At 33.8% G+C, this 72,089-nt stretch overlaps 3 protein-coding genes across 3 annotated transcripts; 1 reads left to right on the top strand and 2 right to left on the bottom strand.

The window, feature by feature from the left end:
- The first annotated feature begins 47,768 nt into the window (after positions 1 to 47,768).
- On the top strand, positions 47,769 to 50,532 carry LOC124934136 (scarecrow-like protein 30). The gene is made up of 2 exons (XM_047474615.1): positions 47,769 to 48,092; positions 48,201 to 50,532. Exon 2 carries the CDS (start codon positions 48,223 to 48,225, stop codon positions 50,311 to 50,313), a length of 2,091 nt encoding a protein of 696 aa, XP_047330571.1. The 5' UTR covers positions 47,769 to 48,092; positions 48,201 to 48,222; the 3' UTR covers positions 50,314 to 50,532.
- A 13,381-nt stretch (positions 50,533 to 63,913) lies between these two features.
- On the bottom strand, positions 63,914 to 65,620 carry LOC124935025 (scarecrow-like protein 11). The gene has a single exon (XM_047475491.1). It carries the CDS (start codon positions 65,618 to 65,620, stop codon positions 63,914 to 63,916), a length of 1,707 nt encoding a protein of 568 aa, XP_047331447.1.
- A 2,171-nt stretch (positions 65,621 to 67,791) lies between these two features.
- Positions 67,792 to 69,245, bottom strand: LOC124936682 (uncharacterized protein C24B11.05-like). Its single transcript, XM_047477200.1, has 7 exons — positions 69,132 to 69,245; positions 68,991 to 69,056; positions 68,742 to 68,877; positions 68,561 to 68,648; positions 68,293 to 68,487; positions 68,140 to 68,205; positions 67,792 to 68,056 (listed from the first exon to the last, which is right to left on the bottom strand). Exons 1-7 carry the CDS (start codon positions 69,172 to 69,174, stop codon positions 67,901 to 67,903), a joined length of 750 nt encoding a protein of 249 aa, XP_047333156.1. The 5' UTR covers positions 69,175 to 69,245; the 3' UTR covers positions 67,792 to 67,900.
- Positions 69,246 to 72,089: the final 2,844 nt, after the last annotated feature.

The raw sequence follows: 72,089 nt of genomic DNA, 5'->3' as shown, positions 1-72,089 counted from the left end.
GGGAAAAACTATTTTACCACTTTTGATACTAAAGTAGATACCGAAATTATGTTAGGATACTCTTCAGTTAGTAAAGCTCTTAGAGTATATAATAATCGAACACAAACTGTTGAGGAATCCAATCATGTTGTTTGTGATGAATCTGTTGAAAATAATTCTGACGAATTCATTGATATTGCTAACAAATTAGAAGCGACAAGTCTTGAATCTAATAGTGATGATGAAGCTTTGGTCAATAAGACCCATTCGTCTGATCAGATGGCTGATCCGGTTGAGAATCTACCAGACATCCAAACTTCAAGTCAGTTGACAGTTCGGACGTCGTTGGGCCTTCTAACCAGACATCTGATCCTCTTGGACCAAACTTCAAATGGAACAAATACCATTCACCTGAATTGATAATTGGCAATCCTAATACCCCTCTTAGGATCAGACACCAATTATTGGATGAAATGGAAAACTCTGCCTTTATTTCTCAAATTGAGTCAAAGAAGATTAATGAAGCATTGCTTGATCCAGATTGGATTAATACAAGAGGAGTTGAATCAATTTGAAAGAAATAAAATGTGACATCTAACTCCAAGGTCGACTAATCAATCGGTCATTGGAACAAGATGGATTTTTCGAAACAAGTTTAGGGAAGATGGCTTATTTGTGAGAAACAAAGCTTGATTGGTAACTCAAGGATATAGATAGGAGGAAGTAATTGACTTTGAGGAGTCATTCGCACATGTGGCTAGACTTGAAGCAATTAGAATCTTCCTAGCTTATGCATCTTTTAAAAACTTTAAAGTGTATCAAATGGATGTAAAAAGTGCATTTTTTAATGGAACTTTGAATGAGGATATGTATGTTGAACAACCTCCTAGATTTCAAGATAACTCTTTGCCAAATAATGTTTTTAAACTTGACAAAACTTTATATGGTCTGAAACAAGCTCGTAGAGCTTGATATGACACCTTAACAAATTTTTGTTCGATCATGATTTTGTTATTGGCACATTAGATACAACTCTATTTAGATTTATTAAAGACTATCATATTTTTCTTGTTCAAGTCTATGTTGATGATATCATATTTGGGTCAACTAACCCAAACTATGTGAGAAATTTGCCAAGTTGATGCAGGAAAAATTCGAGATGAGTATGATGGGAGAATTAACTTTCTTCCTCGGTCTTCAAGTTCGTCAACTTGAAGAAGTTACATTCATCAACTAGGCCAAATACACTAGGGAGCTGTTAAAGAAGTTTGGAATGGAAAGTTGTTCGGATGTAGCTACTCCAATGAGCTCCTTCAGCAAGCTCGACAAGGATGAAAATGGCCAGAGTGTCGATATCACTGCCTATAGAGGAATCATTGGTTCTCTACTTTATCTTACTACCAGCCGGCCATATATCATGTTTGCTGTCGGTGTCTGCGAAAGATTTCAGGCTAATCCTAAACAATCTCATTATGTTGCTGCTAAGCGAATTTTGAAATACTTAAAGGGAACTCAAAATGTGGGACTATGGTATTCGAAGGATTCCAGTTTCAATTTAACTAGTTATTCAGATACATATTATACAGGATGCAAGATTGATCGGAAAAGCACCAGTGGAACTTGCCAGTTACTTGGTGATCGTCTAATATCTTGGTTTAGTAAAAAGCAGACGTTTGTCGCCACGTCTACAACTGAAGCCGAGTACCTTAAACTAGACTAAAGAAAATCACGTACTTAGACTAATATTTTCTTAAGCAACTTGCAAATTAAGCTTGCTAGACGTCTATATGTGAGACAAACGTCTAAAGCATCCATAGACGGGCGTAGTTAGACGCCGTCTGAACAGACGCATGTCAGACGTCTGTAGACGCGCGTAGTTAGACGCCGTCTAAACTAGACGTCTACCCAACTTAGACGCAAGGAATGCGGATGACATGTTTGACGTCTAACTATGTATGCCTTTAGAAGTCTCATCTTCAGACAAGTGGGACATCTGTCCATTGTCTCATAGGCTATCCATGTACGCTTCCCACCCAGAAATTGAACAGTCATATTTCTAATAACTTGAAGACACGTGTCTCTCAATGTTAAAAATATGACTAAAAATGTGACGATCTTCTACTTCACGCTTTTGCATTTATGATGAATTTCTATGATTACCTTTAAATGACGTTCTTCCTTTTTAAATGATGATTTTCTTGGAAATACGTTTTTAAATTATGACGGTTAATTTTCTAAATGACTTTTATAGCCATGTGTTTGTCTCGTTCTATAAGAGTAACTCACATATTCGAAAAGACTCATTGTCCTCCTTGTGATTCTATATACTCATTCTCTCACTAAGAAAAACTCTTGTGATTCTTAGGTGTCTAAATCCTTTAGCACTCCTAATAGTTGTTCTTAAGTAAAGAAATGGGCTCTCTTGCACCAAATACACTTCAAGTGAACTTCGAGTCTGTTTCCTCTTTGGTGATTCCAGAAATGATCACGATGTTTGAAACTCTTAAAGCTTCAGGCTTAAAAGAGTTTCTTGGGGCTCTAGTCATCATTCATGAACTAGAGGTTCGTGAATTCTTTAAGACTGTAAGGATAATTGACAATAAGCTTCTCCTGACAAAAATTAATGGAGAAAATATTTGCTTCAGTGGGGAAACTTTTTCTCTATTCTTCAGACTCTCATCAGAGGGGTTATCTGAGTTCCCCACCTCTTCTGATGAGGTATTATCTGAGATGAAGCTTTTCTTCTCAGATACATCGTTTGAGGGGCATCCCCTCCCTATCGATACTCACGGAAAGAAGTCTTCTCTAAAAGTTGAGTTCTCCATTCTCAACGATATCATCTCTAAGTCTCTCCTGGCTAAGGGTTCCTCTCATACCTACTCCAAAAAGGTATTTGAGATAATGGTGGCCATAATCAGGGGAACAACAATCATCTGATAAAAAATCCTCTTCAAAAATTTGGTGAAGATGATCTCTTCTCCAAGGAAGCCATCTAGGTATGCTGCCCCGCTCAACATGTTGCTCGCTTTTCTCCTTGCAAATGTTGGACATGAGGTCCTCATTAAGTCTCCCAGAGTTTTGGACTATCAAAGAGTCATGGACTATTTTCTTAGAGTAGGAAGACTAAAGGTTAAGATAAGAAATTGGGCGCTTCGAAGAGCTCAAAGAGCAGTTTAGGATTCCGTCCCTCCCGATGATGTCAAAAAGGGGGAAAGAAGTGGCCTGATGTCCAGGGGAAGATCAGGAAAAAGAACAATAATCAAGGGTAAAGGTGGATAGGAAAGACCTGGTCTAGGAAAGACCCAACTTTTGTTGTTAATGGATAATCTTTGCTAAAATATAAATTCGAATCTTTTCCTGATTTTTGCTAATATATAAACTTTTGTTGTTTATGGATACGTTCTTTTTCCTGATCTTTCAACTAAGTATTAACATCATCAAAATAGGGAAATTATTAAATCAAATTGACTAAAATAAACTAAGGAAATAAGTTTATTCAATGCTGACATTATTTTGATGATTTATGTTAAACTTTGTTATAATCAAGAAAAGCTAAAGAGCTTTATGTCTTATTTAAAACAAATGTGATTAAGTTGTCTATTTGTTTTGTGCAGGCACAAATCTAAAACACTTTGCTACTTCAGATATCGTCTACCTTCTTTATACGCGGTCCAAAGGGTAACGTAGTTAGACGAGAAAGTCTAACTCCTTTAGACGTAGTCTAATGGGAAACGTAGTTAGACGAAATTCTAACGCATAACGTAGTTAGATGAGGAAGTCTAACTCTTTTAGACGCGGTCTAAAGGGTAATGTAGTTAGACGAGGTTGTCTAACTCCTTTAGACGAGGTCTAAAGGGTAACGTAGTTAGACGAGGTCATCTAACTCCTTCAGACGCGGTCTAAAGGGAAACGTAGTTAGACAAGGTCATCTAACTCCTTTAGACGCGGTCTCAAGGGAAACGTAGTTAGACGAGGTCATCTAAATCATTTAGACGCGGTCTAAAGGGAAACGTAGTTAGACGTAAACGTCTAAATCCTTTAAACGCGGTCTAAAGAAGAATAATTGATGCCTTGTTTTAGTAGCCGTCTAAAGGAAGCATCCGTCTAACTACGTTTACTTTGTTGTCTACTTCTTCTGCCTTTAGCAGTCTGACAAGCCAACTGATTCTATCAAATGAATGAATACCACGTACGCGGATATTTCTCAAATTTCATTCCTAATACAAGACAAGATTAGAGGATATTCGGCGCACTACTTGCTCGATATGGCCACGATCCAAATACTTAGAGTCTATTGTACTCTCGTACTATAGGCGGCCGTCCAACATACACATGCCACGTGTACACAAAAAATATTCGATCGTTGCCGCACTTCAACCATAAATAGAAGCCCAAGGACAACGGTAGAATAACCTTACCTACCGTTTAACTTTGCTTCACACATTCGCTTCAAGAAAGTCTCTCAAGAAAAAGAAAAACATCTCTTATTGTCTAGCCGTGATCATACTATAATTGCATACTGTCTTTTCTATGAGAAACCTTAGTGTTATAAGTTGAACAAAGGGTGTTCTGTTCAACAGAGAGTTAGCTAGTTCAGTGAGTTGTATCTGAATTAAAGTCTTAGTGGATATTCTTCTGGTTGTGAAAGAAGGGGTGACGTAGGAGTTTTATCTCCGAACATCCATAAAATTCCATGTGTTATTTACTTTATTCCGTTTTCATTCATTTGTCTGAAGCTTCAAATCCAACAAATAGTTCCGCACTTGAATCCGTTTCAAGAGTTTGTGAAAATTTGCGAAGAATAGAAACATATATTAATCCCTCATAGGATTATTTTGAATCATTTATCGTAAGCTGTTCACAATAGTCAGACCCTAGTCTTTATTGTTAACACCGATCCTAACACTGAGCTTGATCAAATATCGGAAATGCTTCATAAGACCTAACTTGAGCAAAAACCGGAAGCACTTTTAAAATACCAAAGATAATGAAAAGCCGAAAGCGCTTCATAAAACCGAAGAGGTCAAATACCGGAAGCGCTTCATATAAAACTGAACTAGTTAAATACCGGAAGCAGTTCATAAAACCGAAGAGGTTAAATATCGGAAGTGCTTCATATAAAACTGAACTAGTTAAATACCAGAAACACTTCATAAAACCAAACTGGTTAAATACCAAAGCGCTTCTAAATTATCGAAGATAATGAAAAGCTGGAAGCGCTTCATAAAACCGAAGAGGTTAAATAACAGAAGCACTTCATATAAAACCGAAAGCGATTCAAGAGCCGAGCCGATCAGAATACTGGAAGCGATTCTCCAAAACCGAACTTCTGGAAAAACCTGAAGCGCTTAGCAAAAGCCGAGCCCATCAAAATACCGAAGCACTTCTGCAAAACCCGAAGTTGATCAAATACCGAATTTGATCAACTACTGGACTTGATTCCTATTTCATTTTTCTTCACTTTGACCCTACACATAATCAATTTACCCTAACTCAGTCTTATTGTTACACTTAAAATTAATAAAAGATTTTCACTTAACAATTTTTCCCTTTTTGATTATTTAAGTTGTTGGGTCAAATTATTTTGACTAAGTGTTGAAATAATTTAACCACTGAGATTTTGAAGATGAAATAAATTATGAGTTTTGATGCAGGTGTATTGAAACAATATTTCATAAGACTTGGCTCTAATGAGGGTCATTAGACCGATTTTGGCATTCAATGCATAGAATTAGACGTACAGTCTAACTCATCGGAGTTAGACGTGTAATCTAATGAATGCATAGAATTAGACGTAAGTCTATTATATTTGGAATTAGACGTACAGTCTAACTATCGGAGTTAGACGTGTAGTCTAATGAATGTAAAGAATTAGACGTAAGTCTAATGAATACACGGAATTAGACATAAGTCTAATGTGTTTAGAATTAGACGTACAGTATAACTCATCAGAGTTAGACGTGTAATCTAATGAATGTAAAGAATTAGACGTAAGTCTAATGAATACACGGAATTAGACGTAAGTCTAATATATTCGGAATTAGACGTACAGTCTAACTCATCGGAGTTAGACGTGTAGTCTAATAGATTTACAATTAGACAGATAGTCTAATTTGTTCGGAATTAGACGTGTGGTCTAATTAGTGAAAGTTAGACGTGCGTCAAACTCCTTCAAACAAGTCTGAGGTAGAACCGGAATTAGACGTGTAGTCTAACTCAGTGGAGTTAGACGTACCGTCTAATAGTTATTGGATAATTAGACGTGTGGTCTAATTAGTGAAAGTTAGACGTGCGTCTAACTCCTTCAGACAAGTCTGAGGTAGAACCGGAATTAAACGTGTAGTCTAACTAAGAAAAATGACCACACGTCTAATTATCCAATAACCATTTGACGTCTAACAAGTCTAATTAGACGTCTAACAAGTCTGAGGTAGGACAATGACCACACGTCTAATTATCCAATAACCATTAGACGGTACGTCTAACTCCACTGAGTTAGACTAACTAAGAAAAATGACCACACGTCTAATTATCCAATAATAATCAGACGTCTAATTAGTGAAAGTTAGACGTGCGTCAAACTCCTTCAAACAAGTCTGAGGTAGAACCGGAATTAGACGTGTAGTCTAACTCAGTGGAGTTAGACGTACCGTCTAATGGTTATTGGATAATTAGACGTGTGGTCATTGTCCTCCTTGTGATTCTATATACTCATTCTCTCACTAAGAAAAACTCTTGTGATTCTTAGGTGTCTAAATCCTTTAGCACTCCTAATAGTTGTTCTTAAGTAAAGAAATGGGCTCTCTTGCACCAAATACACTTCAAGTGAACTTCGAGTCTGTTTCCTCTTTGGTGATTCCAGAAATGATCACGATGTTTGAAACTCTTAAAGCTTCAGGCTTAAAAGAGTTTCTTGGGGCTCTAGTCATCATTCATGAACTAGAGGTTCGTGAATTCTTTAAGACTGTAAGGATAATTGACAATAAGCTTCTCCTGACAAAAATTAATGGAGAAAATATTTGCTTCAGTGGGGAAACTTTTTCTCTATTCTTCAGACTCTCATCAGAGGGGTTATCTGAGTTCCCCACCTCTTCTGATGAGGTATTATCTGAGATGAAGCTTTTCTTCTCAGATACATCGTTTGAGGGGCATCCCCTCCCTATCGATACTCACGGAAAGAAGTCTTCTCTAAAAGTTGAGTTCTCCATTCTCAACGATATCATCTCTAAGTCTCTCCTGGCTAAGGGTTCCTCTCATACCTACTCCAAAAAGGTATTTGAGATAATGGTGGCCATAATCAGGGGAACAACAATCATCTGATAAAAAATCCTCTTCAAAAATTTGGTGAAGATGATCTCTTCTCCAAGGAAGCCATCTAGGTATGCTGCCCCGCTCAACATGTTGCTCGCTTTTCTCCTTGCAAATGTTGGACATGAGGTCCTCATTAAGTCTCCCAGAGTTTTGGACTATCAAAGAGTCATGGACTATTTTCTTAGAGTAGGAAGACTAAAGGTTAAGATAAGAAATTGGGCGCTTCGAAGAGCTCAAAGAGCAGTTTAGGATTCCGTCCCTCCCGATGATGTCAAAAAGGAGGAAAGAAGTGGCCTGATGTCCAGGGGAAGATCAGGAAAAAGAACAATAATCAAGGGTAAAGGTGGATAGGAAAGACCTGGTCTAGGAAAGACCCAACTTTTGTTGTTAATGGATAATCTTTGCTAAAATATAAATTCGAATCTTTTCCTGATTTTTGCTAATATATAAACTTTTGTTGTTTATGGATACGTTCTTTTTCCTGATCTTTCAACTAAGTATTAACATCATCAAAATAGGGAAATTATTAAATCAAATTGACTAAAATAAACTAAGGAAATAAGTTTATTCAATGTTGACATTATTTTGATGATTTATGTTAAACTTTGTTATAATCAAGAAAAGCTAAAGAGCTTTATGTCTTATTTAAAACAAATGTGATTAAGTTGTCTATTTGTTTTGTGCAGGCACAAATCTAAAACACTTTGCTACTTCAGATATCGTCTACCTTCTTTATACGCGGTCCAAAGGGTAACGTAGTTAGACGAGAAAGTCTAACTCCTTTAGACGTAGTCTAATGGGAAACGTAGTTAGACAAAATTCTAACGCATAACGTAGTTAGATGAGGAAGTCTAACTCTTTTAGACGCGGTCTAAAGGGTAATGTAGTTAGACGAGGTTGTCTAACTCCTTTAGACGAGGTCTAAAGGGTAACGTAGTTAGACGAGGTCATCTAACTCCTTCAGACGCGGTCTAAAGGGAAACGTAGTTAGACAAGGTCATCTAACTCCTTTAGACGCGGTCTCAAGGGAAACGTAGTTAGACGAGGTCATCTAAATCATTTAGACGCGGTCTAAAGGGAAACGTAGTTAGACGTAAACGTCTAAATCCTTTAAACGCGGTCTAAAGAAGAATAATTGATGCCTTGTTTTAGTAGCCGTCTAAAGGAAGCATCCGTCTAACTACGTTTACTTTGTTGTCTACTTCTTCTGCCTTTAGCAGTCTGACAAGCCAACTGATTCTATCAAATGAATGAATACCACGTACGCGGATATTTCTCAAATTTCATTCCTAATACAAGACAAGATTAGAGGATATTCGGCGCACTACTTGTTCGATATGGCCACGATCCAAATACTTAGAGTTTATTGTACTCTCGTACTATAGGCGGCCGTCCAACATACACATGCCACGTGTACACAAAAAATATTCGATCGTTGCCGCACTTCAACCATAAATAGAAGCCCAAGGACAACGGTAGAATAACCTTACCTACCGTTTAACTTTGCTTCACACATTCGCTTCAAGAAAGTCTCTCAAGAAAAAGAAAAACATCTCTTATTGTCTAGCCGTGATCATACTATAATTGCATACTGTCTTTTCTATGAGAAACCTTAGTGTTATAAGTTGACCAAAGGGTGTTCTGTTCAACAGAGAGTTAGCTAGTTCAGTGAGTTGTATCTGAATTAAAGTCTTAGTGGATATTCTTCTGGTTGTGAAAGAAGGGGTGACGTAGGAGTTTTATCTCCGAACATCCATAAAATTCCATGTGTTATTTACTTTATTCCGTTTTCATTCATTTGTCTGAAGATTCAAATCCAACAAATAGTTCCGCACTTGAATCCGTTTCAAGAGTTTGTGAAAATTTGCGAAGAATAGAAACATATATTAATCCCTCATAGGATTATTTTGAATCATTTATCGTAAGCTGTTCACAATAGTCAGACCCTAGTCTTTATTGTTAACACCGATCCTAACACTGAGCTTGATCAAATATCGGAAATGCTTCATAAGACCTAACTTGAGCAAAAACCGGAAGCACTTTTAAAATACCAAAGATAATGAAAAGCCGAAAGCGCTTCATAAAACCGAAGAGGTGAAATACCGGAAGCGCTTCATATAAAACTGAACTAGTTAAATACCGGAAGCAGTTCATAAAACCGAAGAGGTTAAATATCGGAAGTGCTTCATATAAAACTGAACTAGTTAAATACCAGAAACACTTCATAAAACCAAACTGGTTAAATACCAAAAGCGCTTCTAAATTATCGAAGATAATGAAAAGCTGGAAGCGCTTCATAAAACCGAAGAAGTTAAATAACAGAAGCACTTCATATAAAACCGAAAGCGATTCAAGAGCCGAGCCGATCAGAATACTGGAAGCGATTCTCCAAAACCGAACTTCTGGAAAAACCTGAAGCGCTTAGCAAAAGCCGAGCCCATCAAAATACCGAAGCACTTCTGCAAAACCCGAAGTTGATCAAATACCGAATTTGATCAACTACTGGACTTGATTCCTATTTCATTTTTCTTCACTTTGACCCTACACATAATCAATTTACCCTAACTCAGTCTAATTGTTACACTTAAAATTAATAAAAGATTTTCACTTAACAATTTCTCCCTTTTTGATTATTTAAGTTGTTGGGTCAAATTATTTTGACTAAGTGTTGAAATAATTTAACCACTGAGATTTTGAAGATGAAATAAATTATGAGTTTTGATGCAGGTGTATTGAAATAATATTTCATAAGACTTGGCTCTAATGAGGGTCATTAGACCGATTTTGGCATTCAATGCATAGAATTAGACGTACAGTCTAACTCATCGGAGTTAGACGTGTAATCTAATGAATGCATAGAATTAGACGTAAGTCTAATATATTTGGAATTAGACGTACAGTCTAACTATCGGAGTTAGACGTGTAGTCTAATGAATGTAAAGAATTAGACGTAAGTCTAATGAATACACGGAATTAGACATAAGTCTAATGTGTTTAGAATTAGACGTACAGTCTAACTCATCAGAGTTAGACGTGTAATCTAATGAATGTAAAGAATTAGACGTAAGTCTAATGAATACACGGAATTAGACGTAAGTCTAATATATTCGGAATTAGACGTACAGTCTAACTCATCGGAGTTAGACGTGTAGTCTAATAGATTTACAATTAGACAGATAGTCTAATTTGTTCGGAATTAGACGTGTGGTCTAATTAGTGAAAGTTAGACGTGCGTCAAACTCCTTCAAACAAGTCTGAGGTAGAACCGGAATTAGACGTGTAGTCTAACTCAGTGGAGTTAGACGTACCGTCTAATGGTTATTGGATAATTAGACGTGTGGTCATTGTCCTCCTTGTGATTCTATATACTCATTCTCCCACTAAGAAAAACTCTTGTGATTCTTAGGTGTCTAAATCCTTTAGCACTCCTAATAGTTGTTGGATAATTAGACGTGTGGTCTAATTAGTGAAAGTTAGACGTGCGTCTAACTCCTTCAGACAAGTCTGAGGTAGAACCGGAATTAAACGTGTAGTCTAACTTAGTGGAGTTAGACGCACCATCTAATGGTTATTGGATAATTAGACGTGTGGTCTAATTAGTGAAAGTTAGACGTGCGTCTAACTCCTTCAGACAAGTCTAAGGTAGATCCGGAATTAGACGTGTAGTCTAACTCAGTGGAGTTAGACGTACCGTCTAATGGTTATTGTAATTAGACGTAAGTCTAATTCTATTAGACAAGGCGGTCTAATAGACGTTATTATTTAAAGGAGATGTGTGATTTCATTAGACTGATTTTACAATCCGTCTAACTGAATGCTTAATTTAAGCAGTACGCTTGAATCTAGCATTTTACCTACCCACGTGCTATAGTTGTACCCTACTCCTGCTCTACTTTCTAGTGAAGATTAGTACAACAGTTATATGCAACCAACCAAGGAATGCCACGTAAGAGAATTTTCCTCACATTACTTGTTTTGCAGGTACATCCCTGATGGAATATTCGGTGCACTACCAGTGATGTATGGCCACGATCCTTGTGCTCAGAACCTGCTGTGTACAATGGAGGCTTTCCAATGGAAGAGTGCCACATATCATTCTAAAAGATTCGGACTATCTACCTTACGAATTAGCCTAACGCAACGAACAAGCAATCTGATTTTGCAAAAGAGAAACTACTCAATCATCTTGCTTACTGAACTCATACTGTGAAGCTGCTTTCTAATTGTACTGTGTGTGAATCAAGAGAGAGCTAGAATCAAAAAAACCTTTAGTTGAGTGATATTCTTCATCTTGTAATTGAATAGAAAGTGTTCAGTTCAATAGTGAGCTAAGTGTGTGTGTAAACTATATTTGATTTGAATCATATTATAATGAATCTTTTCGGTGGTTGGAAGAAGGGGTGACGTAGGAGAGTTTCTCCGAACATCCATAAACAAACTGATGTGTTCTTCATTTATGTCATCTTTTAATATTTCATCTTGAGCTTCAAACCCAAGTAAACAATTCCGCCTTGAATCTGTTTCAAGTGTTTACAAGTGTTTGCGTAGAATAGATGGCGAATTAAATCCCTAACAGGATTTCTTTCAAATCGTTTTTCATAAGCCTTCATCCTTAGCCAGACCCCCGTCTCTATCGATAAAGTCGATCCTATCAATTGGTATCAGAGTCTTGTTTCTATTCTCAAGCCTTCTCTGAAATATGTCTACCATATCCAAAGATGCCAGTGCTACAGCCATTCCAACTTTTTCTCGAGAAAACTACATTGTTTGGAAGAAAAGAGTTCGTGCTCATCTCTCTTCTCTTCATGATGACATGTGGAGCGTTGTCACAGAAGGTCCTATCAAGATTGATAAGGAGAAGGCCGACTGAACCGCTGATGAAAAGAGGTAGAACAACCTCAACAACATGGCTCTTGATGTTCTGTACAGATCTCTCGATGACAGTATGTTCAACTACATTATCAAATGCGATACTGCCAAAGAGGTCTGGGACAGACTCACTCAACTATGTGAGGGCAACGAGCAAACCAAGGAAAACAAGATCATGGTTGCCACTCAACAGTTTGACAGCTTCAAGATGCGTCCTGGTGAAACAATGAACGATTTCGACACCAGATTCAGCAAGATCGTCTCCTCTTTGTCTATCCTAGGCAAGACCTATATCAACCGGGAGCTTGCTATTAAGGTCATGCGTGCTCTTCCAAGAGAATGAGACATAAAGACTATGGCAATGAGAGAATCCAAAGATCTTAACAAGATCTCTCTCTTTGATCTCTTTGCTGACCTCAAGGCCTATGAGTTCGAGCTGAACTGTAGGATGGAAGAAGATCAACCCACGTCCGTTATCATTGTCAAGGCGCTGGTGACTGCTGAAGAGCCACCAACTGCTCCGGACGTGAAGATGACAGCTCAGTAGCTGAGCAGCGATGCCATGTCTCTCTTTGTGAAGAAGTTTGACGAATTCATGAAGAAGAGCAACTCTAACTCAAACTCTTCAAATTCTAATGATAATAGAAAATCTAAAGCTAATGTTACTTGTTTTAACTGTGGTATTAAAGGTCATTATGCATCGGAATGCCGGAAGCCAAAGCGTGAAGATTCCAAGGATGATGGAAAAGAGCTGAAGGCTCTTATGGCAAGTGATGGGAAGAATAGAGGAAGCAGTCGTGGCTCTTACTTTTCATCTAGTGAAAGTGATGAAGAAGAGGTGGCTTGCTTCATGGAAAGAGAAGATGAAGAAATAACTCATGAGACTGAGGTATTTGACTTCTCTTCCGAAAGGTTTTCAAGGGAACAACTGGTAGCTGCACTAGATGACATGGTCATCGAGTATAGAAAGCTAGTAGAATCCCTAAATGAAACTAAATCTTCATCAGATGTAAATAATTGAAAAGTCAAATGTTTTTGAAAAGAAGATTGAAGAGATCACATATGAGATGCTCAAAGAACAGATTCAAACCCTTTCATCTGAAAACTAAAGGTTAAACTATGTTGTCTGTGCATGGACAAGATCCGGAGATGCTGTCAAATATCAGATCATCATGTTGAAACCTGCTGGATCTAGATCCGGATTGGGATATGACAGCAATGACCCTAACCTGTCATGCAAAAAGTCAAAATCATATGACAAACTTAAGCCAATAAGTTTTGTCAAAGGAAGTATGACTGACATTGAATATGATCCTATTCATGAAGAAGTTGCTTTCAAAAAAGAAATAGTTTATGTTCCGCCAACTGTTAGCTGGCTTAAGAATAAGCTAGAAAAGGCTAATAAGTCTGGTAATTTAAAACCTGACTCTAAGTCAAGGAGTTTTAAAAGAAAACCTTTTCAAAAGTTAAAGGATTAGTGACTAGCAGGAAGTCTGCTAAGTCAAAATCTTATGCATTAATCATAACACAAAATGGGAAGTCCATCAGAATAACTCAGATATGGATTCCTAAGGGACTAATTGATCGAGGACCCAATTAAGTATGGGTACCAAAATGTGTAAATAGTTTCTTTTGTAGGTGATGCAAGAGGATTGCAGGAAGGAAGCTAGAAGAGTACTCCTCTGAGTAAACAGCCTGGAAGATCAACAATGGCATCTGCCATTCTAGTAGAAGAAATGTTTCTTTTTATTTGTTAAAAATATTTTTGTTCTTTGGATCACAAAAATTACTTACTACATTTTTATGTCCATATACATACTGAGAGGGAAAATTACTTTGGAAGTAAAGATACTCTCCAAACGAATATCCTTAATCGGTCTAATTAGACAAGGGTGTCTAAAAGAAACAGTGTGTACTTAGACGTATTTTTGCTCAAAATCCATTCATCTAAGTCTATATGTTAAGGTGTTATACCTACGCAATTAGACGGACACGTCTAATAGATGTTAAACGTTTTTACGTCACGAGCAAGAGGATGCTCACGTCTGATCAACACACGTCTAACACGTGGTGATTATGCGGAATTAGACGTATACGTCTAATAGACATTAGACGGATTTTTATAACACAGAATTAGACGTATGCGTCTAATAGACTCATCCGTCTAATAGATGTTCTGTTATATGGATTTGTGGAGTAAGAAAAACGTCTAACTACGTGCCGATTAGACTGATCAAGGACAGCTGTCCCACGATTAATAGTTATTTATTTTTGCCGCTCAAAATATCAAACAGTCATCTCTTATTAACATGAAGACACGTGTCTTTCAAGTTTAGAGAAAATGACTGATATATCCTCATTTTTAATGATGACTTCTTGAAAAAAGACGTCTAACATTTATTAATGGCCATACCCATAGAATAGACGGTTATTCTGTATTTCCCTCTTTCATCTATATAAGGACATTACTGCATGAATTCGAAAGCTTTCAATCCTTCAAATTCTTAAGAACCCTAGCTCTCCTTGCATTTCTCTTACTAAATCTCTCTGAAATATTGTGTCGGTTCATACTCCTTCGAAAATAGTGAAGAAAATCACTCTGGGTCACTGTACTTTGCAGGTGAACTTTCCATCTGTATACACGTTCGATCAACCGGAGGTGGTGAAGATGTTCCAAACCCTAGAATATTCTAGGTTAAGGAAGTATCTAGGCAGACCGTTCATATTCTACGAAAACGAAGTTCGCGAGTTCTTCAAAATGGCAACTATGGTGGGTGAATCCATCGTAGCAACCGTCAACGGAATAGAGTTCTCTTTCGATGAAGCATGTTATGCGGGGTTCTTTGAACTTCCTACGGAGGGACACTTATTCGACTTGATTCTCTCTTCACAAATCATGGAGGAGATGAAGACAACTTTTTCTGCCGACGGCTCGATGATCCATATAAATGGACCCAAGAAGGTATTCAAACCGCACTTTATTCTGTTGAACGATGTGGTGGCAAAGGCACTACAAAGGAAATCTGGCTATTTTCATCTCTATAGTCAAGACCGTTTTGACTATATGTGTGTTATCTCAAACGGAATCCAGGTAAACTGGGCTCATACCCTTTTCCAGAACTTGTGCTTTTCTATCTGACAGACGAACAAGGAAAGTATAACATATGCGGCTCAACTGAGTCATCTGTTGAAGCATTTAGGGGTTCCTGTTGGTGAACCGGTGCAGATCAACTCTCCAAGAGTATTTACTGCCCTTACGGTGGCTAACACTCTTATGAGATTGAAGAGCAACCTTGAATCTGCTTCTGGTGCTTCGAGTTACCAAACCGGTGGAAAACCTTCTACTCGATCCAAGCCCTCTAATTTTGTTTTATCAATAGGGGCAAAGAGAACGAAAACGGTGAATGAATCGGAGGCCAGTTCCTCCAGTCTGAAGAGTCCAAACAAGAAGGACTATGAATCTGTCGATTCAAGGTTGAAGCAAGGTCCAGGCGTACTTGCTGCAACTCCAATGTCCTCATTATCCACTCCCTCAACCTTTTTGAGGAAACTTTCGAGGTCTTGTGCCTCAAAGGAGAAGAAGACAAGGGCGCCCCGCGCGTCTAAATCTGTAAAGGTAAAGTCTTCTAAATATTTGGCCACTGTGCCTAAATTTGATGTTCCCGTAGTGGAACAAGCTGAATCTATATTTTTTCCTTTGAGAGAATCTGTTGAAGGGCCTGTTTATGAGTCAGCCGGTCCAAATGATGAAACTGTTGATAGGATTGAGTCTCTTGTCGTTCAAACTGATCTCGTAGCCGCCGGTGCTATAGAGTCATCTCAACCAGAACAAGGTGTTGTTCTTACCCTTGTGGTTGGTGAACCCATCATTCCAGTTCCTAAAGATTCATTGGTAGCTGGGAAAGTTGTTCGTATGGAGCTTCTTGCTAAGCTCTGTAAGAAACCACAACCTGCCTTTGAACTGATGCGTTCCATAAGACAAATTGATGGAATCGTGATCGGTGAACCAAGACCTGCTCCAAAACCCGTAGAGGTTGTTGGAAAAGGTAAATACATTGCAATTCAAGCTCCTGAAAAGGTATCAGAGACAACAGGGATTGTTGACCTCATTTTAGAGCAAGTTAAAGTTCTTACTGCTGAGAAACTGGAAATTTATAAATCTTGGTCCATAGAGAGACTGTCTTCCAAGTATAACGATTCTTTGTCAAACTCTTCTATAACTAAAGAATGGAAGAAGAGGGTGGAAAACGAAAAGAAAGTTCTGAAATGGGCAAGAACTACAGAGGTTGTTGAGGCTCTGAAGAGAAGAGAACTGGTAGAAGCTTGCATATTTGGAAAAGCTCTTTTTCCAATTTTTGAAGCCAGGAAAGCTAATTTCAATCCTGCTGAGAAAGGATCTGAAGTGGAAATAAAGGTGTTGAAAATGCTGAACGACATCCTGGACAGTTATGTCTCTGTAGCTTCTCGATACATTCATGGCGTCGATTGCTCTGACGCAGAACCTCTCAATGATCATGAAGCTATGGATATTCTAGATGCTGAGAATGATGTTGATGAGCCAGATGCTGCTCTCTTGATCGAATTCGGAAATCTTTCTACTGAAGAGAGACGCATTGTAGATCAACCTATTCAGGAGATCCCTAATGAAGAAGAAGATTGTCCCAGAGCCTAAACAAGCTCTTGAGATAAATGAGGAAGAAGTTATTTTGGAAGAAGTGATTGAGGAGGCTATTCAAGCTCCTATTGAAGAAAATGAGATGTTGACCCCTGTTGCGAGAACAAATGTTGTTCAAGAGAAAGTGGCTGAGGTTACTCAGCCAGAAACTGCCAGAACTGAGGAGGAACCCTCTAAAGAGAAGGTCGATGAAGAAGAAAGTTCATCATCTGAGAAGGAACAGGATCAACAAGCAATTTTTGTTAAGCCTCGTCTATTTCCCGACACCATTGTGGGAAATGTTCACGAAAACATCAATAATCCCATTCACTACTCTGGAAATCTGCTTGAGAGATTTCAGAGAGCTGAAGAAGAAATTGAAGAAGAAGAGCGAGATGAAGCTGTTAGAAAAGCCGAAATGAATCAACCGGAGCAATCCTTGCAGATTCATACAAACTTTGAGCCAAATCAGAGCATGGCAGCAGAGTCTGAAGAAATCTCATCTCATGAAGAGTCATCTGTCGGAGGAAACAAGGTGTTAAAATCTATGAGGTCCATGCTCTCATCGATTCAGAAAACCATGTCCCAGGCCCTGAACTCAAAGGAAGAAGAAAGAGAGAGCTTTAGCAAGATTTTCAAGGTTCTCACTAAGCTGGATAACACTTTGAAGAAGAACACATATGAGACTCACATCGCAAATGTAAACTTTTCAAAGTTGAAAAGCAACTTGTCAATCGTCAAACCGAATTATTGGATATTGAAAGGCAATTCAATGATGAACGCCACAAGGAAACCATGGAAGAATTCAGTCTGGTGAAGAATCGGATGGTGGAAATTCAGGGCTGTTTGAGCAGGAATGATAATGAACGTCAGGAGTTTGCTGACTCAATTGCTAGAAAGTTTCAAGCAAAATGAGAATGGAATGGCCAATGCTGAAGGTGCTCAATCTCGACCCGCTCAAGGCGAGTTAAGTAGAAGAAACGATGGTGTGTCAACCGGCACTAGATCCAGGCGAGCCCCAAGCACAGATGTAAATCCTAGGCCAACCAAGAGAGGTGGAGGTCAAAGTGGTAGTGGCCGGAGTAGGCTATCCAATGCTGATCAAGGTGGACGTGCCAGTGGTGGTGAACGCGGTGGAAGATCAAGTGCAGGAGGTCGTGGTGGTCGCGGATATCCTCCTTATCTCAACATGCTTCCCGGTCAAGAAATGAGTCCAACCGATCCTCGAGTTAAAAGGGAAGAACAATGATCTCTTTTCTTATACTTTTATCGAATAATGTTTCTTGGATGGTTTTTCGAATATTGGTTTTGGATGTATGATGTAAATGAACAAGGGTTTTGTTTATTTATATGATGAATGCATATTTTGGTATATGTATGCAAGTTTCCAATTTCTTCATCAAAAATGAGGAAATTGTTGGGTCAAATTATTTTGACTAAGTGTTGAAATAATTTAACCACTGAGATTTTGATAATGAAATGACTTATGAGTTTTGATGCAGGTGTATTGAAAACATATTTCATAAGACTTGGCTCTAATGAAGGTCATTAACCGATTTTGGCATTCAATGCATAGAATTAGACGTACAGTCTAACTCATCGGAGTTAGACGTGTAGTCTAATGAATGCATAGAATTAGACGTACAGTCTAACTCATCGGAGTTAGACGTGTAGTCTAATGAATGTAAAGAATTAAACGTAAGTCTAATGAATACACGGAATTAGACGTAAGTCTAATGTGTTTGGAATTAGACGAACAGTCTAACTCATCGGAGTTAGACGTGTAGTCTAATGAATGTAAAGATTTAGACGTAAGTCTAATGAATACACGGAATTAGACGTAAGTCTAATGTGTTTGGAATTAGACGTACAGTTTAACTCATCGGAGTTAGACGTGTAGTCTAATGAATGTAAAGTATTAGACGTAAGTCTAATGAATACACGGAATTAGACGTAAGTCTAATATATTCGGAATTAGACGTACAGTCTAACTCATCGGAGTTAGACGCGTGTCTAATAGATTTACAATTAGACGGGTAGTCTAATTTGTTCGGAATTAGACGTGTGGTCTAATAAGTGAAAGTTAGACGTGCGTCTAACTCCTTCAGACAAGTCTGAGGTAGAACCGGAATTAGATGTGTAGTCTAATTCAGTGGAGTTAGACGTACCGTCTAATGGTTATTGGATAATCAGACATGTGGTCTAATTAGTGAAAGTTAGACGTGCGTCTAACTCCTTCAGACAAGTCTGAGGTAGAACCGGAATTAGACGTGTAGTCTAACTCAGTGGAGTTAGACATACCGTCTAATGGTTATTGGATAATTAGACGTGTGGTCTAATTAGTGAAAGTTAGACGTGCGTCTAACTCCTTCAGACAAGTCTGGGGTAGAACCGGAATTAGACGTGTAGTCTAACTCAGTGGAGTTAGACGTACCATCTAATGGTTATTGGATAATTAGACGTGTGGTCTAATTAGTGAAAGTTAGACGTGCGTCTAACTCTTTCAGACAAGTCTAAGGTAGAACCGGAATTAGACGTGTAGTCTAACTCAGTAGAGTTAGACATACCGTCTAATGGTTATTGGATAATTAGACATGTGGTCTAATTAGTGAAAGTTAGACGTGCGTCTAACTCCTTCAGACAAGTCCGAGGTAGAACCGGAATTAGACGTGTAGTCTAACTTAGTGGAGTTAGACGTACCGTTTAATGGTTATTGTAATTAGACGTAAGTCTAATTCTATTAGACTAGGCGGTCTAATAGACGTTATTATTTAAAGGAGATGTGTGATTTCATTAGACTGATTTTACAATCCGTCTAACTGAAATACGTCTAATGCTTAATTTAAATAGTACGCTTTAATCTAGCATTTCACCTACCCACGTGCTATAGTTGTACCCTACTCCTGCTCTACTTTCTAGTGAAGATTAGTACAACAGCTATATGCAACCAACCAATGAATGCCACGTAAGAGAATTTTCCTCACATTACTTGTTTTGCAGGTACATCCCTGATGGAATATTCGGTGCACTACCAGTGATGTACGGCCACGATCCTTGTGCTCAGAACCTGTTGTGTACAATGGAGGCTTTCCAATGGAAGAGTGCCACGTATCATTCTAAAAGATTCGACCGTTAGTTCCTGCTCAGTATTTAACAAATCTCAAGGACAACGAACAAACAATCTGATTTTGCAGAGAGAGAAACTACTCAATCATCTTGCTTACTGAACTCATACTGTGAAGCTGCTTTCTAATTGTACTGTGTGTGAATCAAGAGAGAGCTAGAATAAAAAACACCTTTAGTTGAGTGATATTTTTCATCTTGTAATTGAACAGAAAGTGTTCTGTTCAACAGTGAGCTAAGTGTGTGTGTAAACTGTATTTGATTCGAATCATATTATAGTGAATCCTTCCGGTGGTTGGAAGAAGGGGTGACGTAGGAGAGTTTCTCCGAACATCCATAAACAAACTACTGTGTTCTTCATTTCTGTCATCTTTTCATATTTCATCTTGAGCTTCAAACCCAAGTAAACAATTCCGCCTTGAATCTGTTTCAAGTGTTTACAAGTGTTTGCGTAGAATAAAAAGCGAATTAAATCCCTAACAGGATTTCTTTCAAACATTTTTTCATAAGTCTTCATCTTTAGCTAGACCCCCGTTTCTATCGATAAATTCGATCCTATCATAAGTTAAATTATCAAAACCCGATAGAATCATTATAGTAAATGTCCTAGATTTATTTAATTTAACACATGATCTGTATGTTGCTATCAACTCATATGGATGTAGGGATTATAACCCATAACCCTAAACCCGATCAATCAACATCTGTGGGCTTTGGAGCGTAATCAGGAGTCAATATGGATCAAATGGGTGCATACGAGGTTTATGAAATACAAAACCAGCATCTAGACCTGCAAAATTCATGAAGGTATGAGATGGTCTCTAAAAAATATTCTTAAACTAAGAAACGATATTGCAGATCTTTATGACATCCGTCTAGGGGACGGGAAAGACACTCTATTCTGGAACGACCCCTGGTTCGAAAGCCATCATATTATCCACAAAGAGGAGTTTCAAAATATCCGTATCAGAAGGGACTGCGCAAAAGCGAAAATCAAAGACATCAAAGACGAGAATTGGAACTCGCTCCTGAGAAGAATTCTAGAAGGAAAGAGGATACTTGATCATATAAGTAACATACAACTACACGACAGACCGGATATTCATGAATGGAAAGCTAAGGACAATGGGAAGCTGGTATCGAAGAAAATATTGGAGGTAACCCAAGAAAAAGCGTAGAAAGTAGAATGGGCTCCTCTTGTATGGTCAACAAAGATTATCCCTCGACACTAGTTCATCCTATGACTCGCCTTCTAGGAAAGACTCAGCACTCGTGATCGTATCAGCAAGTATATGAGTATCTCGGACGCGAGTTGTCTTCTATGCATAGGAAATGAAAAAACCATAGATCACCTATTCGGGAGCTACTGTATTGCTTCGGAGCTTTGGGACATATTCTATAAAAGCCTGGAGCTGATCAGTTTTCCGAGCGAATGGAATGAAATCAAAGAAGTAGCACTACTCAAAGCCAAGGGAAATAGATTTGCAACAAGCGTGTTCAAGTGCGACTTTGGAGTAGTGGTGTATAACATTTGGCAAGATTGAAATGCAAGGGTATATGGCAAAACCCGCAGGAGCATTAAAGAGTTGTGGAAAGATATTGTATCGGATTGTAGCGCCCTCACGGGAACGTGGAGAAGAATCCCAAACACGGAGCAGAACTGGAATATCTGCAGGAACTGGAATTTACTGGTTTTTAAACTCACTAGAATTGAAAGCATTGTAATTAGATAATTCATTTACGTTTTTAGCTTATTAACTTTTATTCAGAATGTTACGACTTCAAAATCATTTTAGGCCTGTCTAGAATGATCTCTTAAACTCGTGGTTTTTTTCCTGTTTTTAGGATTTTTTTTAATGAAATGACGCAAAGTCGTTTTTCCCAAAAAAAAAACGATCAATCAAACTCTATAACGATTAATTTTTTAAAATGGTTTTTAGGGCATAATTTGGGAACTTTTGATTTAAGCCATCTTATGGCTTAATTCTTGTTCCAACAGCTTTGAAATAATGTTTACAATCGAATAAGACCAAAACAAGAACATCAATCAAGCTCTTTAACAACTTTAAAAATTAAAATTCAAACTCCTTTTTTTAAAATTTTAGTTGGATCAAACATGATCGGGATGTTTGTTTTTATGATTTGGAAATCATCCTAACATGTTTACAAACATGTTAGGCAGCTAATTGAATCAATATTTAAGCTTCGATTTGGCTGTAATATTTGGATTCTGTGGACTTGGGCACGTATGTGATTGGCTCAAACCGGTATGTGTGGATTCGATGGATATAAAATCCAGCTACAATGAAGTCTTTTATTTTCGGCCACACTAGATCAATATTTTTAATTTTAATTTAAGGGTTATTTGAAATCAAATTTTTAACATTTCTTGTGTTTTTCGTAACCGAATTAATACACAAAAATATTTTTGAAAACGTAATAAAAATTATGTTCATTTATATCATTTTTAGGTATGTCGGGGAATTTATTTAATTGTTTTAAGTCATAAATGATACAGAATTTGTGTTTAAAATCATAATTAAATTATTTCAATCCCTTTTGAAGTTTATTTTGGATAAAATAAATACAATATTTTAACCTCAAATTAATTTTGGTTTTAATTAATTTTTTAAGTAAGATTTTATTATCACAATAATTAGCCCTAATTTGATTTTCAATCTCTTTTTTGAGTTATTTTGAATTAAAAAAAATCAAAATATTATTTTCATATTATAAATATTATTATAAATTGGGTATGTCGAATTTTCATGCTTAGACTATGACTTAGGTTGAAGGTAATATGAATTTATGAGATATTTTTTATATAAGACATAAATACGGTTGAATATTTGGTATGAACTCTGAAATATCCGACTAATTCAATCGAATTCAAATTTTACTTTTAGAATTGAAATTTATAACCAATTTGAATTTAAATGAGATTTTTTATTTAATTTTTAAGTTTGAGTTTCAACTCAAAATCTAAACTAAAAACCGAATTCATTTTTTATTATTTATTTTAATTACATATTTTATCATATATTATATGATTTATATAATTTATTACATATAATTATATATAATTTATTATATATATATTAAAAAAAATCAAATTCGATTAGAATTCGAACCCAAAATCGAAGTTCGATTTTATTAGAATTTATTTGAATTTGATTTAGTTTTCGAATTGACAAAAAAAAAAAACCCAAAACTTAACTGATGAACACTCTTAATTGAAACAATCTTCCATCATAGACTCAAAAGTAGTAAGTAATTAATTTATTAACGTCAAAATTACAATATCCACAATATATACTAAAACAACTATTTGATATTATAAACAAAATAAAATAAAATTTTAATTATTTATAATTATTTTTTGAATTTAAGACGTTATAGTTATAAATAATTTATTTATAATTAAATTAAAAAATTACTTAAAATTAATTTTTATTTTTAAATTTTTAAAATCAATTTACTTCAAATTATAAAATATTCTTTTACAAAAATATTAGTTATATATATAATTAATCTATAAAAAAATGACACTAAAAAATAATTATATTAATTAATTTATTTAAATATGTGATTACTTACTTTTGAATTTATATTGAATTTATAAATATAAATTACTTTTATTTAAATAAAATAATATTAAATTGTAAAATTTTATGAAAAGTTTAAAATTATAAAATTTTAACTAATTTAACCATCTATAACTAATTAATCTTTTTTAGGATAGTAATTTTAAGAGTTAATTTTATATTTAAATTACTATTATGTTATTTATATATATTAAATAAGTTTTATTTATATAAAATAATATAAAATTGTAAAATTTTTATGAAAAGTTTAAAATTATAAAATTTTAACTAATTTAACCGAAGAATTAAATTTTATGATCATAATTATTATTATTCAAGAAATGTTTTTTTTTAATTTTGGTGAAGAAAAACGTAAAAAAGGGAATTAAAATCGAATTTTAATATCTTTTTTCAAAAAAATAAAATAAAAGTGATGATACTATGTAACATAAATTATTTTTAATCATTCCAGTAGGATCCTGGGCCATCAGATGAGCACCAAGGCTTCATCCAACAGCCCATACGCTCCCACTCAGCCCGCTACAACGAATCAAGCGCGCGTCTGCCACACTTGATCAACTAACGGGATGGACTAATCACGTTAGTCAAGTCCTCTAACGGAACGCCGTTAGCCGAAATGATGATGTTTAAACCTTCTTCATTGGGATGCAGGGCTCGTCGGACTTGCAATCATCGTCGACGCGTTTCTTCTAGAAGTGACAGCTCATACAACGGGCGTCCTTGTTCCTTCAGAATTTGCCCACGTCTTCACCTTATCTCCGCTAATAATACCCATATATAGAACCCTTATCCTGCCCTAGATAAGGCTTCCCTGTCTAAGGATAAATTTAGGGATAAGTTCGGAAGAGGGTTATTTTGTCTTGAATTACCCCTCCTTAACCAACCTTGAGTAGTATAAATACTCCATTATGCTTTAAAAAGAAAATCATCAAACAATCATCGAACAAAAATCACACAATCACCACTTGAATCAATGGTTTGAAGATTCCAGAGAATTGTTTTTTTTTTAAATCTGCTACGACAATCCAAGTCTCGATCCAGGCCTTGGGATAGCTGTCAACACACCCCATGAGTGTTCTCCCGCTGCTGGTATGCTTCCATATCATTTGTATCATGATTTATGATTGTAAAATTTGAAATTTTAAATTCTCTTGTTTGATCGAATTTGATATGTTCTTAAACTTGATTATGGAATTTCTTTGTTTAGAATCATTTTATATAGCATGTCTATTGAAAAATATAAGATCAAATCACTCTAAATCAAAATTTTCAAAAATTTGAGTTTAAAAACTGGATTTTTTAAAATCTTGTTTCTTGAGTTTAATCCATTTTTTTTATTGAATTAGTTTTTATACATGTTTGTTGATGTGTTAGGATGAATTACAAGCAACTGTAACATCGTTTTGATCATGTTTGATCAAACTGCGTTTTTGAAAAATTAAGCTTAAGACTAGTTATTTTTTAAATTATGTGTTCTTGGTTTTTATTTATATTATTGTATCTAATTTGTTGCTATACATGTTTGTTAATATATTATGATGTATCCCAATCAACTATTTCATCATTTTGAATAGGTTAAATCAAATTGTATTTTTGAAAAAATTTCGATTTTGATTTATTCTTCAAAAACTGTTAGTATTTGAATAATGTTCATATTTTGGTTTTGTTCAACTATATTCATCATTTCAAAACTAATGGAACAAAAATCATACTTTTAAATGGTTTAATTTAAAAATTCCCAAAATTTGACCTAAAAATGGTGTTTTAAATTGATTTTTATAAAAATCTTAAAATCGTGATTTATGTTAGGACTTTTGTTCTTCATGATCATATGAACTAATCGTGATCTGAATCAAAAGTTATGGATTTCTAAAAAAATTAACCAAAATAAGAACACTAGATTTTAAGGCTTTAGCCTAGGACCAGTAATCCTCGGTCTTGTTCTTCATCTAGGACTGAGAAAATGAATCCAGGGTCAAAATCTCTGACCGTGAAAATTGACATGGGATATAGAATCCCAAGACCGAATTTTCTGACCTAGGAACGGTGTTCTACAACAAGGACCGAGCCCTAGGACCGATGATTAGGACCAAGAGCCTCTAGCCTAAGACCGATGATTAGGATCGAGCCTCCAAGACCTAGGACCGATGGACTCTAACCTTAACCTCAATGACCCTAATCCTAGGACCGAGAACCTAGACCGGTAGACTTGACATGGGACCGAGCCTCATAGGTCTAACACCGAGCAGCCTGAGTTTGGGATTAAGCCTCTCAAATCCAAGACCGAGCTCTCCGGTCCCTTGACCCAAACAACCCGAGCCCTAGTCCGGACCACCCCGGTCTTGACCGATCCCAACCGAGCCTTGATCGGCCAAACCAAACCCAACCCCTATGACTTTAGTTTAAAGGCCTTTTTGGTTCCAATTTTCCACATCCAAAATTATTTTTGTAATTTTGGAACCCGAATCCATGTTAAAATAATATTGAGAGGTTTCAAAATGATATTTTTATATTTTCGAGATATTTTCTAAACCAATATTTTGGACAAGACTCCGTTTGGAATTTATTTTTAAATTCTAACACTTTCCCTCTGATATTTTCAGGTTTTGTTAAATCTAATACCAACGCAACATGTACACACCCCTTTTAAATAATTTTGTACAATTATTTACGCGATCTAAACCTTTCATTGTTTAGGACCCTAGATTACTAATTAAAGAAAATAAATGTTATAAATCAATTTAGTATAGCCAAACTTTGTTTATTTTAAAATAATTTTTAAAAACATTTCTTAGGCGGGTGCGGAGGACATAACGCGAAAGAGCGTAAATAGACCACAAACCCCTTTTTAGAAACTGTATTATAAATACGTTTATACACGCATCATTTTATTGATTTTCATAAAAGTACTTGGCGATTCTGGTTTTCAAATAAATAATTTTCAAAATTAGTTATGTTTAATTTATTTAAATCGGGTTATGGTTAAATTGTTATTCAGACTTCAGATTATTAAAAATTTGAACAAATGATTAATTATTTGTACATAATTAATTTTTTACTGCTCCAAGTATTTTGAAAATATTTTAAGAACTAAATGTTTCACTTTGAAAGATGTGCATGCAAACCAAGATTGAAACACATCGAACCTCAAGACTCCTTGCGATAGTCCCCCCATATTGCCACGTGTCTGCCTCCGCAACGCGTGATAAGCTATGGGACATAATAAAGATCACGAGGGTCCTTATAGCTCTCTTGGCGACTCTATTGAGAAAACCTTATTATTTTTAAAATTAATAAAATAAACAAAAATCTGACTATTTATAAATTTTTATTTATAACTTTCCACCCTCACAATAGTCCATCTCTTGGGGTTTTTTACCCTAATAGGTACATAGGTGTTATCCTGTACCTAAGCTTTACCCTAATACTTGTTAGAAACCAAACGGGTATCACTCGAGATTATGTGAAGGAGTACCATATCAGAGTGTACTTCTACAAACTACGTTTAGACCGATGATACCGATCTGTAACTGAGAGATGTTGCGCGAGGACAAACTAAGAACCTGGAGTGAATCCCCCCAGTCAGCTTTGATACATCCTTCAGGATGCGACCTTAGTAATGGTGGGAGAGATTCCAACCCAAACTCGACAGAAACCTTCGCACACAAAACATGGTTACTTTACCCAACCGTTGTTTGGACGTGCCCAAATAACAAGATCGCGACAAGTTTACCCAATACGTGCTTATTTATTATACATGAATTCATCTATAATAGATATACTAAACATCTCTAATCATATTTGCTTTGATCAAAAATCAAACGAAATGTTTATTAGAATTCATTATACATCGTAGAATGACCTTGTTAGAAAACAAGGATTTGTTCATGTGGGTCCACCATTTCCACGATTCAGAGTGGTACTATTACGCCTATGGGCTCAACTTTTCTCTTAACTACACTCATTTACAGCTCCATCATGATGGAGATATATCACAAATGGGATCCGGTGCACCGTGCCTTCATGTTGGGGAATCGTCAGATTTGCCCAACCATCGAGGAATTAAGAGCCAAAATGATGATTAACAAAAAAACATCATAAGGCTCAAGCCCTTCACATAATCTATGTCTCTTAGGAAACTCATCCAAGAAGAGCTCGGCTACACGAGAACCGCGACAGAAAAGATTATTGCCCAAACTCACTTGGATCTTCCTCGTTAGGTCAAAATGGAAACCAAACTAGGGAAATTCCACTAAATTTCAGCACTTCTTTGCTCAATATGAAAATCATGTTAGCTCATTTCCTTCTCACTCCATTGAGCAATCGCACTCCATCTTCGAAAATCTTGGAAGTGACCTATTATCTTAGAGTTGGGAATAAGGATCCCACTGGAATCATCTTGGGTGAGACATTGTTGGGTCTTAATGAATCTTGTTATTCCTACTCTCCCAATAAAAGAGGAGCTTCTACCATCTTCTATGTATGGCTTCGAGAGAAAATGGAGCGCATGCCTCCTCCACTTCCAGGCAAAGAAATGAATGTCGTCCTCCATAATCGACGCCTCAAGAATGTTAAGCCAGAGCTTCCCATCTACGACAACGTTTCTATTAGAGAACTTCTACTTTGGTACGGTATTAAAAAAATGATCTAACTGATGAATGACCAACCCATAATTGTACTTATAAGCCTTGAATAAATCACTTCGTATTACACTAGTGAACTGTTCAAACAATTCGGGCGAGGTGACATGCCTCTTTGTCATGACTGTGTAGTGGCCATAGACAGACCAATTGAACACAACAACTTCGCCGACTATCTGGAGCTTTGGAACGATTATGTCAAGATGTGTATCCCCAAAGATAGAAAGGACTACATCGACTAGATCATGGATGAGTTCCATAGACAACAAGCAGAATAAGAAATTGAAGGCTCTATCACCTCCACTTGATGTAGCCAAACTCGCTCCCCTGAAGAGGATCTCTAAGTTTTACCTTTTTGTACAAACGACAAAAGTTAGAAGCCTAGTATAATCAAAATGGCAAATCCTAAGAACTCCGAAATTTTGAAAAATGTAACATCGGAAGTTCTTTTTAAAAGAAAATATATAAAAACTTACGATATGTTTATCTATAGGTCATGTTATTTGCATATGAATTTGCTTTTAGTGTTACAATTGCAATACCTTCCCTCTTCTACTATCACATTTATCCACGATGTCCATGCTAACGGATAGCGAGCTTCTCCCTTGGAAAAAGCACTTTCGTGAAAAACAATGGTTCTTTGAGGACTACGGACTCAACCCCATCATGAGTTTTTTGAAACATGTAGTAAACTCTAACTTCATGATGAAAATGCAGCAAATGTGGAATCTCGACAAAAGCGTTTATGTCCTCAGTAGTAAGATTATATGCCCCACCATATAAGAATTTCAGGTTATCCTAATGATAGATAACAGAAATGTTATACATCTTAATCCATTTATAGACTCGGTGTCTATCAAAAGACTTCTATAAAAAGAGTATCACTACTCCGAAACAACCTTTAATGCCATCATCACCAGCATGAGCATTAATTTCCCAACTTGGGCCGAGATGGAAAACAAAAATGGAGAAGTCCCGAAACGAGTATGAACATCTATAATCATGATGTCAATCCTGCTCATTCATTTCTTTATCATTCGGTAAACGATAAGCCTTCCTCAAGAATCATTGAGGTAGTATATCAACTACGAAAGTGCAACAAAGATCCTTCTAGTGTTATCTTGGCAGAAACACTCATGGTCTCGAACAACTCACATGGATCATCCACTATGAGTAAAAGGGATTCCCCTTAATCCTCTACATCTAGCTTCTTGACAAGCTCAAGCGCCTACCGCCAGTTCTGCCTAAGAGCTTCTTATCTCCTTTCATCTAATATCGAAGGGGGATAGGCTACAACCCTATTAGTCAATAGGTAACCTAAATCCTAACTATTGATATGTGCGTGAGATTGTTTGTACACAATTCCGTTTTTTCCGAACCCTATTAGTCAATAGATAACCTAAATCCTATATGTTGATAAGTACGTGAGATTATTCATACACAATCCCGTCTTTTCCAAACCTTGTTAGTCAATAGGTAACATAAATCCTATATGTTGATAAGTACGTAAGATTGTTCTTACACAATCCAGTTATTTCAAACAATGTTAGTCAACAAGTAGCCTAAATCCTATATGTTAATATGTAAGTGAGATTGTTTGTACACAATCCAGTTATTTCAAACCCTATTAGTCAATAGGTAACCTAAATTCTATTTGTAGATGGGTACGTGAGATTGTTTGTACACAATCCTGTTATTTCAATTCCTGTTAGTCAACAGGTAATATAAATCATATTTCTTGATGGGTACGTGAGATTGTTCGCACACAATCCCGTTATTCCAAACCCTATTAGTCAATAGGTAACCTAAATCATATATGTTGATATGTACGTGAGATTGTTCGTACACAATCTCGTCTTTTCCAAAATTTGTTAGTTTATAGAGGAAGTACAAACAGGAGTATGTGGTCCACACATGAATGGACTAGCACTTACCAAGAAAATACTCCGTCTCGAATATTATTGGTAGAACATCGAACATGAATGTGTAATCTATGTAAAGAGTTGTCACCAATGTCAAATCTATGTTAATCTAAAGAATACTCCAGCATCTTTATTGTATTGCATGACATCACCATGGCCCTTTTTGACGTAGGGCATTAATATCATTGGGAAAATATATCCCCATGCTTCCAATGGACATGAGTTCATACTCGTAGCCATTGACTATTTCTATAAATGGGTCGAGGCAGCGTCTTATAAGATTCTCAAATCTACCCAAGTGATGAAGTTCATTCGCGTTAATATCATCACCCGGTATGGAGTGCCTCACGCCATTATTTCAGATAATGGAAGACACTTTCAGGGAAATGTTTTATCCTTGCTCAAAGAGTTCAAAATTGAACATCACAAATCTGCTCCCTATCGACCCCAAACTAACGGCGTGGTTGAAGCGGTAGACAAGAATGTGATCAAGATCATCAAGAAGATGACTAGCGCATATAAGGATTGACATGAAAAACTGTCATGCCTTATGGGGATATCTTACAACCTATTCTCCATATTCTCTAGTTTACGGTATGGATGTCGTACAACCTATCGAGATTGAAATCCCCACACTAAGAGTCATGTTGGAATCTCATGTCATTGACGAAAACTAGGTAAAATCTCGATATGACCAGTTGACGTTGTTGGAAGACCATAGGGTAGATGCATTGTTCAAAACCCTGGATTACCAGAAATGAATGGTCAGTACCTTTAATAGATACGTCACATGAAGAAATGGAGAACTACGTGAGACTTGATTCTTCCAAAAAAAGTACAATCAATATATATCAAGGACAAAGGAAGATATATAGGCAGCCTTTATATAGGTTCGGTCTTAGACTCAAACTCAATATAAAATAAATAAAAAAGGAATGAACTATTTCTAGTTCTATCCCTACATGATCTTAGGACACTAGGAACCTTGATTAATTCCACCAATTGGTGATAAGGATTTTAGGAAATAAGTAGGGGTAAAAGTCAAAGGCATCTCCATTAATCAAACGATGATTGATCTCCCAAACAAAATCCCCGAGTTTCCAGAAAGCTCCAATCGACGAATATCCTTAATAAGATCGTTTTAGTGCTACGCAATTATCCAGAAAGTTAACCCTTTTGGGAAGACTTTGGAAAAAAGAACTGGAATAAACCTCCAAAAGCCAAGCCAAAGTCGCAATCTGAGAAAGGACGTCTCATTCCCCTTTGTACAAGAGAACAGAGAGGGTTAAACTAAAGGCTTGCAAAAAAACTATACGTATTTGTATGTACAAAATCCCCCATAGGTTGAGGTGAAGTCATTTATTCATGCTCACTCGAGCGGTTGTCCCAAACAACTATTACAAGAGTAGAACATATTGATTTCTCCCGATACATCCCAATAAACCCCCAAAAGCAAAGCCAAAGCCGCAATCTGAGAAAGGACGTCTCATTCCCTTTTGTACAATAGAACGAAGAGAGCTAAACTCAAGGCTTCCAAAAAAACTATATGTATTTGTATGTACAAAATCCCCCTGTAGGTTGAGGTGAAGTCATCGTTCATGCTCACTCGAGCGGCTGTCCCGATGATTATCGCAAGAGTATAACGTATTCATTCCTCCTTATACATCCCAGGAACCAAAAATATATATATATATATATATATATAACACTCCCGTATAGGTTAATGTGTTAAAATCACCGTTTATGTTCACTCAGGCAGCTTTCCCGATGACTATCGCAAGAGAAAAACATATGGATTCCTCTAGATATACCATGGAAGTCCAAAAAAATTTTAAAAAATTATTGAAGCTAGAAAGTTGAAGTTCTCTCTATGATTATACTCGGAATAATCGAACTTTCGAAGGATTGCGGCCCATGGAGAAAGAAATAAAAAATATAACTGAACATAACCTTATTTTTATGGTCACCTTCCCCACAAATTGATGATTTGGATAATTTCTGCACGTAATGAAATTTATCATCCATATATTAACATAGGAGAAAAAGGAACTCTAGATCTTTCAAAACGAGACAATCTTTAGTAAATTGTAAGAATGCTCGTAGCTTAGCCCTAAACACGTTTCAAATACAAGTTACCCTGATACACGGATAGTATCAAGCTTTCTTCTATTCTCAAACAGAATTTGGAGTAGTTCATCCCCAAACAGCTTGTGTTAAGGCTCACCACGCCCAGACAAATAAAGGCGTCATGCATCCTTTCCTTGTAACGGAAGATGATAAAATGGTTGGTCGATATTTCATCTAGTTGTGAAGGTCACTTCGTAAAACCAAAAGGAGACGGATTATGTGCAATCCTCCTTGAAATGTAATAAAATCACCACAAAATAAATAGTTTTAACCAAGTTGCGAAGGGCATTTCTCCACATCAAAGCCAAAGTTCCCTCTAGGACAACACGGTCGATTTTTCACCTAGTTGCGAAGGACACTTTGTCAAATCTAGAAGAGATAATCTACCAGTAAGAATAGTTCCTCTCGTAAACAATCTCCAACGGAAGTAGGATATATCAATCAGCTTTGAAAGTAATTTCATACAAGACCTCTTTAAAGCCCTATTTAATAGGCATAGAAGATCATTGTTATGATTCTTAAAGCCCTATTCGGATAACCATCTACATAGGTTATTATTATAACATATCCTAACAAATTGGTCACTATGATTGTTATTATTATAACATATCCCCTCATAGTGATTGTTTTCGCATATCCCCTACAAGAATGAGCCTTATCTTTGATAGGTATCTATATTGGTCAACATTAGGACCAATCGCCACCAGAGTGATTGTTATCACATGTCTCTTAAGAATGATTATTATCACATGTCTTGTCTATAGGTCATTTTTATAACCTATATCCTCGGCATGATTGTTATCATCCCTTAGAGAGCAATTATTGTCACATTCCCCACACGGCGTGATTATTATCACCACCTGGCATAATTGTTATCACGTCACCTAGAAGATCTTTTTTCATCCTTAGTAGAGAATTATCTTCGTTCCTACAAAGAGTCCTAATTGTGGATATCATCCCCTATAGTAAGCCTTATCTCATTACAAGCATTAGTGAGAGTCATAATAATGACTAATCTCCATCAATGGATTTCATCTATTGATGGAGGCGGTATGATTGTTATCACTATCTCCGGGAGTTTTATCTCTATCCCTGTGAAATTTTATTCTCAAGAGAGAATTCCTTAGGAAAGTCCTACTTCTTGATAGGTAGTCTTACTAATATAAGACTCTTCCCCATAGGAGTTCTTTGTACAACCCAAGTGAGCCTTATATGTTGATAGACGCCATCGGTCATTGTTATAACATGATTATTATGATAATTCATCCCCGATTGGAGTCCTATTTACTCCTCAGCATGGTAATAATATTGTAAAGTCTATCATCAGCAAGATTCAACAAAGGAATGAATGAGCCATTATCATGACTCATCCCCAGTAGCACCCTTTCGTCTTCCCAACACATGATAAAACTATTATGATAGTCTATCCCCGACAGAAATCAACAGACAAAGAACAAACACATGATCTCCCCAGCTATGCGTCATTGTTATGATTCCTATCCAGCATCCGGTGTCATCTAAATTTTATCCTACTACCACACTATAGGTTAGGGTACAATTTTTTATGGTCAAACCTCGAACCCATAAACTCGGTTCAAGAGGGACATTTTGTAACCATAAAAATTTGACTTACCCTAATTTTGAAATAATATTATTATTTTTAATAATATTTAAATAATAATTTGAATTTTTATATTCAAAATAACTCAAAGAAATAATTAAAATCTGATTAAGGGTTAATTATTGTGATAATTAAACTCTAATTAGGAAAATTGTTAAAAATTTCAAAAATAATTTGATGATAAAATATTTATTTATTTTACCCAAATGAGACCAAAGAAGAGGTTAAAAATATTTAATTGAGATTTAATAATGAATTTTGTTTAATTTATAAATTAAAATAATTAAATAAATACCACAAAATACCCCAAAATACCAAAAAAATAAATAAAATATGATCATAATTTTTATTATGATTCAAGAAATATTTTTTGTGAATTTTTTTGTTAAGCATAAAAAAGGGAATTAAAATCGATTTTAAATATCTTTTTTCATAAAAAAATAAAAGTGATGATCCTATGTAACATAAATTATTTTTAATCTTTGTAGTAGGATCCTGAGCCATCAGATGAGCGCCCACGCTTCATCCAACAGCCCAGACGCTTCCACGCAGCCCACTACAACAAATCAAGCACACTCCTACCACACTATATCAACTAACGAGATTGACTAACCCTAATAGTTAAGACCGATGACCTCAGACGGAACGCGAACGTCGTTTCAACCTTCTTCTTCGCTGGGATGTAGGGCTCACTAGACTCACGATCGTCGTCGACCCGTTTCTTCTAGAAGGGTCATCTCATGCTACGGGCGTCCTTATCCCTTAAAAATTTGCCCATGTCTTCGCCTTATCTCCGCCAGTAATACCCCTTATCTAGAAGCCTTATCCTTCCCTAGATAAGGCTGCCACGACTAAGGATAAATTTAGGAATAAGTTAATTAAGTTTTAAATTACTCCTCCTTGACCGAACTTGAGGCAGTATAAATACTCATTTATGCTTTGTAAAGCAAATCATCAAACAATCATCAAACAAATATCACACAATCACCACCTGAATCAAAGTTTTGAAGATTCTGGCGAACTGGTTTTTTTGAAAATCTGCTATGACGATCCTCTCGATTCAGGCATTGGGATAGCTGCCAACACATCCCAGGACTGTTTTTCTGCTGATGGTATGCTTCCATATCATTTGTATCATGATCTGTTATTGTAAAATTTGAATTTTTATAAATTTTCTTGTTTAATCGCGGTTGATCTGTTCTTAAGCTTGATTATGAAATTTCTTTGTTTAAAATCATTCTATATATCATTTATGAACTTTCTATTTAAAGAGATCAGATCAAATCACTCTAAATCAAAATTTTCAATTTGAGTTTAAAAATTGGATTTTTTAAATCTTGTGCTTTTGAGTTTAATCCGATTTTTTTGATTCAATTAGTTGATATACATGTTTTTTGATGTGTTAGGATGAACTTCAAGCAACGGTAACATCGTTTTGATCATGTTTGATAAAACTACATTTTTTAAAAATTAAGCATAAAACTAACTTTTTAAAAATTATGTGTTTTTGGTTTTAATTTGGATTTTTTTTATCCAATTAGTTATTATACATGTTTGTTAATGTGTTAGTATATATCCAAAGCAACAATTTAATAATTTTGATCATGTTTGATCTAATTATGTTTTTGATTTTTTTTGGATTTTTATTCAATCTTCAAAAACAGTTTTAATGTTTGAATGATGTTCTTGTTTTGATTGTGTTCAACTATATTCATCATTTCAAAGCTAATGGAATAAAATTCAGACCTTGAAATGGTCTGATTTGGAAAATCCTAAAATTTGACCTAGAAATTGTGTTTTGAAATTAAAGATCTTAAAATCGCGATTTATGTTAGAGCTTTTGTTCTTTATGATCATATGAACTAACTGTAGCTTACAGATCATGATTCCATGATCTGAATCAAAAGTTATAGATCTAAGAAATTTTTAACCAAAATAAGAACACTCGGTCCTAAGGATTTAGCCTAGGACCGGTAATCCTCGGTCATGTTATTCAGCTAGGACCGAGAAAACAAACACAGGATCAAAATCTCCAACCGAGAAAATTAACTTGGAACCGAGAATCCCATGACCGAATTTTTTGACCCAAAACTGGTGTTCTTCATCCAGGACCGAGCCCTATGACTGATTTTTTGAACTTAGGACCGTGGAGCTCGACCGAGTTTATTAACTTAGGACTGAGTCCTCCCCTTAGCCTAGGAGCTATTTTTCTAACCTAGGATCGATCCATATTTTAACTTAGAATCGAGAGCCTTTAGTCTAGGACCGTGGCCTAGGACTAAGAGCCTTTAGTCTAGGACCGATGATTAGGACCAAGAGCTTATAGCCTAGGACTAATGATTAGGACCGAGCCTCCTAGACCTAGGATCGATGGACTCTAACCCTAACCCTAGGACCCTAATCCTATGACCGAGAACCTAGACCGGTATACTTGACATAGGATCTAGCCTCCTAGGTCTAAGCTTGAGCAACTTGAGTTTGGGATCGAGCCTCCTGAACCCAGGACTGAGCTCTTCAGTCCCTTGACCCATACGACCCGAGCCCTGGTCCAGACCACCCTAGTCTTAACCGAGCCCGACCGAGCTTAGATCGGCCAAATCGAATCTAGACCTTAGGACTCCAGTCATAGGCCTGTTTAGTTCCACTTTAAATCATTTTTGTTATTTTGGAACCCGGATCCATTTTCAAATAATCCCAAGAGGTTAGAAAATGATATTTGTACATTTTCGGGATATTTCTAAACCAATATTTTGGATAAGACCCCGTTTGGTATTTATTTTTAAATTATAACACATTTCTCTGATATTTTCAGGTTTTGTTAAATCTAATACCAGCGCAACATGTACACCCCTTTTAAATAATTTTGTACAATTATTTATGCGATTTAAACTTATCATTGTTTAGGACCCCTAAACTACTAATTAAAAAATAAATGTTATAAATGAATTTATCATAGCCAGACTTTGTTTATTTTAAAAGAATTTTTAAAAACCGTTATTAGGCGGGCGTGGAGGACATAGCACGAAAGCCCTTTCACGAGTGTAAACAGACCACGAACTCCTTTTTAGAAACTCTGGTATAAATACGTTTATACATGTATCATTTTATTAATTTTCATAAAATCACTTGGCGACTATGATTTTCAAATAAATAATCTTTTAAATTAGTTATGTTTAATTATTTTAAGCCGGATTCTGGTTAAATTGTCATTTAGCCCCAAATTATTAAATATTTGAATAAATGATTAATTATTTTTACATAACTAATTTCTTACCGTTCCAGGTATTTTCAAAATCTTTTAAAAATTAAATGTTTCATTTTGAAAGATGTCTGGCACGTAAACAAAGGTTAAAACGCATAAAATTTCGAGTATCCCTACGATAGTTCCTAATAGTGTTACGCGTCCGCTTCTGCGCCTCGTGATAAGGTATGGGATGGGATAAAGATCCCAGGGTCCTTATAGCTTTGGCATATACAATTTGACATTAAATGTATATGCTCTTTAATTTTGGGTTAATTTGAAAAATCATATTTGTCCAAATTGATCTAGATAAGAATATCTTTGAAGATAGAAAATATAAATTATCACATATTAAATTTTTTAAATCAAATTCATTTGAAAGTGGGGACAAATATGAAATAAAAATGGTTTCTTAATTACGTGTAATGTTGTATCACTATTATCCAATTAGAGAGATGAGAAGAAGTATACAGACATTATTAATTAGGAAACACTTCAAAGAAAAGAGATGTGAATAATGATTAAGCATATGAATCTTTAGAAAACTTAACAAACAAACAAAAACTCTTTTTTTAATTTCTGATTTAATTATATCATAGTTTTGTTTAAATTGTGAAGTGTTTTGAAATATAATTTGACTATTTTTCAGACAACTTCTTTGTACTATTTGATGTAGTTGAAGATATGTTTAATCTTGAGATCAGTAATAATGTTCTCCATAATTACAAATAAATGACTTATTAAATATGAGCTGATGTTGAACGAATAACTTTTCAATTATTTAAATAGAGTGGTTGAATACCATAAAAATTATAAAAAAGAATAAGTCAGACCAATAAGAAAATAAAAGTAATAAGAGAAGAAGAATTAGTTAAACTTTCAAAATCGACTATTTGAAAACATTTAAATCTGGATGGAATTGGATTTAAACAAATAAAAAGTATTAAATTTGTTAATATATAATTAATTAATATCCAAATCAAATATTTGAAAAAGGGAAAAAATATAATGTTTTATTTGTGTGTGTTCAAACTCATATCCAATCTCAGAATATTATATATATTATCAAAGATCATATGTGATAATTACATAAATTTATTTAAATAATTAAAGTTAACTATGGTTAGGTGTTTCAATATTAATGGCCAAGCTATCACCTTGCCCGGGAAGACTTTTGTGATGGAGATTCAGATTTATCTAGTGTTAGGCTATCTCATTTTAGATTAATCATATTTTATATTTTGATTAATAAACTAATAGATAGAGTGATATGCGAAATAATAAATTATTTAATAGATAGAGTGACATGTGAAATAATAAAATTATTTAAACTAGAAAATTCCCGTGTAATTCACACGGATAAAAATATATTTTTATAACGTCCCGCGTTTATCAAATTTATTGTTGAATTTAAAATATAAAGTGTTATTATTCTAGTTGGTTAAAGAGTTGTATTTGTTTTTCTTAGAGTGCGAGTTCAAACATACCTATGTCATTTTTAATTTATTTTTAACCGTTTTAAGTTTATGAGTGGATCAACCTAGAATCCGACTCAAGTATCCATTTACTTTCACATATATATCCAAATTAATCACAACTCTCGACCCGGCAATCCGAATACTTTCAAAATTAAGCATCATTTTATATATATATATATATATATATATATATATATATATATATATATATATATATATATATATATATATATATATATATATATATATATATATATATTATTTAGTTAAAAATGTTTCGCGTTCATCAAATTTAATGTTGAATTTAAAATATAAAATGTTATTAGTCTAGTTGGTTAAAGAATTATACTTGTTTTGTTAGGTTGCGAATTCGAAACATATCTATAGCATTTTTAATTTTATTTTTAACCGTTTTAAGTTTATGGGCGGGTCAACCTAAAATCTGACTAATGTATTAACCACAACTCTCGACCCGACAATCCAGAAACTTTCAAAATTAAGCATCATTATATATATATATATATATATATATATATATATATATATATATATATATATATATATATATATATATATATATATTAGTTAGTTAAAAATGTTCCGCGTTCAACAAATTTGGTGTTGAATTTAAAATATAAAATGTTGCTAGCCTATTTGGTTAAAGAGTTATACTTATTTTGTTAGGTTGCGAGTTTGAAATATACTTATAGCATTTTTAATTTTATTTTTAACCGTTTTAAATTTATGGAATCCGAATCAAATATTTATTTACTCTCACATATGTATCCAAATTAACCTTAGTTTTCGACTCGACCATTTGAACACTTTCAAAATTAATATATATATATATATATATATATATATATATATATATATATATATATATATATATATATATATATATATATATATATATATATATATATATATATATATATATATATATATATATATATATATATATATATATATTTTCACGGAAAATATAGTGAAGAATTAATGGATTTTGCAATAGCGAAAGTAGTTTAAAGATTTCAAGTTATAAGAGTTAGTTGTTAAGAGATAAAAATCATGTTTTTTTATTTAAAATGTTTTAAATTAAATTTAAAATGATTAAATTAGAGATAAGGTAATCTTACCACACAATTAATATATATATATATAGTTAATTAGATGTTATGGAATGTTCTAATATGATGCATCTCTCCATTTTTTTTTTAGTTTGAGAGATTAAATTAATCATAAAATGAATTATTTGTGAATTATTTAACTTAGAAAGAAATTTTGTTTGAAGTTCCTCCATTTGTTTTGTTTCAAGTTAAATTTGTTTTTATAAAAAATATATATATTTAAACATTATTTCGTTAATTTTTTAATTAAATATATTACTTAATTCATGAACTAAAATATTAAAATAAATTCTATTTATTTAAAATATATATATATATTAATTATCTCTATTGTTAGAATTAAATGAAAATTAAATTAATATAAGTAGTCAACGATTACAAGATTTTAAATATTTAGATTAAATAATCAAAAATGGAGAAATTGTTAGAATATAATTTTTGAAAAGATTTTAATAATGAATGGATAAAACTAAGTTTAATTAAATATATAAGTTAAATTATATATATATAACTTCTAAAGTCGTATATTAATTGTTTTAATTATAACAACAATGTGTTATAGTGTAATGATAAGTATTCTCGTTTGTCACAACTCACACGGGTGACTAGTGTTTGAATCTCACAAGCTGCAAATAATAATTAGAGTTTTATTATTTCAGGTAAGCTGAGAAAATACCGAAATTGTTACGTATGCGAGATCGGTAGTGTGCAAGAAGCATAACCACTAGTGACATTGGTTTTCAGATCGGTCTACCGGTTGGTTTCTCATAAGCGTATCTGGTATTTAATGTTCCGATTATATAAAGGTTGCACGTCCGGTATTAAATGCTTCCGGCTATTTAATGAAGCATGGCCGATTTGATTAAATAGAGCATCAAAATAAATGTTTTCCATTACCTGATTAATCTCAGCTCCAAATTAAGCTCTCGTGATGGGCAGTCTAGTCTAGCAAAGCAACGTTTTACCAATCTGGGATGGATAGACAGTCTGTCACATGCCAAGATTAATTTTAAATCCTCTACAATGAAAGCTTTTGTACAACAGGCTCAAATAAATGAATTTTGGCTTTCTCTCATCAAGAATAGACAAGATAAAAGAAAATCTTCTCAGTTGTACCAATTCTGAAGCTCAGCCAATCAAAGGAGGACTAGTGTCATTTGAAGTCAACATGTCCGTTAGTGAAGAAAATATAACCGTTGTTGTGTGCTTTGATATATAAGAAGATTAAAGGAAGAACAGGCACAGACTTGAAGATTAGAGCTTTATGCTAATCAAATACTCTCTCTCTACAAATATATATTTATCTTAGCATATTTCTGTGTGAAAGTGTCTTGGTACCGAAAATTATTGTATCACTTCTCCATCATTGTGAGTTCTTTATAAGTTGATAGAGTGTCTATCAACAAGTGTTGTATGTGCTAGGAGTTCAAAAGCAGGCAGCAACTAAGACCCGGTTGTTCGACTAGGTTGTGTACAAGTGTATTGTATTTAACAAAATCTTCTAGTGAATGTTTTTCCTTCTCGAGGTCGAGAAGAAGGGGTGACGTAGAAGAGTTTACTCCGAACATCCATAAACAACTCTTGTGTCTTGTGTTCTTTACTTTCTAAATCTTCCAAACTGATCATTCATTGCTTCAAGTTGAAACAAACATTCCTCACTAGAACTCGGTTCAAGAGTTTGTAACAACTTGTGAAGAATAGAAACTGATAATAACCTCTAACATGGTTATTATCAATCGGCGTGTGTATAAGCGTTCACCCTAACGAGACCCCAATCTCTTTTGACGATCCCAATCCTAACATTTATCAATAAAAAAAACTCACTTTTTCAAAATTAACCCTAACTAAAAACTTTTAATAAAGATTTTATTCTAAAACTTCTACACCAATAATCCCTCTAGAATAATTTAGCATTTGGCTACCAAAGTATTGCTTTATTATTTTTCTTTTTATATTTTTTTGTTTGAACTAAAATAACTATTTATTTTTAAAAAATCAACGTATTATTATTTTAATAAATTATTACAAGTATTTTTTAAGATTATAGTGAGAACAGTTTTAAAATATATTAGGATCATTATTAATAATTTATTATATATATAGATATATATATGATTTTCTATTGAATTAAATTATTTTTTCTTTTAGAACCAATAATACAAATGATTAACTTATTATATTACGATTTCTGTTGAAAGTTGAATGAAATTTTGGAAATTAATGTGATAAGGGATAATCAATTTATCCCAATTTCACTGATCAGTCAAAACAAACATTTGACTATTGTAAGGCAATTTTGTCATGTTACTTTAAAGTCAAATTTGGTCATATCTTAAATACTTGACTCAATCCCCATTTTATACTAAGTTCCAATTTTTTCTTATCAAAATCTATTCTTTTGCTACACTCAATTAAAAAAAGAAAAGAAAATTTAATTAATAAATTAAATAATTGAATTATTTACAAATATATAATATATAAGTGTGTATAATAATAAAACAATTCAACATCAAAACACATTAATAATAGATAATGGTCTCTATCTTACTTAAATGAAGAGATTTAGAGTTTGTTTGATCTTGATTTTGTTTAATAAAAAATAAAGTAATTTATTTCAATTTTTAATTAATAAAATATATTATTATATTTAAATTTTAAATTTAATAAAAATAAAGTAAAAATATTTTAATTAATTAATAAAATAAATAATTTAATAATTAAAAGATATTAATATGATAAAGAATTATAAAAAAAACACTCAAATCAAAGGAGATCTAAGGTCCTTTACTTTTAAAAAAAAAAAAAACAATTGCAATAAAAGCATTTTAAAGGGAAAATGGGACAGTGGATGTTACATATTAATTGTCGGTTGGTTGTTGCAGCATATTTAGTGCAATCATATTTGTTCATTAAAAAACAAAACTTAATTTTAAGATTTAGGAATCACTATTTATAATAAAGTAAAGGGATTATTTTTATTTTTTATGTATTATTTTTAGATGATCTAGAATATATCTGTTATATTTATTATAAGATTTTTTTTAAATAATTTTAATTATGATCCAAAATATATAATAAAGTAAAAATTACAATATAATTATATAGACAATAAAAATATAAATAGTTATATAAATGAAACTTCTATTTATAAGAAAAAAATATAATACTCTATTTATCTAGTAATTGAAATTGTCGTTACAATTTTTTTTATTCAAATAAAACTAAGAAATTTGAGTGTTCGATTATAACTCTTGATAATAATTTGTTAGTACCCTTTAGAATATTTGAAAATTCTTTTCATGCCGACTAATTGATTTTTTCGACTTCTTTACTAACCGAGTATTGACAATTTTAACTAGTTTAAAATATTTTGTAGACATTTTTTGGATAACGTTTGATTGATTTTTTTTACTTATTTTATTTTATCACTAGTTATAATGTACTTCAAATTAGTTTGTTTTAAAATAATAAAACAGAAACAATTATAGAAATTTTCCTTGTTAAAATTTTAATTTTTATAAAATTGCTAAACTATTTAATATGTAGATTATTATTTGATTGTTTTGATTTTATAAATGTTAATTGTAAATTAAATTTTAATATATATCTCTTTTTTGAATTAAAAGTAATAATTGATCATTTTAAAATAAATTATAATTATTATAAAATATTTTTTTTTAAATAAGCTTAATTATTTAATTTTAATATATAGAAATTAAATATTTTTATCTCACTTTAGAGAATTACCCATCTTTAAAAAAACACTTATAGGTTTGAATTTCAATAAATAATTACACTGAATTAATTTTGCAAATATTACTTATAATCTTATATAATATTAACTATGGCCAATTTGATATCTTGAGTAATTTGATAATTGAATATATAAATTATTTATTTGAAGGATATATATATATATATATATGTTAGGATCTAGGTCGCGGCTAGAGGACCGGGGTTGGACCGGTTAGCGCGTCTCACTCAAAAGGTGGTGGTTAATCCGGTTAGAGATTAACACCGGGTTTTCAATACTACACAAACTGTCACAAACCCTTGAACTAGGTTCAAGCGCGGAAGAGGTTTGCTTTCAGGTTGAAGCAACACACTTGTATGATAGGCAGAACCGGTTTCGGATAATGAAGGTTTAAAAATTGATGGGTCGGTTTCGGTAACCTGGTGATTCGGCTTGGATAGAGTTAAGTAGGTTAGAGCGGTACAGATCGGTTAGAAAATGGAACCGGTAGAAAGTAAATGACAAGACAAATTTTATGGATGTTCGGAGATAAAACTCCTACGTCACCCCTTTCTCTCGAAACCGCGAGAAGGATATTCACTAAGGAATACAAGTACAATCCGATCGAGACTTATTTCCTGCTCGATAACACTCTTACAATTTACACCGAAATTGTAAAATACACACTTCAACTTTAGCACTTAGACTTTCTCTAAAGATAGAACACACTGTTTTCACTTGTAAATTAAATGCTCTTAGAATATTTTGTTTTCCCGCATTTACTCTTCTTCAACTGCCCCCTTTTATAGATGAAATATGCCAACGGTCATATTTCACTTCCTTGAATCTGATTGGCTGAGCAGAGGTTCAGAGGTTCAATGATTCAGTGATTCAGACCCTACGGTTATCTTTTCAGACCTGACGGTCAATCTCAGACCTGGCGGTCAATCTCACAGATTTGGCAGTCTGTTCTTCCGGTGTGTAAGACAAACCTGCTAGGTTTGTCTTTTACTCAATGTGGTGACTGTCTGTTAAACAATTGTCTGTACTTGGAAGATCTCCTTTCTGACTTATTCCGAAGTGGAAAGATCTTGTAGGACTGTCTTTTACAGCCTGCAGACTTTCCTCAGACTTGTATGGATATGGAAGTGTTCAGTCTGTTCTCTTGGTATCATTCTCAACAGATACCCGAATTGTTTTCTTGTACTGGTCGGTCATTCGACTTAACTGGATGGCTTCCGGTGTGAGTAGTTTAACCGGGCATCTTCCGGTGTGAGTAGTTTAACCGGACATCTTCCGGTTATTCCTCTGCCTTGTGGCTGATCGGCTGTCTAATGTTTTCGGTTTTAAGCTTTGACCGATCCTTTCTTTATGCGGTGATGTTCCAAATGTTCCCGGTCGGTTTAGTAGCTTGACCGGCTAGTCTTTTTAGCCGGTTTATTTGTTTGACCGGTCCGGTTCCTTGTTCCTGCATGAAAGATTTATTTATGTTAAGTTTTGTGAACCGATCTAATTTTATCTAACTATATATATATATAGAAAGAAAGAAAATTGATTAGTGGTCATAATGAGTAATAAAAGAAATATATAACATACGGTTGTTATTAATGTAATATATGGTATTAATGTAATGGATCTGGTATCTTTCTTTTCACACTTTATTTTCAATCTATCTTGATAACTTAATGTTTAGTTTGGATTTAAATAATTTATGATTGTTTAAATAGTATTGTTTGATATAAAAATATGAAAAGTTAGATTATTTAAAAAATATTTATTTAAAATAAATAATTAATTAAATAGTTTAGTTGATAAATTAATTGATAAAAAATATAATTTAAAAAATGATAAATTTTTAAATAATCAAATAAATTATTGAAATAAATTTTACCAAACAAATAAGAGGTTGGTTACATCTTTTATGGGATGTACTAAAATTCGATACCTCAATTATTACTCTTTAATAAGTTGGTTTAATTGATTGAATTGTGTTTATATTTTATTTAAATATAATATTTGTATAAATAGTCAAAGTGTTTGGTTTATTTAGAATTCTTTTAAAACACGTTTATTTAGCAGTTTGCGTAAGAATATATTAGTTTTGCTAAGTTAACGTAAAAAATAATAATTAAATACATTTTGTGTTTAAACATAATTTTTTTATCTCTTTATCTTTATCTGACGAATAAGTTGAAACAAATAAACTATAAATAAGCTATATATATATAAGTGAATCATATCAAACGTACTTGAAAATAAGTTAAATAAAAGAAAATAAATAAGTGCCGAATCAATATTACCCTAGTTATAATTCAAATTATTAATCTACTGATTGTAACTAGTTTGATTAGAATTTGAATATCAAGATACACTACAAATATGTTCAAAATCATTTTTTAAAGTTTTTTATATTCGATTTGATCGATTTTATTTGTTAAAAATAACTATTACTAAATAGTAAAATTCTATGGTTAGACTCGATAACTCTCTAAACCCTTATTCTATTATAACAGTTTCATACATAGTTAATTATTGAGTTTGGTCGACTTGTTTTTATTTTAGGCATATTAGATTTAAGTTAAGGTGAGCAAATGGATAAAACTAATTCGTTTTATTCGATCCATATTAAATCTAAACTAAATTTATCTAAAATTGTAATCAAAACCATTTTACTAATTAATACGGATCGGATACGAATTTGATTAAAAATGTTTTAGATAATCCAAACTAAAAAATATTTATATATATATAAACTTAAAATTAATCAACAATTTTATTTATTTATTATTTATTTTAAATATTAGAATTTTTTATTATTATTAAATTTAAATCTGAAAAAAATAATAAAAAAAATAAAAATAAATATCGTTGTCAAAGTGGGGAAATTTGACGAAATAACCCTCGTAAGAGGGTTATTTCCAAATTTAGCATAGGCCAGATAAAATTTTCAAATTTAACCTTTTGCTCATTGGAAAATACTCTTTTGCCCCTCAATTAAAAATTAACATTTTCTTTTTCTTTCCCTTTCTGTTTTCCCTCTCTCTCCTCTTTTCATATTTCCGAAACAAAACAACCACCATCTTCTTCTTCTCCTCTCCCCCCGACGACGAAGCTGAAGGAACCAACGAAGCCACCATCATCATCTTCTTCTTCTTCTCCTCTCCCCCGACGACGAAGCCGAAAGAACCAACGAAGCAACTCAGAACGAAGCCACCATCATCTTCTTCTTCTTCTCCTCTCCCCTGACGACTATCCGGCCCCCGACGACGGAAAAAAGCAGAACGAACGAAGGTTGAGGGTGAGTTTTCTCCGAAGCGACGAACTCCGATGTTGAGCCCCCGATCCTGTCGCAGACGAATACGCATCTATCGCAGACGAATGCGCATCTGTCGTCGTCTGCGACAGATGCGCATTCGTCTGTGACAGTCTGCAACAGTCTTCGACATATGCATTTTAAACCCAAAACGATTCAGTCAGCCTTCGACAGAAAACGGGAAAAACTCACCTTCAATGATTGCGGTGTTGCCTCGGGAGTTCGATGCCTCGGAGAAAACTCACCCTAAAACTTAACATTCGTTTTTCATTTGTTCTAGTCGTTCGTTCTGCTTGGATAGTCATTCGTTGTCTTGGATCGTTGCTCGGTTAATCGTCGGGGGCTCAGATAGTCGTCGGAGAGGTGGGGTTTGGGGGGTTGGATCGTGTCGTCGTTGTCGGCGTCGGCGGCGGTTTGGAAATATGAAAAGAGGAGAGGGAGAGAAGGGGGAAGAGAAGAAACTAAAAGGCAAAAGGGTAAAAAGTCTCTTTTTTATTTTTTTTATTTGAGGGTAAAAAGGTCTTTTACCATAGGCAAAATGTTATATTTAAAAAAATTATTTGGCCTATGTTAAATGTGGAAATAGTCCTATTAGGAGGGTTATTTCGTCAAATTTCCCGTGTCAAAGTGATGATTAGTAAAATATATATTATATTGAGATAAAATTTAATTTAAAAAAAAATAAATTAAAAAATATATTTTTATTTAGATAATTTGAATAATTCTAATTTTATCCGATTTAATTCAATCCGATTCGATTTCATATACGAAATAATATTTAAAATTCGAATTGAATTGAATTTCGAATTAATCTATCCATCATTCCGTTACTTTCATGTTAAGCATTAAGTAAAGCAAGGGCTTAGAGTAGATTAATGAATTTTCTGAACAATCTAGAAGGAATAAGTGAATAAAACATATAATACAGTAAGAGTAAAGTGGAAACGGACGGGGATCTGTCGTCAGATAAGTGTAATAAATCTGAAAGTGATCTAGAAATAGAAATGGTGGTGGTGGTCAACGATTGCTCGGGCATCTGACACGAATGAATGAATGAATGAAATTATTATTATTATTGTTTTCCCGATTGAAGGGCCGCCTAATCAGTTATCTAGACTCCACCACCAAATCGCATAAATGAAAGGGTCAAGAAAGAACGGCTCAGAAGAAGAAGAAGAAGAAGAGAAGAAGTAGATGGATGGACAATCGTCGTTCGTTTGTTGTATTTGACTGCTCCAAAGAAACTACAGATTTGACATCTGACTTGTAGAGGAGACATCTTTTCGCCACGTTGACCTCATTCATCTTCCATACTAATCATACATACAGACTCCGACTCTACAGAGGTTTGAGCTCTCTTCCTTAATCTCCGATTGTCATTTCCATCTATGTTTTCTTCCCTTCATATCATCTCTGAACAAACTTCTTCTTCTTCTTCTTCTTCGTCAAATCAGACCTAATTTCTCTCGATCCTCGATGAATAGATGCATATACAGTTACGGTTCTGTTTCCACCTATTCAGATCTTAACAACAAATTGACAGATCGATGTTGTAATCTTGATGATGCTGCATCAATATATTATGATGCTAATTCCTCCGCTATTCAGGCTAGTACTAGTACCAGTAGTAATAGTAGTATGTGGAAGAATCCCAGCTCCAACTTATCCCCAAAAGGAAATATCTCTTCTTCCATACTCGGGTACATAAATCACGTACTAATGGAGGACGATTTCGATTTCGATTTGGATTTGGATTTGGCTTTGGAGGATGATAAAGCCTGCCCAATCCAGGATGCCACCACTCTCAATGCAGCCGAGCAGTCCTTCTACGACGTGCTCCACGATCATCAACCTTTCTGGTCTCAGGACACTTTTTACGGTCAAAACAGCACCTCTTTCGAAACCAGCACACTTACTGATATCAATTCGTATCAATCCTCTCACGCGTGGCTTCTTCCTCATGAAGATTATGGAATGCCTGAATTTCATGCCGGCATGCTTTCCAGTAGCGATTCCTTTTCGCCGCCGGCAGGATTAGCAGAGGGGGGTGATCAGGAAGTTGAAGAAGTTCTTACAAAGGGCAATAATATGAACGGATTAGTTAATTATGTAGCGAATGGAGAAGCTTTAGAGGTAGAAATCAACTCTTATAGGGAGAAACGAGTATTATCCTCCCCAGAAAGTTTTCCAATGATTCGCAAAGCTCTGGAACGAGGAGAGTGGGATGGAGGAGTAGAAGATGGAAGGAGGAGGAATAAGCAATTGGCGGCTGATGCTTCTGTTCCCGAGATGTTTGTGGTGAATGAAATGTTTGACAAGGTGCTAAACTTATGGGGTGGGAATAATGATTATGCATCAATGAATGAGAAAGGAAAGGAAGATGCCCTGAAGACAATTTACAGCAGAAAAGGATCCAGCAAAAGGGAGGCTGTTGATACAAGGGGTCTATTGATTAATTGCATACAGTTTATTGCTTGTAATGATCAGAATAATGCTGCTAAACTTCTTAAACAGATAAGACTGCGGTCATCTTTGACAGGGGATGGAACCCAAAGATTGGCTCATTATTTTGCCAACGCCTTAGAGGCACGTTTGGCCAATTCTGGTTTTCCAGGATACAAAGACGTGGTTGAGAAGGAGAAGACATTTTCGGATACATCAGTTTTAAAAGCTCTGGAGTTATTTCTCTCGAAATTTCCTTTTGTTGTGACATCATACCTCTTTGCAAGCGATATGATTATGGGTGTGGCCGATAAAGCAAACACTATTCACATTCTCCACTTTGGGATTGTGCATGGCCTTCAATGGTTTCCCTTTATCGAGAGGCTTTCAGCAAGAGCTGGTGGTCCTCCAAAACTTCGGATAACTGGAATAGACATTCCTCAAGCAGGTTTTCGACCAGCTGCAAGGATAGAAGAAACAGGACGCCGCTTAGAAAGTTATTGCAAAAAGTTTGGAGTTCCATTCGAGTACAATGCAATCGCAGCCAAATGGGAAAACATAACTGTCGTTGGTCTCAAACTTAAAGAAGACGAGGTTGTGATTGTCAATTGTTTGTACCAGTTTATGTACTTACAGGATGGGACAGTTTCCAAAGAAAGTCCTAGGGATGCAGTGCTGAAGTTAATCAGAGGGATAAAACCTGATATTTTTATCCATGGAGTTCTTAATGGGAACTTCAGTTCCCCTTTCTTTGCTTCACGTGCCCGTGAGGCACTTTTCCATTTCCTGTCGTTTTTCAATATGTATGATGCTGTTGTGGATCGCGACAATAAGGAGAGGATGGTATTAGAGAGGGAACTTTTGGGTAAAGAAATACTCAATGTCATAGCTTGTGAAGGATTAGAGAGGATAGAAAGGCCAGAACCATATAAGCAATGGGAAACTCGAACTTTGAGGGCTGGTTTTGCAAAGGTTCCTTTAGGTAAAAAGACTGTCGAGAAATTGAAATCAAAGGTAACGACAACTTATCACAAGGATTTTTTTATTGAAGTAGCCAATCAATGGGTTTTACAGGGTTGGAAGGGACGGCAGCTGTTTGCACTTTCTTGTTGGAAACCTGCGTAGATTGTGTATTTGCGTTTAGGTTTTAGCGACTATATTGTATAATTACCTTTCACTTTTTATGAAGTGCTACACCTACTAAACTTATTAGGTATTTAAATATGTATACCATAGCCAGGATAATGACTCATGACATTTCAGCTTCACTTTCTTGAAAACTATTGATTGATGTTAAGCTGATATTATACTTGTTAAGTTTTAATGAAGTCCATGGTTGTTTAATTGTTTGTTAGTTCAAATAATACAGGTTTTAGATAAGCGAATTGTAATTTAGTATGTGGGTAGCAATGCTTTATCTTTCTGGTCTACTTTTTTGCTGGAAACCTGCTTTGATTGTGGTCATGTAATTAATTGTGTGATAGATCAAATAATACAGGTTTTAGATTATGGAATTAGTAATTTAGTGTTATGTTCTGTCATTGGTCTTCAAGTGGAGGTAAAATGCAATCAAATTGTAGAAGCTGATTAAACTGGACCTTTTGAATCAGTTTCATATTTGGATTGGTGATGGATCTGTTTAAGATTTGTTTTTGTTTAGATATCCTTGATAAGAAAATCAACATTTGTTGTCTGACCTAATCATGGTCTTTGAAAGCACACGAGAGTTAATTTGCCTTTACTTATTGAGTTATTAGATTGGAGTTTTAATTGATTAAAATCCTTTTCTGTATTTAAAATTTTATGAAATATCTGAAATCAAATAGTTATGCTGTAAAAAAATCATGTTGGAGTTTGGACATCTGTTTATGAGAAAAGCCTAAAAAAGTGCTAAAACTGTTATAATAAAGAAAATTTTCTTTTCTCTCTATTACTTATTCCATTTTTTTCTAAAATAAAATAATCTCCATCATTTTTAATTAAGTAAATTATTCATTTAATAACTTTTATATGATATATTAATAATCTTATTGAGAAGTATATATATATATATATATATATTATATTTCTTTCTAATTAATAATTGAATAACTGTTTAGAATAATAGTTTGAATTTTTTAATAAATATATATATATATTATTTAAAAACTTTTTATATTAAATTCATGAATAACTAAATTTTTTATTATTTTATTTTATAGTAAGGAGTGATATAGTATTTGTTAAAAAAAAGTGTGGGTCATAAATATAATTTATTTTATAAATATTATTTGAAAAATGATAGGGAAGCTAGTTGAAGAAGTTAATGTCAAGAATCTTCGTGTAAGTCACATTTGTATGAAAGAGAAATTAAATAAAATAAATAATCTCTAAATTCATTTCACACTTATTGTTGTTAAATCATCTCCCTTTCTCGTCTTTTCGCCAAAAATCGTCTTCAAACCCAAAATTCTATATTTATTCATTGCGTGAACTCAAAGTATTTCGTCGAAATGGTAGGTTTGCAGTTGTAGTTATACATAATTTTTTTTTTATTGATAACGAATTTTTTAAGATTTCATGTTCATGATCGTCCATTAAACCCAAAATATACTATTTTTATTATTTTTTTAGTTTGGCCATGTGCAACACATTTTTTCTGTTTAAAAAAAATCTAATTTTTTAGATGTAAAGAATGTCAGGTACAACATATTTTTCTGTTACACAAAATCTTTAATTTTTTCTGTCAAAAATGTCATGTGCACCGCCTTATTAAGCTATATGTATGCACATTTTTATGTTAAAAAAATATTTTTTTTAGTTAACAATGTCATGTGCAGCGCCTTATAAGGACATATGCAGCACCCTATAAAGTCATATGCAGCGCCCTATAAGACTATGTGCAACACTTTTTTTTTTTAAATATATTTTTTTTCATTTAACAATGTCATGTGCAGCGCCTTATTTGTACAATTTCACTGAATTTGTGAAGGATTAAACCGTTAAACCTTGTATTGTGTGCAAGGTGATTGAATTTGTGAAGAATTTATAGTTGGTTTAGGGTATGCTATGAAAGTTTATCTACCCTTATATTGATTATGTCTATTCTTCTTTAGTTGGACAAAGTGGATATAGTCTTGCTACCAACTTAGGCTTAATAACCTCAGTTCTTCTCTACGAACTGGAAATGGAGCGAAATAATAAGAGTATCATTTGTTGTATTAGTTTGTTTGGCCTGGTCGAGATTGAGGGTAGTATTGAAATACATCTTCAAAGTTTATGTATGATGTAATACTTGTTTACTTCAGTTTTATGGTTACATATCAATATCAATATATATATATATATAAAAGGATTGTTTTCATTATACATGTTGGAGTTTGTTCAATTAATGTGAATACCAGTCAATTTTATTGCAAAATTTTCTATTACTATTATTAACTTTATTTGAAAATTGCATTTCCTTTTCTTTTCATCTAGATTAGTTTCTGTTTGAAAATAGTGTATCACTGCACCGAATCCATATATGCCTAAAAGAGCATCATCGATCAAACTCTTTTGAGAGTTGTTTCATTATTAATAAATAGATTCTCAATCATGCAAATGTTAGATTTTATAAACTAAATCTAATATATTTTATATAAACTTTAAATAACTATCAAATGATAAACAAGGGATTTGAGATGATAAATCAATTCAATTATTAGAAGTGAAACATACTTTTAGCTTCCATTGGTCTTGATTGTCCTTAAAATGAATTTTGATTGATGAATCTTCCAATCTAGCACAACTCTTAACTTCACTTTGGGATTTCTTACTCTGTGAATCCTCTTTATCGATGAGGAGATAACCTACTGAATGTCGTAACCCTACTAATACCAATCGACATGTATTAAGTACAATGTGTCCGATCCAATGTAGCGTTGTGTACATTGGGGACCATAACCATCATTTTTAGATTTTTGGTTATTTATAAATCAGCCCCTCATAGATGTTTAAATAATTCTTTAGTCTATATGAATTTATTGGAAAATTTGACGAAATGACCCTAAAGATTGCCTTATTTGACTTTTTGACCAGCGCATGAAATAAAATGCGCTGGTGACACTTTTATTTTTTTTGACGATTTTACCCTTTCGCGAGACGCAACTCTAATTGCGTCTCGCAACCGAAACCTTATAAAATCCAAAAAAAATTCATTTGCTGCTTCATTTTCTCTCTCTTCTCGGTCTTCTCCGATCTAAACCCTAATGGCAGAGAAGATTCTCTCTTCTTTTCATCGGCGGAGAACACAACGTCGAAGAACACAGAACACAATTCCGAACAACTTCCAACGGCGAACTGCGAAGCCCCAATGACGAACGACGACGGAGAAAGATAAAATTACCACTATTTTCGTTTATAGATCAATGTTTTTTGTGTTTATTTCGTTTATAGATGATTGTTTTATATTTATTTCGTTTATAGAACGTCACTGTTTCATTGAATCTCCTAATTGATTGAATACAGGTGTTGATGGGCTCTTATGTTGGTTGTATCACGCGGTTGCGGTTGCGTCACGCGGTTGTGTCACGCAGTTGACACGTGTCATAATTTATTTCAAAATTCTTGGGTTTTATTTGAAGGTGGGTTATAATTTATTTCATATTGCTCTCTCGCACCTGTCTGCCGACTCTTCCTGCTCTCTCTCTCGCACCTGCCTCGACGACTCTTCCTGCTCGTCTTCTTGTTCTTTCATCGACTTCATCATTAATCAGGTTAGTGTTAGCTTTGTTGATTTTTGTTTTAGGGTTTAACTTTGTTGCATCTTGCGAATGTTTATGGTTTATATTAGGGTTTAAGGTTGCGTCTTGCGAATGGTTTATGTTAGGGTTTAGGGTTGCGTCTCGCGGTTACATCTTGCGAATGGTTTATGTAAGGGTTTAGGGTTGCGTCTTGCGGTTACGTCTCGCGGTTGCGGTTGCTTCTCGCGATTGACAGTTGTTTCTAGAGATTGACGATTTCTTATCGTTTGTTTATATTTGTTGTAAAAGGTTTTCACCAACAATGTTGTGTTTGTTTTCCCTTTTGTAGATGGAAGACTCCATTGTTCCTGATTTTCCTAGTAGGATTTCTTTGAAATCTGTCCAAGCCCTAAAAAAAATAGTTGAGAGGTTTGAAAAGATAGATCTTATAAAGAGGGCTCTTAATTGCCAATTTCAGTATTTATTCAAAAGAGTCCCGAACTTGTTGTTCTCATGAACAATTCTACATCAGATGCTGCTTCGGAAGGTTAAGTCCAATTTGAATAGGATGATTTTCAACTTAAATGGGGAGGATCTGACTTTTGGTATGAAAGAGTATGCATTGATTACATGCCTCAACTTCGACAGATTGCCTGAATACAAAGATAAATGTCGAGGTTGTCCACCCTTACTGATAAAATATTTCAATAGGAATATGACAGTTCAAATGAACAAGATGGAATCTTGTTTTATGACATGCACCGATAAGGAATACGCATGGAAGATGGGGTTAATATGCTTGATTTTCTAGTACCTTTTTTCATTTGACCCAAGACAGATTATAAATGTCAAAATCATCCATATGATTAAAGATGTTGAAGATTTCCTCCAATTTCCATGAGAAAAGTTGTCCTTTAGAGTCACCATGAAGGGTCTTACCCAAGACATAAAACGCCATAGGTCTTTATATATGTCCAAGATGGGGACTGGAGTTACTAATACTTTTTCTTATAACGTTTATGGGTTTGCACTAGCAAGTGTGGACCTATGACGTTATACAAAGCTTTGTCCTTAGATTCGCCACAAGGAAGAAGGTTGATGGCCCTTTATGCCCAAGGATACTATTATATCAATCCAAAAGGAAGAACACCATTCAGGAGATACATTATGCCCTTCATAGAACTGTGTTGTCTACGATGGAAGTGTCCTCCACGGAGAAGAGATTGTACAGTGGGGAGGATTTTGAACAAATTGACAATTCATTTGATGATTTGTTTGAGGGAGTTACTGAAGGGGGGAGAAAAGGAAAGGCTGAAGCGGAATTAGATGAAGATGAAGATGTTGATGAAGATCAAGATGAAGAACCTACTATTGTCCAACCTTCCAAGAGGAAGATAAAGCTTGAATATGATGTAGCTCCCAGAAAATCAGCCAACATGCATCATAGGCAACCTCCCCATAGTCCCCCTAGTTCCATTAGTCCCCCAACCACAACTTCAGCACCTGCATCATCACCGGCATCTCCTGTTCGATGTATATGTCATGAGATGAAGAAAGATATCGAAGAGATGAAGAACGATGTCGAAGAGATGAAAAAAGATGTCAGACAACAGATAAGTATGTTGAGGCCTGCCGGATGCAAATTCGGTTTAGGATTTGATGGCAATGACTCAGACAAGTCTTGTGAAAAGTTAAACCTAGAAACTGACAAGTTTAAGTCTATAAACTTTGTCAAAGAGAGCTTAACTGAGAATGGAACTGATCCAAGCTGTGATGAGTTAATCTTAAAGGATGAGATTACTTATGTTCCGCCAACTGTTAGCTGGCTGAAACTTAAGATGGAAGCAGCCAGCAAGTCTGGCATATTAAAACTTGACAGGAAGTCAAGGAGTTTTAGACAAAAACTATCCTCTAAGATTAATAGTTCAGTTGCTAGCAGAAAGACGTCTGCTAAGCGTAAATCATACGCACCGATCACAACGCAACATGGAAAATCTATAAAAATAATCAAAGTATGGATTCCCAAGGGACTAATAAGCCATGGACCCAAAGAAAAATGGGTACCAGATTCGTTATTGTCTTTGAATGCAGGTAAAATAGGAAAGCAGCTTGGAAGAGCAAGATGACATCTGGACATCCGGTTGCTCGGACATAGCATATGACAATCAGCAGCCTGAAGTGGCTGGCATCTTTTCAAAATCACTTCTCGAGTCTAAGTTTTCTTACCTTAGAAATATTTTAGGATTGTTAGATTATGATAATGCCTAGATTATGTTTAAATCATGAACTCAACTAGTTTTGATAATTTAGTTTAAATAATCAAAAATGGAGAGATTGTTGGGTTGAAATTTTTAATGTTTAAACTGGTTTTGATAATTTAGTTTAAATAATCAAAAGGGAGAGATTGTTGGGTTTAAATTTTTAATGTTTAAACTAGTTTTGATAATTTAGTTTAAATAATCAAAAAGGGAGAGATTGTTGGGTTGAAATTTTTAATTGATTTAAAAAATTTTGATTTGATGATTGATGAAATAGTTTTTGGATAAAACTAAGTTCAATAATTGTTAGTCATATCAAATATATAAATATATATTTAAATATCAACATCTTAAGTAGTGTTGTGATAAGCATGCCAGCCTGTCATACAGGTGACCTGGGTTCGAATCTCACCAGGTGCAGAATTAATAATTAGAGTTTTGTTAATTTGCAGGCACAACTCAAAGTCAACACGGAGTTAGACCGATTTTATGAAAAACGTCTAATAATCCGATTATATGGAAAACGTCTAATGTTAGACGTGGGGGTCTAACGTGGAGTTAGACGTGCAGTCTAGAAAGAGAAAGTTAGACGTGCAGTCTAACCGGTGGAGTTAGACGTACAGTCTAGAAAGAGAAAGTTAGACGTGCAGTCTAACCAGTGGAGTTAGACATGCAGTCTAGAAAGAGAAAGTTAGACGTGCAGTCTAACTAGTGGAGTTAGACGTGCAGTCTAGAAAAAGAAAGTTAGACGTGCAGTCTAACTAGTATGGTTAGACGTGGGGGTCTAATGTTAGATGGGGGCGTCTAATCAGATGAACGGCTAAGATGATCAGATAAGCATCTGAAGGCAGATGCTCTTCTAGACAACTGTCAGCAGAGTCTTTCAGGCAGCTGACAGCAGAGCTCAACAAATGAATAACCGCCACGTATGCTATAATTCAAATTGCATGTACTGCATTGTACTACCACGATCTCAATAATCTTTTTCTTTTGTACTACTCAGTACCTCATGGATAGTACATCCAACAGAAAGATGACATGTGTCCAAAAGAATGATTTGACCATTGAAGATTTTCAAGAATAAATTGCTGCCTAAGACAACGGAAAAATTGCAGGCTGAAAAATACAAGAAATAGATAGAAAGCTGCTTCATTCATTTTTCTTTCAAGAAAGTTCCTGAAATCAAACATCTCACTTATCATCTAATTGTGAATACATTGTATTACATACTGTCTTTTCTGTGAGAAAACTTCAGTGTTGTAAGTTGAACAAAGGTTGTTTTGTTCAACAGAGAGTTAGCTAGATTAGTGAACTGTATTTGATTCAAAGAAGTATAGTGAATCCTTCTGGTGGTTGGAAGAAGGGGTGACGCAGGAGAGTTTGCTCCGAACATCCATAAATAAATTCTTATGTTCTTTACTTTCTACCATTCATCTTTTGTTGGTTCAAAGATTCAAATCCGACGAACATTTCCGCACTTGAATCTGTTTCAAGAGTTCGAAGGATTTGCGAAGAATAGAAAGAGATATTAATCCCTAACAGGATTTTATCAAACTGTTTATCCGAAGTCGTCATCAATAGCCAGACCCCCGTCTCTATTGGTGTCGCCGATCCTATCAAACTTCCTTAGGAATGGTTTTAAGGTTGCGTTCATTAGGCTTTAGAAGGAGGATGGAGCATTGGTTAGGCCGAAAGGCATCACCAAAACTCATACATGCCTTCGTGAGTCCGGAATGTTGTTTTGTGGCAGTCACCTGGGTGCATCCTTATCTGGTGGAACCCTGAGCGTAAATCGAGCTTGGAAAAGAACCTGGAGCCATGCAATTCTTCCATTAATTCTTCAATGACCTGGATAGGGAACTTATCCTTGATGGTTGCTAAGTTTAGCCGTCTATAATTAATACACATTCTCCAAGATAAGTCTTTCTTTCGGACCAGTACCACAGAGGCGGCAAAAGAGATGTGGCTTCTCCTTATGACTCCCCTGTCCAGCATATCGTTGACCAAATGTTCAATTTATGTCTTCTGCAGGGCAGGATACCGGTAAGGACGCAAGCATACAGCTTCCGTGCCTTCCTTTAGTGGGATGCGGTGATCATGTTCCCTAGATGGTTGTAAGTCCTCAAGTTGCTGGAATATTGGGCTGAAGTCATCTAGCATTTGCTGAAGATCTTCAGGAATATCTTTTAGCACCCTTGTATAGAGTGAGAAAAATTGTGCTTCGTTTTTACTTCTTATTTGGACCATGGCAGCGACATTGCCTTTCTTTAATAACTTCTCTAGGTGGTCACCCTTCATTAGGTTGATCTGTGTATGGGGTATGCCTTGCAAGACCGTGGTTATCCCTTCTTTTTCAAAAGAGAGGGTTAATTTTTCGAAGTCCCATTTTGAGGGCCTAGAGTAATCAGCCATTCAATTTTGAGCACAATATCGTACCCTGTCATGGTCAATACCTTCATGTTTGTTTGATAAAACTTACCTTCCATAGACCATTTCAGATCTTGGCAAAAGCTAGAGCATAGAATGTTAGAGCCGTCTGCAACTCGGACCGATAGCACTTGGGTGGGAAGTATGTCATGGCTAATTTTCTTCATTATCCTGCTATTAATGAAGTTATGAGTGTTGCCTGTATCAATTAGGATCACAACCGGCAGGTTCCCGATTTTGCTAAGAATCTGGAGTGTTTGGAAGTTTTTTGAACCGTTTAATGCATGTAGCGAGATGGCAAGTTCTTCCGCCGCGTCAAGCTGCAAAGGAGAATCATCAAGGTCTATCTCTGGAGCAGGTTCTTGGAGACTTGGGACGCCTTCTTGATCATTGGTCGAGACCATGAATAACTTTGATTTACACCTGTGGTTTGGTTGCCATTTTCATCGCAAATGTAGCATAGGCCCTTCTTTCTCTTTTCATCCATTGAGACCGGGTCTAATTGCTTAATATGACCCTGGTTTGCACTCGAAGAGGACCCATATAATGAGCTCGGTTTGATGTATGGTGTTTTGTTCGTGCTTTGCCAACTTGGTTTGACGTTGCACGGATGGGACAATAGTGGTGGTTCAGCGTTGTTCAAGTGCCCATTGCTCATTAGGGACCGGTACGTTGCTTCTTGTACCTTAGCCATGACCATGGCTTCGTTTAGAGAGTCGAGGAATCGCAACCTGATGTAGTTTGCAATCTCCTCTCTTAGACCGAACAAGTAGCAATCTTGACGTATTCCCTTGACATGCTGTAGAGTTTTTGAGAAATCAACATGTATTGCAAATTGTATTCGTGAACAGAACCAACATGTTTCAGATTCATTAATTGCCTCATTGAAGTATCATGTATAGAGGGCCCGAATTGCGTCATAAGGTCTCTCTTGAACACGTCCCAAGATAAGGCTTCCATATAGTTGCGGTTCTGGAGATAAGATCCATACCACATTCTTGCTTTGCCAGAAAAGTGAATGGGTGCAATTTCTAGTTTAGTGGCATCCCTAGTTTTGTCCACCCTGAAGAATTGCTCGGCGAATATTAGCCAGCCCTCCACATCGGACCCATCAAACCGGGGAAAGTCGACCTTGGTTAGACGGGTTGGAGGAACATAGTGTGTGTCACGATTTTGGCCAGGGTGTTGGGGCCTAAACGGGGAAGGACCGTGGCACGAATTATCATCGCAGGGTCTGTGGCGGGATTCTTGCACATTTCCAGATGTCCCGCTCTCAAAGGCTGCCATTCTTTCTTTATCCGCATCCAATCTTCGGTCTATAGCAGCTTGCATCGCATCTGTTTGTTGGGACAGATTTTCAATAAGGGCCTTAAGCGCATCCATTTCTGACTATTGGCGAGTTTCTACCATTCCGAGAATCGACCAACTCTGATACCAATATGTTAAGTTTGAAATTATAACTTAGCTTTCAGAGTTCTTGATATCAAGAATCGAGTTCTTGATTGTTGGGACCGAGTGTGAAATTTTATAATCAAGTGCAACGGAAATAATATGAGAAGAGAATTCGAGGTTAAAGAAAGAAGAAACAAAGATGAGAAGAGAATACTACTAGAATATACCTAGCAGTCCAAGATAGAGGTTCAGGACCAAGAGAATAATTAAGAGTAAGAACTTTCACAAAGCTTTCATTCATGCCCAAAAAGTGGGGTGGGCATCAGCATTTATAGCGGCTGAATTACCCAAGAGTAGTCGGTTACAATTCTGTTACAACAACTTTTAGGGACTTAGTCAACAATCAGTTTTGTGGGAATAGAAAAACAGAATTAAAATATTGTTATGCTATGAAAACAGAGTTCCCGACCGAGTCTCTAGCCCAAGTGTTCCATAGAACCATGGAGGGTGTTGTTTCTTATTCGTGGACCATAACAGGATCTTTATAAACTGTGTAAGGAATATTTTCTCTTCAATTCAACGTTTGCACTTTCAATTTTCAATAAATCTATTTTTTTCTTCATTTTGGAATGATTTGTTTGTCTGATGGTTAAATTGTGAGATTGATTGCATATTAGTCAACTTAAAGTAGATTATAACTTTATGTTTTTACCAAAATCAACCCAAAAATTACTTAAAGGGCTTTAATTTGTTAAAATCATGTTCTTGTCCTCTTGTTCGAGGACAATGGCTCAAAAGAGCTTGTGTAATGTTGTATATTAAATGATTTATGAGTTTACATCTCCTAAAACATCATTTATATAAAATAAAAATTATAAAAAAATTATTCAAATGATTTCTATGATTTTCTTTGATTATATTTAATGATTGATGTTATGGATGTACTTTCGATTATGAATTATTGTTCAAAGAAAAATTGATTTTAGATCGTTTTTGTGCGTTCTTGTTGTATTGGGTATTTTAGGTTTAGGTCATCCTATCGGTCGTGATTTGGTTTTTGATCGAGGGTTGGAACCTCCAGCATGATTTCCGACCAAGGATCACCCAAAGCCAGAAAAATTGAGAATTTTAGACATGGCAACCTGGTATCTAACCGAGTTTTATAGCCATCAGAATCAGCCATCAGACTGAGAAAAATTAACCGTAGTCTAACCAACGACCAGAAAAATGACCCAGCAACTGAGAAACTACGCATCCAATCGTGTTTTCCACGCTACGACCGAAAAAACTTAGCCTCTAACCGAGATTTTTAGCCGCACCTAACATCTGACCGCATTTCCTAACGCTCGACTGTGTTTTCAAGCCATGGTCTAGTATTCGACTAAGAAAACCAGCCATTTCTTATTTTTTGATCGATAACATCATACAAACGGTCAACAACAAGGCCAATGATCGAGAATTGCTTGGCCGATTTTCTAACTTGCCTGAACCCGGTCCAGACCGGTCTGGCCGGTCCGGTATAGCCCTCGGGCCTTGATTGTTTGCCTTCTTTGTGGAATTTTATTTGTTTTTGTGTGTTTCATTACTTCAATTATTTTCTAAAAATATAAAACACTTACAAAAATTATTTTCTAACAAAATAAAATAAAATAAAATTCAATAATGGCTTGTTTTTGTTAAAAACTTATTTTTTTTTATCAACTTTATAGAGTAATAATTTTTAAATCGTTTTTTCTAAAATAATGAAATCAATATATTTATGATAACACATATTTCCAATCCAGATATCAATTTTCATATTTTTCTGAGTACTTTAATTTTTTCAATTTTTATAAAATGACTTTATAAATGTTTTTAGAAATGTTAAGATTTTTGTATAATGCATGTTTATATATATTATGTTTATATAACATTTTTTTCAAAATTTTATATATTTGTTCATTTAAATTTATTCTTTTATTATTTATTTTATGTTTGTCGCATCTATTTATATATATTGTTTGTCACAATCATCACACAAATTACAAAAATGTGGGCAATTATCATTAGCACTAAGATTAACATGGTATGGTATGACAATTTAAACAAAAGTTTAAAATCCATAAAAGTAAGGCGTAAAAATAACATTTTCTAAACAAGTTAGAAATATTATCTACGATTCTTATTCTTGGTGTTCATACAACAAACGTTATATTTTCTTAATTTTGTGAGAAAAATTAAGTGACGACTCTTTATTGTGAGATCTATTTTTTTAAAACGATTTTTTTTAAATAGACATATGTCTACCTACTATATTATTTTTAATATCATTGAGATTCGACGAAAATATAAATTATGGTGTTGACTGATTTATTTTATGAATTTTGATTTTTTTAAAAGAATAAAGTTTGTCTTCAACAACGAATAAACAACTAAGATATCAATATTTTATTTTAAAGAACATAAAAGTATGAAATGAGAATTTAATTATATATACAATAAATGTAAAATAAAAGTTAAAAAATAACCTATTATAAGTATTTTATTTTAAAATTTAAAATAAATCAACAAATTATTTAAATATAATAAATTCTATTACAAATAATATTAATTTAATGATTTCAATTATTCTTAATAAACTTAAAAAAGTTTTTACATTAATTTTAAAAATCTAATAATACAAAAACGTGTTACTTAAAAAAAACAAAAAGTCTTGAGAAGGCAACCAATTTGGTATAGAAAACAATTAGTCTAAGAATGTCACTTGTGTAATAGATAAATAAAAAAAAATTCTCGAACATGGCTAATGTTCGGGACAAAAATCTCTCGAACATTGCTATGTTTGGAAAAAAATCTTCAAAATATTGTCATGTTCGGGATAAAAATCCTAAGACCATGATCATGTTCGTAACAAAAATCTCCCGAACATAGTTATTTTCTTGAAATTTTTTTTATCTCTCCTTCATATGCCAATTTTTGGGACAAAATCTCTCAAAAATGACCATTTCCCGAAAAAAAATTAATGAATAATTTTTTTACGGAACACATTAGATATGAATTCGTAGTCTTTCTTTTGTTATAACTTCTCTCCTAAATCATTTCTCAAAAAATTAAATATATTAATATGATTTTTTTAATTTAAAAAGAAATTTTTTAAAGAGGAATGATAGAGAGCGCGACTCTGAGACAGCGACTCGGAGCGCGATGGTCTACGTGGCCCGACAAGTGGAATTAATAAATAAATAAAAATATGATAATAATTAAAACACGATTGTAGAATATTCTCTCTCCTCTTATTAATTAATTTCTCTCCTCTTATTAAATAATTTTTCTCTCTTATCTCATTTATCCATATTCTCACGATTATTATTTTACTCATTTAACAGTTAAAATAACTCAATAATTTACAACAAACTCTCACATTGAATATTTTAACAATATGTTTAAATAAATTCTAAACCCTAAATCTTAAACCCTAAACTTTAAATCCTAAACCATAAACTCTAAACCCTAAATCCTAAATATTAAATCCTAAATCCTAAATATTAAACCCTAAATCTTAAACCCTAAATTCTAAACCCTAATTAATATTAGGGATTAATTGAATTATAAATTTATCTCTTTTATTTTTATTTTATTTTTATGACTTTTCAATTCATTTATTTATCAAATATTTTTTATTGTCTCTTTTTTCTTTTTTTTTTTTTATTATTTTATATGATAAAAATTATTTAATAAGAAGAGAGAGAAAATAATTAATAATAGAAGAGAGAAAATAATTAATAATAGGAGAGAGAATATTTTACCTGTCAACCCACGTAGGCATCGCTCTCTCAGTCGCTGTCTCAAGTCGCGCTCTCTATCATTTTTCTTTTTTAAAATAAGTTAAATATTCCAGTTTGTTCGTTAAGAAAAACGAATTTAGAATCTATGGAGGTGCCAATTGCAGAAGATGAAGATTTCATGCTAAGCAGGTTTCCATGAAGAAATGGCGCACAAGGCTCTCCCCTTCCAACCTTGTAACATCCATTCATTTGCCGCCTCCACAAAGAAATCCTTGTGATAACGTGACTTAACAATGGCTTTTTGCTTCTTCACCATTTCTTCATTCAACGGAACCTGCCTGAATCCAGCTCTAACCGTCCGAACGTGCCACTGTTTGTACGTTTCAGGTCTCTCCTTCCTCTCTTCTCCTTCGCAAGCTACGGTATTAAGAATCTCTTCGCCCAATATTCCCCTCTCAAACACCATCCTCTCCTCATTGTCTCTTGGCAGGACTGTATCGAACATGTCGAACATCGTCGAGAAGTGGAATAGAGCCTCGCGAAACCGCGAATCGAAGAATGGAGAATTCAGATTCCCATTCACGATTCCGTGAATAAATATCTCTGGATTTATCCTCCTGATTAACTTCAATACTGCATCCCTTGGACTATCCTCCAAAATGCTTTCATCAAGTAAGTACATCGAATGGAACAAACAGTATACCACCACGATTTCATCTTCTCTGATTTTTAGATCTGAAACGGTTATCTTCTCCCAATTCGCAGCAACGGAGTCGTATTCGAACTCAACACCAAATTTCTCACAGTAGCTTTGTAACCGCCTTCCAGTCTCATCGATCTTTGCAGTCGGTCGAAAGCCAGCTTGAGGAAAGTCTATCCCCGTGACTCGAAGCTTTGGAGGACGACCGCCATCATCATCATCACCGTCTCTTGTTGATAGACGCTGAATAAGGGGAATCAATTGAAAGCCAGGTACGATTCCAAAATGAATAACATGAAGCTTACTTCTTCTTTTACGAGCTATATCCATGATCAAACCAGTCGCTAGGGCATATATAGTATTCGTGAAAGGAATTACCGAGAGATACATCTTGCAAGCTTTTAGCAGAGTAGTATCCCTTAATGTCTTATGATACATCCCAACACCATCTTTAAACAATGGTGAACCATAACGCACCAAACGTGCTTCAATTCCATCTGCAAAATAATATGCTAACCTCTGTGATCCATCGCCAATTGGAGATGAACGCTGCCTTATCTGCTCAAGAAGTATACTTGCAGTTTTCTGATCATTGTTAGCTAGGGTTTGCATGCATTGTATCAACAAATTTCTCATGCCAACTGCCTCCCTTTTGTGCACCCCCTTTTGGCCATGTTGTATTGTTTTTGAATGAGTTGACTCTTTACTTCTCTCGTCTTCTATAGACAGAACCAAAACCTTATCAAACATCTCGATTAACACGGGCTCTTCCTCATCGGTGTGGATTGTCAGTCGATGTTTGTTAAGCCTCCCATTATCATCATCCTCTTGATGAAGATGTTTTCTTCCTATCACCGATATTTGGTTCTTCTCGCGATCAAATTCAACCTCGAATACATTTTCTGAGCTGCTACAAGTTTCTTGATTAAGAATCTCGTAGAAGGATTTTTCCTCTTGTTCAAGAGTGGGGTGTTTGATCTTGATGTTCATTTCATCATCATCATCTTCGTCATCTTTCATTAAAACCTGGTTTATGTAATTCAGAACAGCACTGCAGTAGCCATGCCCTTCTTCTGTGAATCCCTTTGGATGAAAAGAGTCAACAAAGTTGGATGATTCCGGAACTGGAGAAGTAGGATCGGGTATGTAATCGTATGGACTATCTTGAATATGAAATAGTTCGCCCATATCATGATTATTACTATTACTGGATATATATGCATAATTATTTGAGCCATAGTTTCTTCCCCACATGGATGAATCTGTGAATAATCTTTCAGAAAGAATTAATTATATCTGCAACTACTTCTCAAAAAGAAAGGAGAAAACAGAAATCACAATACCTGAATCTGTGAATAAGCTTTCAGAGAGAATTAATTATAATATCTGCAACTACTTCTCAAAAAGAAAGGAGAAAACAGAATTCACGATACCTGTTGCTGCTCTTTGAGAGAATTTTGCTTAGAAACCCCGCAGTTTTCTTCCACACCTGGATTTGAAGAAACCTCACTAGACATGGGAGGTTGTTTAGGAGAAAGTTAAGTTTATTTGGATTATTTAGTTGGAATCTTTTGATTAGTTTATAAACTAGTAGAGAAAAGAAAGGTAGTTAGTTATATAGTTTAATATAATTTGACTAAATCTCAAATAATATGTTCTAAACAAGAACATATACAAGTTGCTCATTTTGGCCAATATATTATATGTATGACTTCCATCATTTGAGAGGGATTGGGGAGATATAGGCCAGTCAATATGTGTTTTTTTCTACACATACATTTTTCTCCTTTTTATTATGATACATATCAGTATCACTTTTGAATTCTACCTAAGAAGAGTGGTTAGGAATAGGTCATTAATCATCATTGACATTGGTCATTAGGGAATCTCACTTTACCAAAGATATTATAATAACAATTTTATTTATATTATAAAATATTTTAATTAAATATTCACATTACTTATCCATTCGATTTGTATCATTAATCATTATGACAAATTGAATTTTTTTTTTTCAACTAGGGTTTATTATCTGAAGTAGACTAGAACGACACTTACATAACAATTTTAATGGGAATTGAACCGAGACTTAAAGTCTCTCAGACTAAGACAATACTCTTTACACTTGAGAATTTTACTCGGTGCGAATGGTGGGGTGGTATGTGACCATATAGCTATGAATTCTTATTTACGTGCATTAGAAAAAAACTCATCATAATAGGCGAGTTGTTAACCAAAGAAAGAGGAGAATGAAAAGAAATCTGACATAAATTATTGGTGACACAAAAACTTGGGTGAATCAGATTATGCTTGGAGAAGAATGAAAAAAGGGGAGGAAGAATCGACAAAAATCAAGTACAAAATGGATTTAGGAGATTGTCCCTGATCAACCCAACCTGGATCAGCGACACTATTCGTGTGGAATTGTCAAGAACTTGGTCCGGACTTGTCGATTAAATAGTTCAAGGATATTTGCTCGAAGTTTAAATTTTGATAGCTATGAAAGCTTTGGATTTTTATGGTGTCTTCAACATTAAGGCACGAGGGCCTAATGGATTTTTGGGTCAATTTTATCAAAAGTTTGAGTAATATTCAAGAAGTTTTTGAGACTGATTGGTTTACCTATAACTCAATAAGACAAATTTGTCTTGTTCCAAAATTTCAGCCAATTTCATTATGATTATGATTTGTGTGAAACTGTGGAATATAATGTCTTTTGATCAATGGTTCCTCTTGTTGATGATTCTCTATTTTTGTCAAGGCAAGTAATTCTAATTGTTTGGCTTTGAAGAGATTATCCAACAATTCTACTATGCAACGCAAATATACTATCATTATCAAGGCAACTAAATCTACTATTTTGTTAAGAAAATATACCCCGCTTGCTTGTCGAGAATTGGTGACTGGTATTCTGAATATGCCTAGGATTGACGGTTTTGGTTGCCTTTGTTGGTGTGCCTTAATCTTTCATGACATTCCCCTCTTTTACCTTTTTACCAAGAGAGTGTACCCTTCTTAATACTTCAATAATATTTGGAACTACAACTAAAATTTCGCATTCAATAACTTACATGTGCCAATTTATTGGTATTATGTGGAGAATTTATAAGTTGAGAAACAAAAGGATTGTTAATTTATTACCAATAGTCACATTATAATTACATTTGAGATAATGATAAAATAAAAAAGTAAAAATAATTTTATTTGTGTTAGATTTACTTGTGTGTTACATAATTTGTTTTTATTTTTCATGTCCTTTTGGTCAAATGAACTATTTTTTTCTTTATACCACAACGGCTGACTTATTTGAAATTAGATCTCCCCTATAAACACCCCCAATAGACTAAGATAAGAAATTGACAATAACATAACATTAATAGACCATTTATTTATTAGATTTGAAGTAAAAACTGAGCAAATTGACACGATAAAATTATTGAATAAATAAAGGAAACGGGTGTCTCGATCTTAAGCCCTGACATATGTTTCAATCCCGACTTTTCCTTTTCGTGAGTAAGACACATTTTTATCGCCATCTTCCCATAGCTCGGGCAATGCTTCCCTCATATTATGTATGCTCTCGAGCGCAAGATCAACTCCAGCTTCTCGGTGAGCAGATCCCACCTAAATCAATATTCAAACTTAATTAATTAAAGATGGAAAATAAAATTATCATTAGTTGTTCCATATTTATATTCTGGCATTACCCAAACAGTGTGGAGTCTCATTCTTTTGGCAGTCTGTAAATTGCGGATGCTATCGTCGAAGAATAACTGAAAACAATACAACAAGTTAGTTAAGCCATGTTGGAAGAATTATTACAACCACAACTATATATTGGCTTATAGATATATATATACCGTTTTGTGAGGGATGTTGATTTTGGCTTTTATGAAAGCTTGTTTGAATGCATCATCACTTGGCTTACAGAGAATGAATGGAGAAGTGGTCTGATTATTTAGGGTCTCAAAGCATATCATATCATCAAAGCAACCTTCTAAACCAAGTTTATTAATAATCATATTAACATGGTCTCTGTTTGCATTAGAGAATACCTGCGCGTGCAGAGAGTCATAAGTTAGTCACTAAATTAAAAGAAGAAAGAAGAAAGAAGAAGAAGAAACTTACAACTTTGCGAATAGGGAGGCTTTGAAGAATGGATTTGAGTGCTGGATCCGGTTTTAGAATCTCGTAAGGCAATCTTCCATGAACAAATCTACAAAAAAAACACATGTGTATGCATTAATTTCCTTCCACTACTTACTAATTAACTAATAATGAAGTATCTTTGCAATTGGTAAGTAAGTACCTGTGAAAATGATCATAATCAAAATCATAGCCAGTAGCCTTGAGACCAGCCATTGTTGTTCCATACTCTTTGTATAGGCTAACACAGAGTTGAGGAGCTTTGTGTTCATCAACACCAAGGTTTTTGGTCATAAACTCTAAATAATTATATATAATAATTATTATTATTATAAGAAGAAATGGATGATATTAATTAATTAAGAGGAGGAAGGAGGAAGGAGGGAGGTTTAATTAAGTGTTAATTACGTACCGATTATGTTGTTAGTGCATTGGCTTGATAAACCTGAACTGTTGGGATAAACTGTGTCGTCTATATCTGCAAATATGTATATATGTTAGATAAGAAATAGAAAGTGCAAATAAATAATGCAGTAAGTATATATATATATACCAAATAGAAGACAGTCGTATTTTGATCCTTGATGGTCGTCCATATTTGATGTATGTTTTGAAGTTGAGATCGAATCTAGAAGATAATATAATAGAGACTTGAGAGTGAGATGGAAAGAAATGGTTGAACACATAATAAGAAATCAAGAAATAGGTTATGAATCCATGATGATCTATCTATCTAGTATGAAAACGTTGAATGAAAAGAAGAAGATTGCATTTGCATTATTACCTGTTTGTTCCTGTTGTAAATGCGAACGAAAAAGAAAGAAGTATATGAGAAGAGAGAGGGAGCGGTTACGATAATGAATGAGTGGAATGGAATGGAATGAAGAAGATGAAAGAAGGAATGAAGGAAGAAGAAAGAGAGTCGCTTAAATAGCGAGTGAGATTGAAAGGGATGTGACTTTGGAGGAAGCAACCAAACAACGTAAAGATATAAACCCTTTCTTTTTTCTTTTTCAATTCGCCTTTTTTTGATCGTTAAGTTACGCGTGGAAGTCGCCGGTGGTGGTTGGTTGGCGTCTTAAATAATTACTTATAAAAACAAAATTATAACTTATTTAAATAATTGAACTTATGAAATTGATTTTGTAATAGTATTTTTTTTATTATTATTTATAATTAATTTTATATTTAATTGTATATAATATTCTTTTATTAAGTAAATTCTTACCATTTCAACTCTAGATTTTATAAATTTTTAATTTCAACTGACTTATGCAGATTGTATGTATCTTTTAGATAGAGATATGTACCACATGTTTATAAATTAATTTAAAACTATTAAAACACCAACAAACTAACAATTTTAAACAAAACAAAAAATATTAATTAAACAAACACAAAATTAAAATCATAAAAAAGAAAAAATCATACATCATACTTTTGATTAATAATTTTAATTCATTAGCTAACTCAAATGTTAATTGTATGAGATATCATGTGATTAAAAATCACGATTTCTACTTAATATGCCTAATTACTAAATTCAAAGAAGAATATTTTTAATATATGATATTATTAGTTTTATTATTTAAATAAATTATAATATATATTTTTATACTGAACTCTTTATTGAGTATATATTTTCAAATAAGTCGGTGCCAGCTGTTCAGAGATGACTATTTAAAAATATTACAATGCAAAGCAATTAATGGTGATCTAACTTTGGGATATGGTATGATAAGAATAATAAGAATTTTTTATTATCAGATTATTTGATATTTTAACCAATTCATTATCATTTAACTATTACTTTTGTCTATACGTATTTAATTTGTTTTAATAAATAACAGAAAAAATATCAAATTAGATTAGGGTACTTTATTGGACTAATTAGAATTTTAAATATTTTTTTTTACAAATTTTATCATATCTATAACTCCTTATTATTAAATTTATACAAGAATTTGTCTTAATAGTTTCAAACACTCTTAATTTATTATCTACATAATATTTATAAATAAATAAAGAATTTATTATCACTAATTTAATTACCTAATAGAATATATAGTCAAAACATTTAATTCAAGATAATCGAATTTTTAAAAAAAATAATCATTTATATTAAAAATAATAAAAATCAAACAAATAAAAATTCAGATAAATTGTGAGGTTAAAATAAATGTACAAAATCCCAATTATTCTCAACATACCTAAGTCTTCAAAAGCCATTATTATTATTATTATTATTATTATTATTATTATTATTATTATTGTTATTGTTATGTTCATCTTCCTTTTAAAAATAAAATAAAATAATATAAAATAGAAGTCTATATTGAACGGCATTATAAAAGTCACGATTATTGGTAAAAGTATACATTTTATGTTGAAAGATATAAAGTGATTAAATAAAAATAATATATATGAGCAAATGGGAAAAGGGAAAAAGGATATGTTATAGGTCAAAGTCCAATTAATTAATTAATTAATTATACAGATTGTTCTCTAGAACGTGCATTGCATTATTCAGTAACACGTGTCTCGACACTTTTATTTTACTCAATTAATAAATCAATTTAAATAATTGATTTATATTTTTGCTGATAAAATTTGTTTTTATTTATTAGAATGTAATATTGCAATAATAATAATAAGGTGAGAATGAGTTTTTTCTTATTTTTAGAAAATACAGTTTTATTTTACTCAATTAATAAATCAATTTAAATAATTGATTTATATTTTTTCTGATAAAATTTATTTTTATTTATTAGAGTGTAATATTATGGTAATAAGATGATAATCAGTTTTTTCTTATTTTTAAAAAATTTTAATTTAATTTGACTTGTTTGATAAAGATTATTTGTATAATATGAAAATGAGAAAGGATAGAAAAATAATTTGGGAAGGAGAATAATATGACAATCTGATTCATTACAAAAAAAATAATAATTATTTTCTCTATTCTTTTCACACTTTTTTCATTATTGAAATATTTTTTTGAATAAAATATTTTTAAAGGTATTAATATATATAAATAAAATTAAAAATAATAATTTTAAATTAAAAATATTTAAATTAATAAATTTAGTGATTTAATAAAAAATAGAAAAATATTTCATTTATTTTTTGGTTATTTAATTACTAAAAAATCGTCTATTAAAGAGTCTAGAGTATTATGTTTCATCACATTAATATATTTAATGGATTACATATATTTAATTTGATTGATAATTATTTGGATATAAGTCAAATAATTTATATTTAATATATTTTTTGAATAATTAATAAAATATAAATACACTAATATAATAATAATTTAAACAACTTTTCTTATTAAAAATAATTTATATAAATTAAGTTAGCATATTTTTAAAAATAATTAGTTATTTTTAATATTAATTAATATATTTATTTAAATAAATATTATATATAATAAAATATCGAGATAGCCATTATAAGAATCCGTTTAAGGGGAAAAAATTGAAGGGTTCAATTCTATCCTAAAACACTT

The sequence above is a fragment of the Impatiens glandulifera genome, chromosome 4, assembly GCF_907164915.1.
Source record: "Impatiens glandulifera chromosome 4, dImpGla2.1, whole genome shotgun sequence".
Taxonomy (NCBI): domain Eukaryota; kingdom Viridiplantae; phylum Streptophyta; class Magnoliopsida; order Ericales; family Balsaminaceae; genus Impatiens; species Impatiens glandulifera.
The sequence above is the reverse complement of the archived record's forward strand: the minus strand, read 5'-3'. Positions and strand labels throughout refer to the sequence as shown.

What these genes read in the sequence shown, in the direction of transcription:
- LOC124934136 (XM_047474615.1), top strand. Translation starts at nt 48,223, where the DNA reads ATGAATAGATGCATATACAGTTACGGTTCTGTTTCCACCTATTCAGAT.
- LOC124935025 (XM_047475491.1), bottom strand. Translation starts at nt 65,620, where the DNA reads ATGGGCGAACTATTTCATATTCAAGATAGTCCATACGATTACATACCC.
- LOC124936682 (XM_047477200.1), bottom strand. Translation starts at nt 69,174, where the DNA reads ATGGACGACCATCAAGGATCAAAATACGACTGTCTTCTATTTG. An exon ending in ATACGACTGTCTTCTATTTG is followed by an intron (nt 69,057 to 69,131) that starts GTATATATATAT and finishes ACATATTTGCAG; the next exon opens with ATATAGACGACACAGTTTAT. An exon ending in ATGCACTAACAACATAATCG is followed by an intron (nt 68,878 to 68,990) that starts GTACGTAATTAA and finishes ATAATTATTTAG; the next exon opens with AGTTTATGACCAAAAACCTT.